This window comes from Medicago sativa, chromosome 4, assembly GCF_051527215.1.
Source record: "Medicago sativa cultivar Bolivia chromosome 4, Bolivia_mono, whole genome shotgun sequence".
Taxonomy (NCBI): domain Eukaryota; kingdom Viridiplantae; phylum Streptophyta; class Magnoliopsida; order Fabales; family Fabaceae; genus Medicago; species Medicago sativa.
In genome coordinates this window covers 76566438-76635608 of record NC_140752.1, presented here as the reverse complement: position 1 = coordinate 76635608, position 69171 = coordinate 76566438, and the positions used below count along the sequence as shown (strand labels likewise).

General features: G+C 33.8%; 7 protein-coding genes, 1 long non-coding RNA gene and 1 pseudogene across 30 annotated transcripts; 5 read left to right on the top strand and 4 right to left on the bottom strand.

Moving 5' to 3' along the window:
• Positions 1 to 8576: 8576 nt before the first annotated feature.
• LOC146932045 (putative aquaporin NIP-type) lies at positions 8577 to 10448 on the bottom strand. Its single transcript, XM_085703653.1, has 5 exons — positions 10222 to 10448; positions 9843 to 10073; positions 9471 to 9668; positions 9136 to 9197; positions 8577 to 9025 (listed from the first exon to the last, which is right to left on the bottom strand). Exons 1-5 carry the CDS (start codon positions 10327 to 10329, stop codon positions 8806 to 8808), a joined length of 819 nt encoding a protein of 272 aa, XP_085559779.1. The 5' UTR covers positions 10330 to 10448; the 3' UTR covers positions 8577 to 8805.
• Positions 10449 to 14546: 4098 nt separating this feature from the next.
• LOC146932044 (uncharacterized) lies at positions 14547 to 15638 on the top strand. Its single transcript, XM_085707718.1, has one exon. The coding sequence runs from the start codon at positions 14547 to 14549 to the stop codon at positions 15636 to 15638; it is 1092 nt and encodes a 363-aa protein (XP_085563844.1).
• Positions 15639 to 21696: 6058 nt separating this feature from the next.
• LOC146932043 (glycolate oxidase 1-like) lies at positions 21697 to 27054 on the bottom strand. Of its 22 annotated transcripts, none has more exons than XR_015006909.1 (14): positions 26835 to 27001; positions 26392 to 26466; positions 26127 to 26299; positions 25764 to 25899; positions 25311 to 25443; positions 25072 to 25208; positions 24863 to 24987; positions 24454 to 24484; positions 24084 to 24164; positions 23797 to 23888; positions 23544 to 23668; positions 22893 to 22962; positions 22209 to 22808; positions 21697 to 21898 (listed from the first exon to the last, which is right to left on the bottom strand). XR_015006909.1 is itself a non-coding variant. In XM_085703644.1 (14 exons), exons 7-11 carry the CDS (start codon positions 24945 to 24947, stop codon positions 23640 to 23642), a joined length of 318 nt encoding a protein of 105 aa, XP_085559770.1. In that variant the 5' UTR covers positions 24948 to 24987; positions 25072 to 25208; positions 25311 to 25671; positions 25764 to 25899; positions 26127 to 26299; positions 26392 to 26466; positions 26835 to 27001; the 3' UTR covers positions 21697 to 22808; positions 22893 to 22962; positions 23379 to 23461; positions 23544 to 23639. The 22 variants fall into 22 exon arrangements, 21 of the variants coding, with proteins under 21 accessions (XP_085559770.1, XP_085559771.1, XP_085559768.1 ...); XM_085703644.1 differs by adding an exon at positions 23379 to 23461 and having other exon boundaries at positions 21697 to 22808; positions 25311 to 25671; XM_085703645.1 differs by adding an exon at positions 23379 to 23458 and having other exon boundaries at positions 21697 to 22808; positions 25311 to 25671.
• A 5523-nt stretch (positions 27055 to 32577) lies between these two features.
• LOC146932042 (uncharacterized) lies at positions 32578 to 35461 on the top strand. Its single transcript, XM_085703628.1, has one exon. The coding sequence runs from the start codon at positions 32633 to 32635 to the stop codon at positions 35252 to 35254; it is 2622 nt and encodes an 873-aa protein (XP_085559754.1). The 5' UTR covers positions 32578 to 32632; the 3' UTR covers positions 35255 to 35461.
• LOC146932041 (uncharacterized) lies at positions 35333 to 36228 on the top strand (the record flags this gene model as incomplete). The annotated part of the gene is made up of 1 exon (XM_085707717.1): positions 35333 to 36228. A coding segment is annotated over one exon (813 nt), but the record flags the coding sequence as incomplete, so codon positions are not given.
• A 221-nt stretch (positions 36229 to 36449) lies between these two features.
• LOC146932040 (uncharacterized) lies at positions 36450 to 41084 on the top strand. The gene is made up of 6 exons (XM_085703629.1): positions 36450 to 36555; positions 38209 to 38833; positions 38926 to 39052; positions 39143 to 39433; positions 39530 to 39631; positions 40407 to 41084. The coding sequence occupies exons 2-6, from the start codon at positions 38733 to 38735 to the stop codon at positions 40887 to 40889; spliced, it is 1104 nt and encodes a 367-aa protein (XP_085559755.1). The 5' UTR covers positions 36450 to 36555; positions 38209 to 38732; the 3' UTR covers positions 40890 to 41084.
• A 2911-nt stretch (positions 41085 to 43995) lies between these two features.
• Positions 43996 to 48433, bottom strand: LOC146932039 (auxin efflux carrier component 7-like). The gene is made up of 6 exons (XM_085703627.1): positions 46816 to 48433; positions 46425 to 46710; positions 46171 to 46256; positions 45273 to 45430; positions 44779 to 44855; positions 43996 to 44673 (listed from the first exon to the last, which is right to left on the bottom strand). The coding sequence occupies exons 1-6, from the start codon at positions 48122 to 48124 to the stop codon at positions 44607 to 44609; spliced, it is 1983 nt and encodes a 660-aa protein (XP_085559753.1). The 5' UTR covers positions 48125 to 48433; the 3' UTR covers positions 43996 to 44606.
• Positions 48434 to 51300: 2867 nt separating this feature from the next.
• LOC146932038 (uncharacterized) lies at positions 51301 to 53650 on the bottom strand. Its single transcript, XR_015008386.1, has 3 exons — positions 53349 to 53650; positions 52091 to 53258; positions 51301 to 51418 (listed from the first exon to the last, which is right to left on the bottom strand). It is a non-coding gene; the product is annotated as an uncharacterized LOC146932038 (long non-coding RNA).
• Positions 53651 to 54156: 506 nt separating this feature from the next.
• LOC146932037 (uncharacterized) lies at positions 54157 to 57709 on the top strand (annotated as a pseudogene). The gene is made up of 7 exons (XR_015008012.1): positions 54157 to 54525; positions 55269 to 55380; positions 55468 to 55515; positions 55574 to 55600; positions 55643 to 55688; positions 56503 to 56567; positions 57418 to 57709. The product of XR_015008012.1 is annotated as an uncharacterized LOC146932037 (transcript).
• The last annotated feature ends 11462 nt before the right edge of the window (positions 57710 to 69171 follow it).

Below are 69171 nucleotides of genomic sequence, written 5' to 3'. Positions count from 1 at the left end.
TCCGGATTGTGGAAGGAACCAGTATAATTGCTTTGTGTCGTTCTTCTTCTCTCTCTCTGTTTTATTCCGCTGCATTTAGATTCTGATCATCACTTCAGAAGCTGTCTCACTTAGCTTCTGATCAGTGTGTTCAGTTTTTAGGAGAAACGAAGAATTTTTCAAAACACAATTCAACCCCCCTTCTTGTGTTTTTCTCACCTTCATACCGCTCCTCTCCCATCTAGTTTTGCTCATTCTCGTCAAAATAGCCAAGCCTGAGTTAACTCATACATGTGTATTCTAAGTGTGAGTTAACTCGCGCAACGAAAATGAGCAAAAATATATGGAAGAAGAACAATTCTCATTTAATAATGTATATTAGGATTATTCACGAATCACGATGCACTTTGATTAAATTTGAGACAATGTCCATTTGATCCAATGATCTATAAATAAGATCATGTAGGCATGACAACAAAACTCATACCCGTGGTTACCCACCCGAACCAAACCCAATTTGACGGGTTTTCCCCGTTTTGACTGGGTTTGGGTATGGGTTTGGGTTTTCCCTGATTTAAAAACACGGGTATGAGACGGGTAACGGTATATAGGTATCCACCCCGAACCCATATCCAAACCCGTCCCGAACGTAGAAAATTATTTTATGTTGATATGTCATGTTATTTTGTTTGATAATTGTCATATTATAAAAACTATCATTGATATTTAAAGGAGCAACTAAATCATTCAGTCTAACAAATGTTAAAGTGAACATATTGCTGGATAATGCATCACAACATTCATCTAGGGGTAGCCAAAAAACCTCAATTTTTTATTAAAAAAATTTATTCAATGTGGGGATACTCGAGTCCGTTGGAAACGGGGATGAGATTCAATTGTTTATCCCCATTAGATATGGGTAGGGTAACAGGTAAGTATATAAGAATCGGGTATGGGGGATGAGGAAGGTAAAACCCGTCCACATCCCCCCCCCCCACGCGCGCGCGCGCGCGCACACACACTGCCTTGCCTAATCACATGCGCTTATTTTTAAGACTTGTTTAAAAAATTGATCCAATCAGATCTAATTAAATGCAGGGTTAATCTGAATTGATTTTTGAAATTCCAAATTACAATTAACTCCAAAGGTTGGGTGTTGGGATAAAAAAACAAACCTTAAACCCGAAAGTTGAATTCGATCCCCATTAATGTCTATGGAGAGAGGTAAATATAAATATTTTTGTAAACGATCTTTGAGATCAAAAAAATTCCCAGCCTTGGAAAGAGTCACCACACCCTCACTTTAAATTATAACAATTCATTTTACTCAATTGTTTATTACATAATATTATTGTTAAAAAAATTGTTGTGAAAAAAACCGTTGATAAAAAAATAGATAGATATTAATTTAGAAAATGTTTATGTGCATTTCCTTAAGTGTTTTTTTCGTATAGTTCTTGACTAATATTTACCATGATTTTCTTAAATACATAATTTCTCAAAGTTTGTTATATCTTCGAAAAGTGTTTTTTTTTTAATTAAGAACCATAGAATTTTATTTGTCACACAAATAGTTTTTGGCGGCCCTAGTTTTTTAGTGAGAGAAACTTCACATTTTCTGTAAATTCTCTTTCTCCTTCCGTCATCGAGAACGGGTGGTTTTAGGTCATTTTTTTGACTTAGAATCACCCCTTCTGCATCCTATTTCCCTTTCTTTAAATCTAAATAAGTGGTTTCCACATATATCAAGTTTTTTCTTTTGTGTTTTTTCATGATTTCGTCGTTTGAGTGCGACCTCGTGTTGTTCGTCGTTTTGTGCGGCGTCTTGTTGTTCATCGTTTTATGGAGCGTTATTTACTTTCGCGTTTTGTTGCGGTGTTCGTTTGATTCCTATTGAAAGATCGGCTTCAGTCAATTACAAATTCAATCAATGATTTGGGCGTCAATGTTGCAGATCCGGAAACGTGGGTATTCCGGTGACTTGAATTTTATCATATTATTTGTAGACATTTTGACGTTGTATGCTATTAACTTGGGTGATGTGAGTTTGTTGACAAATTTACCCTTTATGTTTTTAGCGATGTTGAACATGTTATTGTATCTTGAATGAATGAATATCATAGAAAACCATAGAAAAAGAACATAAGAAAATACACTTAAGTTTGCTCTATTATTTTAGGGTTAAATATGTTTTTAGTCCTTAGAAATATATAAACTTTTTGTTTTAATCCCCCTAAAAAATTTCTTCGACTTTTAGTCCCCCAAAAGTTTTTCATTTTCACTTTTGGTCCCTCCTCCTTATAAGTAAACTCATATGTAGAATTCATATTTTTGAATAAAATTGTAATGTTGAAAGAATCTCTAAAAAAAATTAGATTTTAAGAATCTCTAAAAGAAATTAGATTTTTTTTAACAAAACATGAATTAAATATGAATTTTTATATTTTTAGTGGTTAAAAATTCATATTTAAAAATATGGAGATATTTTTCCAATATTCTACACATTTCTGCACAGTTTCATTAAAAAACACATGTATTGACTTAAAAATAGGGACCAAAAGTGGTGATTGAAAATTTTATAATGACTAAAAGCCGAAGAAAAATTTTAGAGGGGCTAAATCGAAAAATTTAATATATTTATAGGAACCACAAACATATTTAACCCATTATTTTATACCCAAATATTAGAGATGACATTTTGCATAAACTAGATATTTGGCCCGTGCTCCGCGCAGGTTTATTGTAAAGGGATTGACATACGAATAAGAATATAGCCAACATGATAGGAATGAAATTGGTGCGATGCATTTTTTTAGTATTGAATAAGTGTACAAAAAAAAAAGGCAAGAGGATAGGAATGAAATTGGTGCGATGCATTTTTTTAGATGTAATTTGTTAGGTTAAATTACTGCTAACCTAATACAGCAAATGAGCGGGAAAATATTAGGTTAAATTGCTGCAGATCTAACAAAATTAACTAGATTGATGACCCGTGCGCCGCACGGGTCTTATGAGCTAAAATAACTATTTAATGTCAACTCATAGTGGAAAAGTTGGGATAAGAAGAGGGGGCGGTTTTAAAGGTGTTGATAAGGTGTAATTAATGAAAGATTAGTGTCCTGAATATATATTTTAAAAGCGAAATTAATTCAACCAAAACTTTTGTGGCATAATAGCAAAACCATATGCAACCGGGTACCTGGAGTGCTATCAAATATTTCTAAAGAGCACTTTTAATCTGTTACAAAGATTCCATTAAACACATTTACAAATAGTTTATAAAACTAACTCTTCATGGTTTCTACAATTGGAAGTTCCATGTCAAAGTGGTAAAGCAAATTTGATAGTGACACAGTGTAAAAGATCTTTTTTACTACTCTTGCAAATTTGACAGTGACACAATATAAAAGATCTTTTTTACTACTCTTTCCGTAAATGTAAAAGATCTTAATCTCTAACTTCAATTTATCCTCTTCTCAAAACCTTATTTTCTAATGTCTTTTGCACTATCCACATAGATGATTGATTTTGTAATAGCAAATTGTCCAATGCTCCACTGCTATTGTCCTACAAATTACATGTCTTGAAATTAAGCATCATTCTTATTTAGAAGTACATAAATAATATTTCGTTTCTTTTTTGTTAAAAGAACAGGGCCTTATTAAAATAAAGACACAAAACATTGATAAATTGCATAAAAACGTACTTGTTTAATCCTTATGAATATGATTTTCAATGACCATTTATTTTCAGAGATATTGAATACTACAAATCAATAATTACATCTACTATATGAATCTATTTATATGTTATTGTGGCTTTTCAATACAATATTCACCCATATGTAACTTGCATATCGTATGAAAGAAGTTGATTTGCAAGTAACCCACTTGGGTTGGCCCAGTGTATTGGCTTAGACCTGGGAGTGTGCTCCTCCTCGAGGTCTCAGGTTTGATTCTCACTGGTGTCAATTTAGGTCGGTTAATTTAGCTTCTTCAAAAAAAAAAAAAAAAAAAAAAACTAACACAGACTTCTATTTTAAATTGGTTGAAAGATAGACTAAAATACAAAGAAACAAATTTATTCTTTGATAGTCATACAAAATTGTTGTACAAACAGACCCAAGAGAGACAATCTATATGGCCAAAGCACACCAAAAGTAGAGATATCATTGCACGCCTTAAATTCATTGAACTTATATCAATGATACTATGAACTTATATCTGTAAAAAAAACGCATTAGTTTCCACATTATTCCTGTCCAAAAATCAACAAATAAAATAAAAACAAAATAGCACCATGTATTGTTTAGAAAGAGAATAAGAAAAAGGAGCTATCAAACTTCAATTGTTGTTGCAGCCTCATGCGACATGCCGCTGTCAACACAACAAAAGAGAAATAAGTGTATGCATACACTTGTACAATTAAAAGAGAATATCTCAATAACTCACCTTAGGGAAATTGCAAATGATGATCTCCATAAAAAGAAGAATAAGGAAACACTTGTTTTTATTACCATTACCATCGCCCACTTACTCAAAAGGTACAGAGAGGAAGAGACATGATTTGGTTTGCAAAAGTTGGGTTTTGTTAAGAACCGAAATTCTCCACCAAAAAGCATGTCTATGCGTTTGTAGTGAGAAGAGTGGAGAGTATAAATGTATTTATAAAGAATATGGTAGACAATTGTTAGAACACAACAAAAATAAAACGAATAAGTTGTTGTTATACAGCTAAGAGAATCGACGCCATAGCGATGAATTTGAGAACGAATGCGGCGGACTCGTCTCGACATAGGTCTGACTCAGCGCCTCTGCATGTTGAGTTCGTCATTGATTCTTTGAGTCTGATGAACGATTCATGTTCTATAAAATCGAATAGAATTTAGAAAAGTGCGTGCAAAATTGAATTGAAATTAGGGATTAAGAAAAAATTAAAAACAGAGAAATGCACATATAAAAAAAGTATTACCAGAGAAGAAGCAAGTTTTTTGAAGGAGGTATTGAAGCAGTAATTGCCAAAGATCCTGAAATGAAAAGAAAAAGGAGTGATTGTGAATTTATATGAAAAACGAAAAAGAAAAAACAAAGAAGGAAGAAAGAAAGGTTTAATGGGAACAAACCTCGAGAAAAATCATGGAAAGGTAAAGAAAAAAAAAGAGGAAAATATTAGGTTTTAGTTGAGGTAGCATGGATAATCACAAAGTAATTATGCAAATTTAGAGCCAAAATTTTAGGGTTGAGGATTAGATGCAAATTTAGAGCCAAAATTTTAGGATTGAGTTGTTGCAAACCTAATAAGGGATTAGTGGAGCAAAAAAATTAGGTTAAGTTGCTGCAGACTTAACAAAATTAATAAATACGGATAAATAAGGATTAAATCTAGGGTTAATATAGTAAAGTCACGAGAAAAAATTAGGTTAAATCTAGAGTTAATATTTTTTTTGTGGTGACCGAGATTAATCTAGAGTTAATATTGCGTGACGGTTAACATTTAGAAATAAGAAATAAAACAAAGCCCCGTGCAAAATCCGATATACGATAACTGGATGAACTCATATATAATATTCATTTAACAGTTGAGAAAAATAAGGACACGGAATCCTTTTATTGTGGAAGTAATCCTTGAACAAATAAAATTAGGTCAAACCTCTTATATAAAGTGAAAGTTCATTGTTTAAACTCACTAATGGTTATTCTCTTTATCCACTACTGAGAGTTTTTGAACCAAATTTTTTTTTTTGGGTGATATATTTGAACCAAATTTACTTCCGTTATTACTTGAGGTATAGGTCAATCTGTGGGTCTATATTGTTCTTGCTTATTCACGTATACAACATGTCGTTTGAATTTATGTCGGGTAATGTGGTAGTTTATTTTTATGTACTTAGTATTGCAGTGATCTTGGTAGCCTTTTGTTGCGACAATTTTAGATCTGAGCGATATGGGAGAAGAGAATTTCGATCTACAATTCAAAGTGCACGGGCTACAAGGGAACATTATAGACAAGAGGTACGAGTCAATATGCCTTTAGGCACAAGAGCTAATCGAGAAGTACGAGTTGATATGCCTTTAGACACAAGATCGGAGATTGCTAGGTGCGCGATAAGAGCGTTGCCGCCGGTTAAAACCTTTAATGCTGAGCAAGTTAATAATTGTCCTATTTGCATGGAACAATTTAAAAAAGGGGAGTTGATTCAACCTTTTAGTTCGTGTGCTCATGAATTTCATTCCTCTTGCCTCAATTCTTGGTTACTTGGTGGAAAAACAACATGCCCTGTTTGCCGTCAAGATTTGTCAACTAATACCTCTAGACTCTAGAGGCACGTAGAAGCTAAGATAATAATTTGTTTTTGCCTTTTTTTTTTTTTACCTCAATCATATGTGTTTAGTTAAATTACAGAAAGATACATTTATGCGTCTTTATCATTTTATGTTTAATTTATTTGATTACTCATCAACATGGTTTATTATCGATTTATAACCATACAAATATAGGTATAGATTGATGGTGTATTAGATTGAGATTTTAAGAGACTATTATGGCAAAAAAAAAGGTAAGAAATTGCATTATCATACACTCTAGCAAGAAATTATATTATTTGGCTCAACAAATTGCATTAGAATACACCAATACATTTGATGAAGCTCACAAATCCAACTCCAAAAGATTCCGCACAACATTTGATGAAGCTATCAAATCCAACTCCAAGAAATTTCATTACTTCATCTTATGACCTAAAGTTTCTACCAATACTTTAAGTCTATTAGGAGAACCCAACCTAAAAGGCTAGTCTATTAGGATGAAGAGCTTCATAACTTAAGTACCACGTCGAACACTTTTATCTACTTGATGTGAGACTCCTAACATTGTCACGCCCTTAAGAGCCGACTTTCACTCAATCGACACTGACTTGATGGTAGTCTTTTCCCTTTTAACGGATTCATTCACCTATTAGTATTCGATGGAGCACATTAATCCAGACCATAGGTAGCTCTTTATGTGGTCCAACTTTCAATGAAAACATCAATTGTTAGGACTTAAACCCATGAAGAACTCAACCCAAAAGACTAGTCCACTAGATGGGAGAGTCTCATGATATAAGTATCACGTCCAACACTTTTATTTACACGATGTGATACAGTTAGATCTAGAACTTTAATATTGTCATCGGAAAATTGATTTATTTATTTTACTTCCTAGAGCTCGTCACATAGCTCTCGCCAATGCTTGATAATTTAAACCATTCAAACGTGGGTTCGCCAATGCTTGATGTGTTTGAACCTAAAGAACTGTTATTTGAGGCATTGTAGTACTCGTTGTCTCAAAATCAGGAAAAAATATTGAATCGGTAAGAGATGAATCAACCAACAAACTTTGGCTTGTAGAATCATAGTGGTAATCAACCAGTCCCAGTCTAATACCATATTGAAAATGAACATTCCATTTATCGAGGAAGAAATCATAGTGGATCTTTTACTTTAAAGAGAATGAACATACACAATATTTCTTAAAACTAAGTAGAGATAATTACAAGCGGTACTAGACCTACAAAATAAGGTGAAGTAGAAGTAGTACTCTATCCACCCATATCAATCAAACAACAAAAACACCCCCTTCCCCGTCGAAGTTTACTTACAAATACAATCTATTGAGTTCGTATACCACTTGTAAAATAGGCACAAAAGGTCCATTTTTTTTCTTCTAAGAACCATTTCCACCACAAACTCTTAATGGAATCCACCCTCCAAGACATTAGTTCGTTAGGCCATATTTTTGCACCAAATTGTATAAATGCAAGTCCAAACGCATCAAGCATTTTTGACCTAACCCATTTAGCGCATATAAAACTTTTTCCTTTATAAAAATCTATTACTATGTACTCCCTCCGGTCCTTATTATAAGAAAAAGTTGACTTTTTAGGTTCATTGTGTAAGTGATGTATCTAGTCTATATTTATAACAAGATACATTAATTATTCTATGAACCAAAAAAGTCAATTGTTTCTTATAATAAGGACCGGAGGGAGTATAAAGTTGATACCAAATTTTGGTATAGCCTGTTTTCGATTTCATCATTCATTTAAACTACTTATTTATTATACTTTTATCCTTCTTGGACTTTTTTTGTAAATTGCTTTTTTCTCAAAAAATGAACAGACGTCTGCACACTTGCCACAACAAAAAATATGGGTTTCGCTAACAAGTGTCCTAAGGGATTGTTTAAGGAACTCACAAAAAGAAATTATGTAAAATACAAGTCAAACACTTGTTAAAGTCATAATCGTATAATTTTCAATGCAAAAGTTGCTATTTTAGATGCTTAAACAATACCTTCAAAGTACTTGTTAGCATTTTCCAAAAAATATACATGAAATCTGATCTGAACATTTTTGTAAAAGGAGATCTAAAATAAACAATAAAAAATTATTTTGCGCAGTTTTTTTTATTAGCTATTTTTTAATTGGTTTGGATGTGAACACTCGATGGCTCACCATGTGTATTTTTTTACTCTTCACTTATACTATTTTTTATCCAAAAAAAAAAGATGAAGAAGAGTGAAAAAGAAAAATGAATGATGTAAAATTGAAGAACGTATAGATCAAAATGACTAACAAAATATTTGGGATGAACAGCTATAATTTGGGATGATGACTAACAAAATATGCCATCTAGCATATTATTTATACATAAATAATTTTTTTTAAAAAAAAAAAAACTAAATCCTAATCTCTGTAATGTACTAACCCTAACATGCATGGAACCATCATATATACATACTTATGTAGTTTGAATCTAAAAGTGATTCAAAACAATGACATGTTATCTACCGAAAACTTGCTCTAGAGACACTTTTGAGGAAGCTTGAGCTTCGGCTTAATTCTCTGAGTGGTTTATCAGTAAATCTAATCAAGTTGTAAGCTGATGCACCTAATATAGCACCAACAAAGGGTCCAACTATATAAACCCAAAATCCTTTGTAGATGTGCATCACTACAGCAGGCCCAAAAGTTCTGGCTGGGTTCATTGATGCACCTGACACAGGGCTGCATGCAATTATCAAACTTAGGATTAAATTGCAGCAGTATATATATGGACTTCATTATGATAAGTAAAACCATTGAAACTATATATATAGTAATAGTGTTGAAATTACCCAGCAATGAAGACGTCTACTACGATTGTCATGCCAACAGCAATCCCTGCCAATTCTCCAATCTGATTGATAAAAAGAGGAATTTGAATTAATTTTATGGAAAAGGCTAACATGTGTCTTAGGGCACATGTGAATGAACCTAGTATAGAAATTTTGTTTTGAAAATAGTGGCAATTTATTATTAAAAAATTGAAAATTAATGTTTCTCAGTAAATACTTACTATTAGTGGAATCCCTAACTTGTGCCCTTAGGGCACATATTAGCATGACCCTAATTTTATATACCAAAATGCAAGAAAATATAAGGTAAATTAAACTAAACTGAGTATACTAACCGCTCTATTGTCCGTGGAAACTGCAGATACAACAAACATCAAGAGAAATGATGTGAGTATCTCAAAGACAAGAGATTGAATATTAGAACCTGCTGGTACTGTTCCAAAAAAAGATTTTTCATCTACATCAAAAAGAAGGCACAATGTTCCACTAGCAAGGACAGATCCTAGCACCTGTGCAGCAAGATATAATGGCACCTGCAAAAATCAACAATTTATGTTACATATGTTCGAAAAACAAGAAATCCATCTCTAATTCAGTCGTTAAGTGTTTGAGACGACAAAATGGGAGAGTAATTATTTTTTTCGTTAATTCAACTTTTTATAACAATGTGAGCTGAGTAGATCAAGTTGTCATAAGTATATGCATGCCTGTTTAAGCGGGAAATGACGATAGATTGCGAAGCTAACTGTGACTGCTGGATTGAAATGGGCACCAGAGATGTGACCAAGAGAATAAACCAAGATCATAACTGATAGACCCCATGTTACACAAATTCCAGGAAATGTTACTGTTCCTTTAGTTTCTTCCACTTTATTCAGAACCACTACGCAACACCCTGCAAATATTAAGAAGTATGTTCCTATCACCTCTGCTATTACCTGTTGCATACATTTCATTTTTAAATAAAACATTCATTAGTAGTGACAAAGATATGTGTACAATGGTACAATGGTAACTATATAAATGAAAACTATATATTATTAATGTGATTGTATGGTACAATGGTAGAATTATTAATATGTGTACCTTTTGTATGATTTGAACTACCTCAGGAGAACCACAAAACCCTGATTCACTTTTTGTTTGTGCCTTAAGATCACCTTCTTCCATTTTCGTGATCTCACTTGTAGACATGTTGCCCTAAATTAACTAATTAAATTAAACTTTTTCCTTTCTTTTTCTTATATTCCTTTATGCATGTCTTGGTTTTGAACGTGGTTCAAAGTTTATGCTTGTAATACAAACTTGCTTATTAATATATTTGGAAGTTTCTGCTCGTACTTAAATGTAGATTTTGGTGGTTTAGCTGTTTTCAGGAACAACCAATGGAGGTAAAAGTGTTTATACACACCATGATTTCCCCTAAAAAAAAACTACCACTACATTACCTTAATTCAATATTGTACACATGTCATTATAGCTAAATATAAAATCAATGATTGAATTTTAAAAATTGATATAAACCATTGAGTGTAACTGTACATGTACTTCACACAAAATAAATAAACCATTTATTCTTATTTTAGAATCTAAGAATGTAAAGATAGTAAATGATTTGAACCTGAGCAGCAGAGTTGCATATCAATTAGTAGAAAATATATATTATTATATTAAAAATATAAGAGCTATTGGATTTAAGAGTATTTACTGTGACTTGTGAAACTATCTAGAACATTTCTTTATCATATAATTTTTTTTAATGAATACTCTCTCTGATGTCATATATTTTTTAAAAAAAATTGTAGTACTTTTTAGTTTCAATTATAAGAAGAAGAAAATACTATTAGAACAAACTACACATTTTAAAATGCATTTATTGTTTAAATAATTTATATATCCTTCATTATTACATGTTTTGATAAAAAAAAAATCCTCTATATGTTGAAGTGGATGTCTCACCATTCTCAATGTATTCTCACATGTGAGGCTAAATTTAGAAAACTATTAAAAAATTACAACATTTAAAAAAGGTACTATTTGGTTTTTATATTCATATTTTATTCTCATAAAATTACACTTGTCGTCTCATAACTTAATTGCATATAATGATTTTTTCATTTATCTTTTTTTTTTTTCAAGTCATGTTTATTCTTTTAGTTGGTTTGCATATCAATTTTCAAACATCTAAAGTTCATATGAAAACATGAGCGAATGACCATAGATTTGAAACTAAGAGCTCATATTATAATAAAATCATATATTAAATCTTGAAAATTCATATGCAAATTGATCAAAAGGACGTTAAAAAAAATATAAAGGACAATATTGTTACTTGAAATTAAATTAAAGGACGACGAGAGTAGTTATACCTTCTTCTAATGTACAGGATGAGAGGGGAATATTAATCGTGAAGTTTTACTTATAATTAACCTTAACCAAGGATTCTCAATTTCAAGAATATATTTTTTGAAAATTTATATGGCCATAAGGCTGGAACTCGTCCACACAACAAAAAAAGAGATAAATATAGTCTCAACTTATGATCATGCGAGGGTTTCTTCACCTATGGAGATGGAGTCTACCATAAGAGATGCAAGTTCGTCCACGATTCAAGTTTCGAAAGTGCATCAATCGGTAAAACTAGCTATATTTTACATCGTATATCTGATATCACCGCAAATGTGCAATTTTATCGTCATAATAAAATGTCAATCACACAGAGACTTTTGAATCTCAAGGTACCCTTTTGTTCTCTCTAAAGTAGGCAAATAATGACAATATATGTTTAGGTTTTTATATGATGAATGCAAGATGATTAGAAAACTAACTTATATTTTTTTTTTAAAGTATGCAATGATGAAAAGTGTCTCGAGACCATTGAAGTTCATCATTACGACAAACAAACCAAATCATATTTCTTCCTTTTACCTCATAGATCATGCCTTATGTTGAGATATTATATATTATATGGTTTACTCTATCTCTAGTAATAAACAAGTGTCTTACTAACATGAAATGCTATTCTCATGCCAATCCATGTTACCCTTGACCCATTAAGCATCAATACCCATTTTTACATCCCAAAAATTTGTAGTTATTCTCCTTCTTCAAACCTTGTAATTAATCTTATATTTCCAGCAACCTACCTCCACTTTCACTTATAAGAAGGTTGCCTAAAATTTTAGGGAATCATGGCATCTAAGATCTTTCAATCCTCTCATTATCAAATTCAACTTTAGTTCCATCGAACCCACTTTAGTTGGTCTAGTGGTGTTGGCTTGAGACCTTAGAGTATGCTCCTTTCCAGGCATCAAGTTTGATTCTTCCCGGTACCAATTTTGGTGGGCTAGTTTGGCTTCTTCCAAAAAAAAACTTTAGTTTCATAGTTGAAAACATCGATAAAATCATATCGTCTAGGATCTTTCCATCCTTTTCATGCATTGCATCAAAAGTTTGAGATTACATCACATTTAAACAAGAATCATTCAAGTTACTAAAATAAAAACCAACAAAACATGAAGTTATATAGTTGTTATGGTTGTAGCCCTTCATTACGGACGACCGTAACAACCTCTGACTTGATTACATGATCATTACTCATTAGGCTTCTATCATCAGTAGTGACAGTTTTGATACTTGATTGTACGATTTCTAAAGAGGTGCGGAGTAAATAGTCACTTCTTGATCATTGAAAATGACTTTGATTTCCATTTGAGTTCCCTAGGTCATGGCTTAGTCAACAAGTCTTGGTCCTTTTGAAGTTTCTAGTTTCTAGCATGTTTTGCATCATTGCTTCATATCTCTTTCGTTTTACCTATTTATTCAAAATAAATGTAGTTAAATGTAAATATAAATTAAATAAAAATACTACCTTGTTAAATAAAACATTTTAAGAAAATACTATAAAAATATAGGTTTATCAATATCCCTTTGGTTCATGAGAAAATTTCGCAAACAAAACAAGAATATACTCCATCAGATGTTAGTCAAAAGGCATAATAGGCAGAAGCAATTGAGTGGTGCATCTCAATTCAAATTTCAGGAGTACAAAAATTGTGAAGATGCGAAAGGAAAAACAACATGAGGTGAGGGATCCACGTCAAATCTTGGTGGGTTTAAATGGGATAGTCGTTTGCAAGTTTTTGAAGTGGTACTTAACTCTCAAACTAGGGTTCGTCATAAATTAGGATGTAAAAACCGCCAAGTTAGGTCTTATTTAAGGCATGTAAAAAAGGATGTTATGCGTGGAGGCAAGAGTGGTTCCATTCTCACTAGTCCAGTTAAAATTTTGTCTCGATCAAAGCCAGTACAAGGTATCAGTCAGAAACCAGTTCTTGTATATAGGATCCATTACATCTACATATTGTTGTAGATTTAGGGAAAAATTAAGGCACGAAACAAATAGACGACCAACAAGGTAATGAATTCCCTAATATGTGTATTGTTGGTTGTTGGAGTGATGTTGTAATAGAGAAGAACTATATTCGATAATTTAAGAACGGCATCTTTATTTGAGGATCTTTTTTCATTTTCTTTTTAATTTTGTTCTATTTTTTATTCTATTAAAGTATGCTTTGTTTTTCTTTTTAATAAATGAATTTACGCACATATAATTTTGCGTCAAAACTAAATTTCACATTTTTTTCATAATGTTTTGACACAAGAGGGGTTCGAACCATGTAAAAGGGGACGTTCGAATCCTAAAATTTGACGCTACAGTGACAAGCATAATTTTGGCCCATTTAACTCAAATGGGCTTCATCATTTCAATGGACTCTTTGTTTGACTCTAGAAAGTTGCTTTTTTGACAAGGAATACTTCCAATTGACACATGGAAATTACTTTAAAGCCCCTGGCGGTAGTTAACTACCGCTGGTGTCTTTCCCCCCAAAACCAGCAAACCCCTACCTCACCTATTCATTCATCACCTTACATCACCAATACCATACCCAAAAAAATCCCCATTTCAAAAAAATTTTGTCAAAATCTTGGGTCCAAATCATTGCTGATGGATTGCTAGGACGTTTCTACACACAAAATGCATCAAAGAACGGGTATTACAACGTTAAAATCCATTGCATTTGATTCATTTTTCTGGTTTTTTTTTTGCACTGACACGCGTTGTAGCGGCAGTTAACTACCGCTGGGAGTGAGCGGCTGTTAACTGCCGCTGGACACTTAAGAAAATTTTGAAAAATTTTCTGCAGTAGCTACTGCCACTATAGTGTTTTTCCCTTTTTTTTTTCTTTTGTTTTTTTTTGTTTGTTTATGTTAATATATGATATTAGATAGATGTTTATTAATTAGTTTAGTAATTGTATGTTGTTTATTTATAGATAATGTTTGAGAAAAAAACAACTTTCTTATTCCTTGTCAAATAAGCAACTTTTTTTGTTGTTTATTTATAGATAATGTTGATTCCATTAAGGTTGAAGCTCCCGATAAGGTTGAAGTCTCCGTTAAAGTTGAGGCTTCAAGCGTCAATTCCGATGTGGACACGGCTCATTTCTTTTCAACCCAAGACACATGGAAAGATAAAAACGAATTGCTCGGTTGGGTCCGTCGACAAGCAAATAGGAGCTCCCAAAAAAATCAAAACCACACGTGGTAGGATTCCATCTACGTGGGAGACTATTGATTCTCAACATCCGGAAAGTCAATCTTCACCACGGAAAAAATCTTCACAAACTAAAAGGAAAGGTGCTCGCATTGGCATTTCTCCGGTTCCGGTTCCTAAGCCTAGCTTGGTTTCAACAAGTTATGATCCATCCAATCCTATGTATTACATGCCAAAATTCATGATACCAAACATTGAGAGAGTTGTGGATGTTAGTGGTGACGGGCATTGTGGGTTTATGGCTATAGCGGAAGCCTTGGGTTTGACGCAAGAAAGTCATGTTATGGTGCGGAGAGCACTTATTAAAGAGTTGAAAGAGCATAGGAGCAAATACATTGAGGTGTATGCGAGCGAGAACCGTTACAACTACATCTTGGATGGATTGTACCCTCCCAAAAATCCTAGTAGCTTTGCACCTCCCGACAAATGGTTGACATTGCCGGATATGGGGCACATCGTTGCATCATGTTACAATAGGCCGGTGTTAGAGATGACTACATGGAAAGGCTACATCTCCGAGACTTTTTTCCCACTTAGAGGACGGCCTCCGGTTAACCCGAAAAGCAACATGATTTGCCTTGGTCTAATCCCTAATCATTTTGTCCTTCTTTCACTAAAAGATGGTTGCCCACTACCTCCAACATCCACGGAGTGGAGAAATCACAGGTGCGAAGAGGCGGCAACATGGGAGGATGAATTTTTGGATCAACACGATCGTTTCCAAACACTCATGGACATTGAGGTCAAAGAGAGACCGGTTCCACCAAAGGAGCCAACAAATGAAGATAATCCAATTATGTTTGATGACACTCCGGTTAAAGCAAACACCAAATTTGAAGATGTTCTGGAACATTTAGATGATTTGCTTTTATTAGATGAAATGTGACACTTTTTGGTCGGTGTTAATCCGTTTTTTGGTTGATACGCGCCGACGTATTTTTTTGGATATATAATGTAATGACCAATTTTTTGGGTGATATAATGTAACTAACCTTCAACTATTTATATGTATATCAATATATTTGAGTTTCGCATTTATTAGTAATTAATGTACATTACGTGTAATGTTTTGCATAATGTGGAAAATTTGATGAATTTCAAACAATTGTTAAACGTTAACGCATTATCGGTTTGGTGTAATGTAACCGAATAATTGATAAACTATTAAATGTTGATGTTTGTGATTGCTAGATGTTGTTGTTTCGGTTTCATTTAATGCGGAATTGTCGTTTGAAATTACAGGTACAAACATGCCAAAATGGCTGGAAAAACCAGTTACAGACTGCACTGATTCTGTAACTGGTGTGAGCGGTAGTTTACAACCGCTGGGTACCAGCGGTAGTTAACAGCCGGCGTGTTTACCAGCAGTAGTTAACTACCGCCAGGGGCATTAGGGTCATTTCCATGTGTCAATTGGAAGTATTCTATGTCAAAAAAGCAATTTTCTTGACGCTATAGTCACTAGCTAGTTTAGCATTAAAAAAACAACAAAGAAATAGGAAAATTGTTGTTCACACATGTGTTTAAGCTGAAACACATCAGTAAAATTCCAAAATACCCCTTCGGCAGTTAGCTGCCGCGGAAGTTAATCAGCGACAGTTAAATACCGCGGTGCGCAAAACCTGAAATTTTTCATCATCTCCAGACTTTTTTATCTTTAAACCTGAAAGTTTATATTCCATACTGCTGCTACATCTTCCAGCGTGTGTATCAGTAATGCACATATCATTTTTTACTGACACTTACAATTTAATACCTAGTTGTTATCATTTATCAATTATTATTGAGTAAATACCCTCTTTCCTTTTGGCATTAACCCAAATCCTTTGCTTTATCGTAATTCTATAATACTCCCTCCGGTCCTATTTATAAGAGAAATTTTGGTCAACAAAAGCTAATGTATCTGGTTAAAAAATTGGACCAAATACATCCACTTTTATTGACCCAAATTTCTATTATAAATAGGACCGAAGGGAGTAGTATATACTAACCAATATTTCTACATGTGCTTTTTCTTCCTACAATGCCCTTTATTTTACAGATTTCTACCTCCTGAACCAAAAATTTGGCATCCGTTTGGAGTAGCTCCTGTTAACCAAGAGAGCATATACATGAAATTGGTTAAAAACTGAAGCCAATGAGAAGTCATGTTAAAACTAAAAATAGTGCAGAGCCAATTTGTTTGAAACTGTTGAGTTGTCCCCTTGTTGAGTCCTCTTAAAACTAAAAATTTCAGGTTTAAAGTTCCGCAGCAGTTAACTGCCGAAGTTTCCGCGACAGTTAACTGCCGCCGGTCAACTTCCACGGCAGTTAACTGCCGAAGAAGTATTTTGATATTTTACTGGTGTATTTTAACTTAAATACATGTGTGAACAACAATTTTCAAGAAATAGAGAGGGTGGAGTGTATATAATCCTCAAATTGATAAATTTTCCACCTCACATGGTTGATGATGATGGTAACGAAAGTGAAGTGAACTTTAACCCTCGATTAATAAACCCATACCACCCATAAATGTTCGAATTTTGAAAAGAATAAAATGAATGGCTGAGGTTTATTATTGACATAATCCTAGAATCCTTATTATTAATTTAATCATTTTCATTGTCCTTGTCAAATTCAACTCACCTCCCCGTAATGGTCCCAACACCACACCCCATCCGGTTCATGTCCGTGGTTCACCCTACAAACACCATCACCTTTCTACATTGGTTTTTGTTTGCATTCATTTACTCTTTTATGAGACACCTCTTCATTATAGTTTTTGGTTCAAACGCAACCCCGTCGCCCCCAAAAAAGAATGAGTTATGACAACAACAACAACAACAAAAAAGTAAACCATTGTCATAAATAAATGGTAGATTCTAATGAATTTGGATGTACTCCCTCCGTCCCTACATGTAACCCCCCCTTTACATTTTTCACATTTCTTAAAAAAAGTTGTCAGTGTAATTAATGTGTCTGTTTTGTGTGTTAATATTACCAAATTGTCCTTTGTTCGTATGTGTATTAAATTTGACTTTTCATATTTCAAGACAAGTTAGTAGTATTAATTAGGGGTATGTTTAGGAAAAAAATAATAAATGCATCTAGTAATTTGAAAAAAGGGGTTACATTTACGGACAAAAATAAAATCAAATGGGTGCTTAGATATAGGGACGGAGGGAGTAATACAAGTGGTATAATTTAAAATAGAATTATAAAAAATTTGACATTAAAGATATACAACGCACTTATTTAATATGATAGAAAATGTGGGATGGGCTTAAATATTAAAAAAAAATTGTGGGATGGTGCGAGTTGTCTCAATATCCTACTATTTCACTATCAAAATCTTATGTAGAAAATGATGTAACTTAAAAAAATATATAAACAATTCATTTCACCTGAATAAATTCTTTTTTTCTGAACCACCTGAATAAATTCTTAACCAAAAGAAATACAGTACTAGTTACAGCTTGTTAGACAGATTTAATGCTGATCGAAAGGTTTCTTGTATTTTGTATTACTGATTCAAATAAAATTGTTGTGCATTTCTTTAAGGAAACTGTATTTAGAATATGGCCCCAAATGTTTGCAACAAGATAAGGCCACGCACACGAGGGTAGCTCCATACAGTATGTTTTTCCAATTACACGTTCACCACCATATATGTTGTTCATCACCCCATAAAGTAGCAGCAACATATAATTATTCATTACACTCAATCATCCGTTTTCAACATTTTTTGTGTGGGCAGAAATCTTTTGTTTTTGGAGCAATTGTGTGTGTAGAAATCTAGCACCTATTATAAGTATTATAGTGAATAACTGGATATGATATAAATACACGGGCAACTATAGTTACATTTGAAACGTGTGATTAAAATTTACTACGTTGCCAAGGGAACTATACACTGGCAACTATAGTTTTGATCAGAAGTAACATTCCAAAGATCAAACTTTCCAAGATAATCCAAAAACCTTCAACGGCTAAAAGTGAGCAAAACCTCCCCAAAATGTCATTCATTGCATCAATCCAAACGAAGAAAATACCTTATCACCTTCATCGATCAACACTAAACGACTAGAGAGACCATCATTACTGCTAACTATAACCTATTGACACCTATGATAAAGACAGAGGACATTTTGAATAATATTGTGCAGGTCTTCCAACACCAAAATTCCATTTTTGAAGACTAAAAATAGTCTATTTCAATAAGTGAAAAGCTATTGACAATGATCCATATGACCAAGTGTCGTCATTCAGAGCCAGGGTTCGGTTAGATATAATGGCCAAAATGATACTCCCATGCCGTCGTCCTGTCGGACAAGACAGGACAATACCCTCGAGAGGTCAAGGTCCCTGCGAACCAATCATGTGGATCACCCCTCGAAGGTCCATTCGACCTGCAATTGAACATCTAAGCCATCAACCGCGTAAACAACCCCACCATTCTAGGTCACCCAGTCCAACCGACAACGACAGAGCTCCTCGCGGACCATTCAAATGAAGAATACATAATTGTCGCATTCCGACTAGATATGAGAAACCACCACCAATGGACTCGTATGACAGAAACACGGAGGATAACATCAAGAATGTCAAAGCATCCACGACTGTAAAAGGGTATGAGGGGATGTGAAATGTTGTCTCTTCACCACGACTATAAAAGGAGAGGTGCAATGACTTAGTATACAATTATTTTCCGTGGGAGGAGCTATGTTGTCAATTTAATGCATATTGACGACATCCCAACTCCAACCGAAGAGAATACAACTTTGGAAGTTATTGTCCAAGGGAAGAATGAATCACTAAAGGAATACATCAAACACTTTAACGAGGAAGTTGTCCAAGTTCAAGGAAACGATGAAGGAATGAAGATGTGCCTTCTAGAAAGAGGTCTCTAGAAAGGAAGCGACCGCGCTAAGGCCATCAGAGTCGAAGAGCCAAGAAATCTCAATGATTCCTTAAACAAAGCTAAAATCGACATAAGGTACAAAGGGAAACTCAACATTGTGGAAGTCAAGAAATCTCAATGAGGAGAAGAACCATTGGCAGAGTCGTCGAGGAGAAATAACCAAGAGAAACATGGGGAAGACAAACCTCGAAAAAGATAGTTGATGACATGTTGGTTGATTCAGTGAATATACACATTTTTTTGTCATGAAGGGAGTATATTCTCGTTGAGTGTGCAATCATAGAATTCAAGGAAGTAGAATCAAATTCCCAAAACCTTCCACATAGAAGCTCTGGATCGACAAAACGAAGTGCTACAAGTTCCACAAGAGTCGCATGTATAACACCGACAATTACAGTGATCTCAAGGACGCGATCAACATGTTTTTCTCTCAGTAGATAACATTAAACGACAAATGTCCAGCGCCTAAGTTTGACTCTTTATGTCCTTTTCAAATACTTCACGACAACTAACATTTGCCCATTTCGACATGTTTACCTCATACTTACATCATACAAAGCCATCACTCTAGACAATGGAACGACAATTGTGAGGTCAATTGTTCTGGAGTGCCCGATGACTCGAATTCACACTAACAATGCCCAACAAACGTCTTGGGCCGAAGACGATCACTGGACCAAGTCAATAGACGTTGGATCTATCCTACTCCTCAAATGCTTCCATTGGTTAGCCAAATATCATTCACTCTGTAGTCTAAATGGCTTATAACGGACAGAGCTCGATTGATGGCACATCACTTCAAATGACCCTCATTCTAATGACCAACAACATCGAAACCAATCCTATAATGAATCCACTTCATCACAAAAGCAAGACTCACACACTATATCTATCCAATTTTTACATCTCACTAGTCACAAACCCGTGCTTCGCACGGGGGTTAGCTACTTTTTTGACAAAATATTATATCGGACGGATAGATTGCGAAATGACAGATAATTATAAACCATAACACAATATTTAAAGTACTCCTGCATCACGGGTTAGAAAATGAAATGTTCAAAACGGCTTATCACGAGTAACAAATGAAAACGTCAAGGACTTTTTTATGCCACTAACAACCTGTAAATATGCATGACATATATTAGAAACCAGCTGAACAAACTTATTTATCTCACTTAGCTTATTCAATATATGCAAGGAATTTCTAAAAAAAAGAAAACCTGTGATTAAAAGAATGAAAACCAGTTTGCATTCACTTGTCATAATAAAGCTCATCCTGATGCCATCATTGCATTCATTTTTCTCATTTTAAATTTTAATCCCTCATCTTTTTTTTTTCTTCTAAAGCGGGGAAGTTCAAACTCACCGTAAATATATAAAATTGAATAATTGAATGGTTGGAATTAGAAACATGACCCCGCATTTCTTTTCCAACATGATATAATCAAGTTAGAGAGTACCAGCAAAATAAAATAAGATAGTGCTTTATTGAGCAAACTCTATCTATATTTGGGTGGAGACATTAGATAACCTTTCTTAAAAAGATGTGGATCCTCTACTGGTGTTTTTCTATACCAATGTCTACAATGCCACTCCCACCTGTCCAATCCAGTAGTAGTAACATACGAACATAATTTTTTTGCCATTGTATACGTACACTATATAAAAGTACACTCAACACCATGTTAGTTTGATTAAAAGAGAGAAAAAAAATTGGATTTGAATTAGATGAAGGTTTACAACCTAATCATCAACATTGCTAGTTGAGTCAAGCCTTACAAAAAATAATCTTATATCATCTTAAAACAAATGGTAGGGAATTGTCCATGAATACAAAGATAAAACTATTGGTAGTGACTTGTGTAATTAAGGGAACAATATTTTATGCGCTCATCCTTACCGCCCTTGCAAAAGAAAGAAAAACAGGCAATTGCAGTAAAAAAAACAGGCAGCAGAGGATCTCTTGCCCCTCTGCAATACTAACATCTATGAGCTTAAATTAGTATATGTGCTAAAATAAAAAAAATAAAAAATATGATTGTTATCTGGAAATAAGCTATATATACAGGGACCTGTTACATATTTTTGCTATGAATTGTTAAAATTTGAAATATTATCATCAAGAAGAAGCAACATGAGGCCTCATCTTAAACTTTCTAATAGTTTATAATTACCACATATGAAATAACTCAAATTCCATATCCTGTGAAAAATCTTCCTATATCAAGTGAGTAAGGATCCTGCATTAAAAAGAATAACAGAAGTGAGTAATGTAATAATTCTTTTGCATTTTGTAACATTCTATTTTTCTTAGGTAAATATTGTGTGGAAGATATAGACCTTGAAGTGTGTGAGATTAAGAGTTCAAAGCAAAAAAAAATTATAAGTTTAAAATCGTTGATAGCAGGATGACATTTGACTATCCAAAAAAATTGATGGCAGGATGAGGATCCCACAATGACTCTAGGTGTATGAAAATTAGCCTACCAGTAACTTCTACACAAATAAAACTTTGACGGTATAAACATCCAATTCTTGCACAAAACTAACATTTTTCGTTTTATCAGAAATTCGTAGTCATAGGGCACCTATGATTCAATGGCTGCTTCACTGGACCTTCCATTATGAAAGGAAGCTTTGTCATGTTGCAACCCTGTATAAATCAGACAACATATAACAACTCTGGAGAATCCTTTAAATAGTTTTAACTTCAACGCATTTAACATTAATGCTCTGATCAGATGAAGTCATGAATGCCGGGGTGGATGTAGTTTCAAAAGCTTGAGTATACTTTAGAAGACAAAGTACAAGTTATATTCGGTGATTCAAAAATCAAACAAATGAATTTTACAAACTTCATAGTTAATTACACAATGATGCCAATTTCAACCATTAATTTTCTAATCACCGATTATAACACTGTATTTTATAGCCTAAAGTACGCCCCCAGTTCATAGAAACTAAATTTGAAAAACAGGAGCTAAAAATGTGGTTAATGACAATTGTAATGAGAGCGGAAAGGGTAGATGGATCATTGATGTCATGTCAAGCCGTGCCATGAAAAGAAAGAAAGTATCTCAATGATATGTCAGAACTTGGGATAACAGCACCCTGCAGATTGTGGTGCACATTCGTAGCACTATTCACATCCTGAAATAGGTTATTGAACACCAATTATTAGCGTAAACATAAGTCAGAAAATAAAAGGCACAAATATGAACAAAGTTTACGGACTTCAAACTCAATGAGGCAAACTGTATGCCTCTCCTGCCTTATAATCTTCATTTGCTTAAAACCAGGCTGTCTGCATTACAAAGCCAAGTTCAACAGATTAATCCAATATATGAGACAGCATAGAAAATGCTACATAAACTGAACAAAAGAGCCTGTGTCAAAGGATAAGTTTTACATACACACTGAAAAGATAAAATAGTCAAATTATTGCCATATAAGCTATAAGCTGTTTTTATAAGCTATATTTGAGAGCTTAAAAAAATAAGCTAAGAACAACTTATAAACATGTCTTAAATTGTTTCGATAAGCACAAATAAGCCTAATGTTCTCTTTCTCAGTTATTGTTTTGTACAAAAATGAGTAGATAAGTTGCTTACAAATAGTCTCACAAATGTTAATGTCAGTAATCAACTCAAATATCCTTTAATGAACTTTGTCTCAATTATTCTTTTGTACATAATCAAATACTAATAATCATTTCTATACCTTATTCGTATCCAGAAGGGTAATATAGGCTTAAACTCTGCAAAATTTCATGTCATGCTTGATTTTTCATGAACTTTTTCCTTCTAACAAAATATTGCACAAAACAAAACAACTTAATTTTGCATTTCAGAAATTCAAGTGAATTTAAAGAAAAAGCAATGATACCCTCCGGATGAGCCATTTTCTGCATAGCAGTTGGAGCAATCATGACTGGCATGGAAATTTTGAAGCCAAGGACAGTAGTTGACATGTCTATCTTGCTCACATCGATAAGAATTGGTGGCCTAAACCTGTAATGTTTGTCAACCATATTTTTCAGCACATTAACATTTGTTCTTATTCTTAGAATCATAGGTTGACAAAACATCAAAGGAACATAATAAAGTAACATGATTTGGTAACTTATATGAAATCTTACAAAATTCTGGAAAAGACATTTCTGTTTTCTTGGAGAGACCATTGGTCCTCAGCACCAGATGCATAATAGTCAAACACCATCTTTGGCAATTTCTGCTTTGCTAAATCAATATATTGTAATAATGAGCCATAAGAGGTTGTTAAAGTTCAAATTCATTTGTAGTTTTTTACACAAAAAAGTCAGAACATCTATGTAAAACTTTTGTTCCTATTATTCAATTGAGCAGAAAAACTTACACAGTCCATTCTTTTTTTTTTTTTTTGTATACCGAACCTATGCTAACATACCTATCAGCACTACAACTGAGGATCATGCAACCGCCAATGCTAATTATGATATAAGTCACTGCAGCCGAATGATTACCAGCGCTGCCAATAAGATCAAAATTTGGAGGAAAAGATATGGTTTGTAACTCTAAGCCAATATCAATAACAAAATATCAATAACAACAAATATCACATACATAACTATATATAGTTTGAAATAAAATGATGATTGACATTTCAGCTATTCACATGGTACCATCTCTAAAATCGTAGCATTTGTTTCACAATATATATCAAAGCATCTCACAACCATTTTCCTACCAAGTATAATTATACAGTTTCTCATATATAATACTTTCCTGTAGGCAATTCCAACAACACTACTCCATACCTATACACATCACTCTTGGTAGAAAGATGACCTGAAAATTGAAGGCAGTTAATTAACTAAGTTAATGATTTCTGCTGAGTTTGTAACATAAAATGCAAAAGTAAAGTTTGTTAAAACATGCCAATTAAATTCTGTTTTTTAGTAGCAGCAAAGCCATTTGCTAATAAAGTTAGTTAAAAAAGGTAATTAAGAACCTATTTGAATTGACTTATTTGAGCATATTTAAGAGCTTGTGAAAACAGTTTATGACATCTCTATAAGCTAGCCAGGATAGCTTATGTAAATAACTCAACTTATATGAAAACTATTTGACTTTATTTTATATAAAAACAGCTTATACATAAGCGCTTATGCCATAAATGCTTAAGTTGTTTATCCAAATGGAACCTTTATGGTAAAATGCCAATACCTGCCATGATATACTCAGGAGCAGCATAGCCTTTTGTTCCCATTATGCATGTTGTTGTCACGTGTTTCTTCTCCTTCAGGACCATCTTCAGCTAATCCAAGGTTTGATAGTTTAGTTGTGTAATCCTGAATTTAGGGAAGAAAAAAAAATTACTTGATGTAGGCTAGCAGCAGATGCTACATTATCATTGATGAAATGAATGAACATACCGAGTCCAGTAATATATTTGGAGTTTTGAAATCCCTATATATTACAAGTTTATCTGCTTCATGAAGGAAAGCTAGTCCCTTAGCTGCACCTAATGCAATTTTCATTCTAGTTGACCATGGTAATGTAGCAGAGGATCCTGCTTGAATCACAACAAAGAAAATAAGAAATCAGACCTTAAAGCATGATTAATATATGTATATAATATAGTATTGGTAAAAATAAAGTAAATGCAACATACTTCTGAACAATTGATTCTCCAAGCCCCCTCTTGTCATGTACTCTTACACCAAAAGCCTCTGCTACTCCTCACAACAGTATCCAATTAGGCAACAATGAAGAACGCATTTTAGTAAAACCTCATTGAAGCAATCCTAAAAGTTCAGATACTATGAAGTTACCAAAGCAGCTGAGAAAATCAGATACTAAATTTTACTCTTCCAATTTATATTTCAATTATCAACTAAATGCACCACATGAGCATTTATAACTTCCAACAGTAGACTTTGAAGACTTGTACACCTAGTACAGCTCTCATAGTACCACCCAAAGTAGTTAGGATTGAATTTTTTGGTAGTTCCAACAGTGAAACAATAGGTATGCTGGGACAATTTGGAAAAAAGTCAAATAGTTGAAGAAATCTTAGTGAACGTACGTATATAAATAAATGTAAGATACATAAAACATAGCAAACCTTGTGAGATTTTTTAAGTCCTGAATCTTCTTAACTTGACTCATTAGAGAAGACATCATTTTGTGAAACTTGAAAAGAACCATAAGCTTGAGTGAAATTTTGGCTTGCTGATTGTGAGTTGTTAATGACCTGAAATCTGAATTGAAAATAACAATTATATAAAATAGTAATTGAAATCTGAAATCTTTTATCTCAGTAAAGCTTTGACTTTACTAAGATGAGAACAATTTTTGATACGTTATTTTTAATGGATACAGTGCACATTGTATCTTGAGTACAAATTGCAATAAAAGAAGATCAGAAATATCAAACATAGGAATAAAATAAAATGTAATTTATTAAAGAACCTTGAGATCATATTACCTTTTCAAACAGCAGAACAGAGTCATACCAGTGGTTGGTGTTCCCTCATGGCTTCTTTTCCTTCTTGTTTGATTAGCCTGATCATAAGCAGCACCAGTCTTCTTTGTATTTCCATGATCAGACACAGACTCAGTAGTCTGTGCAGCAGCAGTACCAAATCTAGACATCAAATCCTATTTCAAAACAATGAAAACACTTGGAGTCAATTTAATGGACTTAAGCAACAATAAGACACAATAAAATAACATTTAGGCTAATTACTAACCTGTGAAATCCCAAAACACTCTGCAACAGTTAAGCCTTTTGCCTTATCAACAGGTTCTGATAAGCAGATAACATCCTGAATAATGATATTCAAGACAAAATTCGATTGAAAGAAAAAACATAAATTCCAACCTAAATTAACAAAAATTGATTCAATAAAGCATTTTTAGAGACATGCATGACCTCAGATGAACAAAAGAGAGAGAATAATGATTGTACAAAAAAATAATTAAACCAAAATAACAACCCAGAAAATTAAACCAAAATCTCTCAATCCATCAAAAACAAACACAACATACAGACCAAACAAACACTGAATCAACCAAGGTACATAAATAAAAGAGGCAAAACAACAACAAAAACAACACAAAAACAGACATGCAAGCAGAAAAAGAAAGAAAAAAAACGCGATGATGATGATGATGAACAGAACAGGAACCGAACCTGAGAAATAGAGCAACCGGAGAGAAAGACGAGAAATACCGAAGAGAAAGCAATCGGCGCCGCCGTTTTTTGCGACGGAGGAGAATTCTCCTCCCTTTCCGTTCCCGTCCTCCTTCTTCCTTCTTTCTCCCGTTCCCGTTTCTCTCTCCCTTTTCTTTTCTCTTTTTTTTTTTCTTTTCACATATATATAGGGGAAGATAGTCATTTACCAATTTACCAAAATACCCCTCCAAGGGCAAAATCGTAAAACGTACGGACATCTATTTTTATATTTAGTTTAGTAGACTCTTTGTTGCACAACAAAGGCCATCATAAATAATCACTCGAGATCAATAACTAACTTTTATATCTAATATTTGTACAAAAAAAAAAAATTAAATAAAAAAAAACCGAATTCGTTAGGGCATCACTATGCAGAAGAGTGACGGTATTAATTATTATCCATACCACTCACTCAAACTGTCACTGACACAGCATGGGCATAAAATCGGGGTCCTTTTAACTTCCTTTTCCATTTGAAAAGGAAAGAAAAGCACTACAAGAGTACCTTCAAATGCTACAACCTGTGAGTTTTCTCAATTTCATTCTCACTGGTCCTATTACAATTGCCACCCAAACTTAACTCCAAGTTTCAATCTCACTTTTATTTCACTTTCAGTGCAATAATTAACACACACTACTCAGTGTTTGGCTCCCATCTCTGTTACACAACCCTGGCATCCACATGAATTCAGTATGGACATGCATTCACATGATTATGGACCACAAGATATAGCTTTTGCCACGTGTATACTTTTATCTACAATATGACTGTTACACTTTACTACTTAGCTCTTGACATATTGTGTCAAATTAAACATTTCCAACCTGGTTAGATTTGGTGCATGCATATATATTTGTTTTTAATTTTGATGTATATGTCTCTATTTGCTTGTTCTATATTTTTTGACCCTCAAAGTATTCCTCGTGCTCTGAGGTGTGCATTATTTTAATAATTTGTTTTTTTTTCCCTCTTTTAAGAAAAAATTGATGTATATGTAAAATAGATATGGAGTCCATAAAAAAATGACAAGGGAGGGTCCATAATCCAATGTTATGATCAGGGTTCGAACTTTGATTTATTCACTTATATGTGTGAATTTGAATGATTATTTGTAATTTTGTCTATCTACCAACAAAATAATGACAAGGGAGAGTTTAGGGAAGTTTTCGGAAGCATGGACCATCACATTTATGCAGCAAATCCTTGAAGTCCCTTTCTAAATCTTCCTTCTCTTTAATAAATCAGAACCTCTCAAGTCCACAAGTACTAACTTAGCTGCTAGAAATATCAAAACTGCAAGGGCGGACGTCGTGATCGAGGGTCGAACCCTGACCCTCCACTAGTTTCAATGATTATTTGTCATTTGACTTATCTACCTAAAAGAAAAATCTGAACCTCCCAATAATAAGACTCAAATGATACCATATTTTATGCCAATAGAAAATTTGATTTCTCCAAATGTGACTCATTTTGTTACTCATAGTACTTTGTACTATGCCAAGAGAAAATATGAACCATTACTCATAGTATTTATCGCACCTATCGCTCCTCCTTAGTATTTTTATCTTATCAATTAGTCTAGCGGCTAGTCTCACCCGCTATACGTGTGGAAATCGTACGTTCGAATTCTCACACCTACATATCAATATCTTTGAAGCTGCCAAACTCGCCAACTGCTTGGTAGGCTGTTACAAAAGAATTCTTTAGGTTCAAAACCAATTCTTCCCCAACGGCTTCTGAACCTTTGAATATTGATACAAGATACGATTGAAATCTAGATCCTCTACACTGTTGAATGGAGCAACATTCAATCCATTGATTATACTCCCCTCCGGTCTCAAATGTAAGCGACTTTTCACTTTTTAGGTTCATTCAATTAATGATGTATATGGTCTATAATATGGATCACATACATCATTTGTTAAATGAATCTAAAAAATGAAAAGTTGTTTACATTTGAGACTGGAGGAAGCATGTATCAATAAAATTCTCTTATCCACCGTAAGCATAAATGAAAGTAGAGTAGAAATAAGAAAAGTCAGAGAGAGAGTGAGATGGACCTCATTGTCTTTTGCGAAGAATCCTGAAAATGGCAATGTAGAGAGAATATATGCTATAGCAATAAGTTGGTTACCTTTATTATTGTTAGAAAAAAGAAACAGACAACAAGATAGAGACCCGCATACTAAAATGGATATTTCTCCTTTGTTCTCTGTTTTAACCCGAAAGAAAAATGAAAACCAAAAAATGACACAAGTCACACTGTACATTCTGATAGAAGAATTGAAACGTCCAATGAGTTGTACCTAATATGTATGTTTCTATGTATTTGTCATCATGGAAATGGTTAAGGATAAATTGTCCTTTGAAGAAGGGATAATGACCTTAGCTTGTACGTGTAGGCACAAATCAAACGTGTCCTTGTTTTTAGATTAGACAAGTGAGCATATATATAGATTCTGATAAATTGATCACAATCATTGTTCTATTAATAACATCATTTATATTATGAAAGATAATTGATATTTGAACAACCATCTTAAAACAATTTTTGGACAACAAATTGATCACAATTTTTATGGTCTAATGCACTTAATTTTGGTGTTGAATTGGCTTTGGACCATAGTAATGAAATATTTGATTAAATCTTATGCCTCCGACTTAAGTGTCATAAGATATAGCCATGTGAATATGCTTTTGTCATTAACCACGCTTAAGAAATATTTATGACGAAACATAGATAGAACTAACAAAGGGCCCCTCATATATATATCCATATCCACAATCAAAATTATTACTTCACTTTCAAAATACATGACCAAGTCAACCACTTCACACATGCCAATGCACAATTTTGACCGTTAATATCTTTAATTATCTAAAGTAAAAAATTATAAAAATTCTTACATGCTAATATTTGTATTTATACATTAGTTAAAAAGTATGGTCAAAGTAAGTCAAGTGAATAGTGCACATTGCAAAAATTGGACATGTATTTTGAAACGGATGGAGTACTACAAACAAGTATCACAAGGAAAGCTTTTATGTTTTTGCATACAAAGAAGTATGACAAGGCAAATCAAATTTGTCAATTTTAAAAGAAGTAAAAAGTTTATTGAACTCAACCGATTTATCAAATGATGAATGTCTAAATCTCATATGTCAATGGCTACAATCCTAATTCTTTTCTAAGCTATGAATGATAGTGATACAATGTGGAATATGTGTATGTATGAAACTAACTAAGGGTATGGTAAGAATATATAATTCATGGCTCATTTCAGTTGCACAAATCATCTTCTAAGAGAAAGTGTCTTGTATCATGCATTTAACATTATCAAAAATTAGTTTACATTTGATATGTTGAGTAAGTTTTATTATAACCATACATGCATTAAGAAAATTGTAAAAACTCATATACGTCAATCCATTCAAAGCATTCATTGCACATGAAATCAAATGTATTATTGTCCTCATATGCATGAGCCAAAGTGGATAACATTGCATTGATAAATTATGTCTTTATTACCAAGGTCAATACATTTATTGTTGTTTTTATTGCCAAGTTATTGTCAAGGTTAATACATTTATTGTCGTTTTTATTATCAAGTTTTAATGTGAATTCTATAGTAGCATTTATTGTTGCATGTATTACCACGTTCTGTTGGGCATTACTCCCTCCGTTTTTTTTTTCTTTTGATGTTTTAGGACTTCAACTATATTTTAAAATATTTGATGTTTTAGTATATTTAATATTTTTTTTTCTAAATTCATTGGAAGATATTAAAAAAACACGGAACAAATATATTTTAATATTTATTAACATATAAAAAATTAAATGAAATATTTGTAAAATGAAAAAAATGTAAGACTAAAAATTGTTTACATACAATTTAAAAAATTTATTGTTAGTTTTTTTGCTTATTAAATATGTTCTTAACTTTAGTAAGACAATTTATTTCATAATAGAAATATATAATACTAATTTTGATCTAGTCAAAAACAAAATTTGGAACACAAAGGTTGAGGTTGCTCAAGTTTGAGATTCCAAATTATAACAATACAACTGGGTCAATAGAATCGTTATTTAAAATTAGTTAAGAAACTATGATGTTAGGATGTGTTTCCATTTCAATTTTTTCATTTTATTGCCTGGGTCAATGTTCGAATCATTGTTTAAAATTAGTTAAGAAACTATGATTTTAAGATGTGTTTCCATTTAAATTTTTCCGTTTTATTGCTTTGAATGAATTTTATTTCCTCTCTGGATCATTTGCTTTGAAATCACTACTAGACATCAAAACCCTCCACAAATCATTTTGAATCAACAATTGTTGATACACTAAGGTAATATTCTTTGTTTAATGGTGGTTCATATGAAGCGTCACTATGAAATTGCGGCTAAGTAATATTTCTTCTTTCTTAAAATTATTGCACGAAAATTAGCTTCAATTGTTATAGTTGCCTCACTTATAAATATATATTCATGCTATATTTTGTCCGATATAGATGCCTCACGAAAATTTTGCCCCACATCTATAATACACTCCCTCACGACCAACACTATTCACTACAAGAAATCTTGCATATTGCCAGGGATCAATGCCAGGAGCAAGAGGTCCTGGCAAATTTGCCAGGAGCTATGCCAGGGAAAACTCCTGGCAAAGTTGCCAGGGGCAACCCCTCACAAAAGTCGTGGCAAAATGCATGGAGCAGAAAAGATTCTTGTGTGGTCAGGAAAAGCAGGACGGTACAACACTTTGCCAGGGGTTGTGCCACGAAAAACCCCTGGCAAATTGCAAAGCCTGCAAATTTGTCAGCCCAGCCTGCAAAGGCTACGTGAATAGCCTATATGTAGCCTGTATTGTAGTGATGCGATGAGTTGACTGGAGAGCCGTTGGGGTCTGTGGCGGTTTGCCAGGGGCAAGACCCTCGGATAACCCCTGGCAAATTGCATCTAATACAATTCAATCTATACAATTGCATCGTTCCCTTTTATTTCAGTATCGTTCCCTTTCATTTTGGTCATAGCACTCAGAGAAAAAAATTTCTCTTAGAATATAAACCACCAAAAACTACTCTCCACGAAACACTCTCTTCTTCAACAACACTAATTTCTTTCACTTTGGTAAATTACTACACCTACATTTTTATGCTTCTATTTTTTTTTTATATTGGCTTATAATTTTATATATGTTGTTGTATTTAATAATAAATATGCATGTTATTTTTTGGTGAAGCTAAGTATTAATGCATGTTGAATAGATGTTTGTTTTTGTCTAGATCATCTCTTGAATATATGTTTTTTTTTTTTTAAAATGTATGTTGAATATGTGTTTTTTATTAGATCTATTAGTTTTTTTATTAGATCTATTAGTTTCTTTTTATTTGGTATATATGTTAAAACAAAAGAAAAAACCAGAATCAAATTTTTTTTATAAAAAATGTTTTTATTATTTAAAATCGTCTTTTTTTTTAAAGTTTAATTAAAAAATATGTTATTTATTAAAATTTTAAATTTATTGGTGTAATAAGTATTAAACTGATTTTATTATAAGTAATTAGAATTAAAAAAATAATTTAAATGAATAAGTATAAAACTGATTTTATTAATAAGTAATTAGAATTAAAAAAATAACTTCAATGAAAAAGTATAAAAAGTGTTTATTGAAAAAATTTGTGTTAGTAGCGATAGTTAGTGAAAAAAAAAAACTAATTGTTATATATGTGAACGTTATAGCTGAAGGTGCCAAAGATGGAGTATTATCAGTATTATCGTAGTTGGATGTATGACAGAACGTTTCCGGGAAGAAGAGGATTAAAATCTCATTTTGTAGAAGGAGTTCACGGATTTATTTCATGGGCATGGGGACAACAAGTTTGTAAAGATGAGGGAGGGATAAGATGTCCGTGTCTGAAATGTGCGTGTAGATATATAAAGACCGACCCCAATGAAGTGAAGAAACACTTGGAGAAAGTTGGATTTATGCCTGATTATTGGGTTTGGATTTATAACGGTGAACAATTTCAAAATTTTGGGGCGGGAGTCAATGCGCAAGCTTCGAGTAGTGGAATAAATGTGGATGACAACGAGCAATTCAACGATGAACAATTCAACATGATGAATGATATGGTCGCTGATGCTTTAGGTGTGGAATTGTCTTACAATGATGATGTTGAAGATGAACAAGGCGAACAACCCCCAAATGAGCAAGCCCAGAGATTTTACCAGTTGTTGAGTGAATGTAATGTCCCGCTGTTTGAAGGGTGTACGCAATCAAAGTTATCAATATGTGTCAGACTTTTAGCTCATAAGGCAAATTATAGTGTTGCTGATAAAGGTGTGGATGACATTACGGAGATGTTGTTGGATGTAACTCCTTTTAAAGATAATTTGCCAGAAACTTATTATGATGCTGAGAGGTTGGTGATGAGGTTGGGATTAAAAGTTGATAAGATTGATTGTTGCATAAACGGCTGCATGTTGTTTTATAACAATGAATTTGGGAAAAATGACGGAGCATTGGTGGAATGCAAATTTTGTCAGAGTCCACGGTATCGTCTAACCAGGAGTGGGAGGGTTCCGAATAAGACAATGTTTTACTTGCCAATAATACCAAGATTACAAAGATTGTTTGCATCGATGAAAACTGCTAGTCATATGACGTGGCATCATTCAAACAAAATTCCCGGAGTCATGCGACATCCATCTGATGGTGAAGCTTGGAAACACTTTGATGAAGTATATCCTGATTTTGCAGCAGATCCGCGTAATGTAAGACTTGGATTGTGCTCTGATGGTTTCACTCCATATATCCAGGCATCAGGGAAACCCTATTCTTGTTGGCCTATCATTGTAACCCCCTACAATCTCCCTCCAGAAATGTGCATGACAAAGCCGTACATGTATTTGGCGTGTGTTGTTCCAGGCCCAGATAATCCTAAAGCAGGCATAGATGTGTTTCTAGAACCTTTAATTGATGATTTGAGGAGGTTGTGGATTGGAGAATTGACATATGATATTTCAACCAAACGGAATTTTCTAATGAGAGCATCTCTTATGTGGACAATTAATGATTTTCCAGCGTATGGCACGTTGTCTGGTTGGAGCACTCATGGGAAAATGGCTTGTCCACATTGTATGGAAAATAGGAAGGCGTTTACTTTGGAAAATGGAGGGAAGAGTTCGTGGTTTGATCATCGTTGTTTCTTGCCTCATAATCACCCGTTTAGAAGAAGTAAGAATGGCTTCCTGAAGGATAAGAGAGTAGTAGTTGGCCCGCCCCCTAAAATCACATCAGAAGAGGTGTGCACAAGAGTTAGTGATTATCCTAAAGTCGCTGATTTTGGCACAACTGTCCCAATACCAGGATACGGAGTTGACCACCACTGGACAAAAAAGAGTATATTTTGGGACCTCCCTTATTGGAAAGATAACTTGCTCAGACATAATCTTGATGTAATGCACATTGAGAAGAATTTTTTTGACAACATATTTAACACAGTGATGGATGTTAAAGGGAAGACAAAAGATAATGAGAAAGCCAGAAAAGACTTAGAAGTGTATTGTAAAAGAAGGGACTTGGAGTTAAAACCTCAACCGAATGGAAAGTTGTTGAAACCTAAGGCATTATACACTCTAACTTCTGAAGAAGCTAAGGCAGTTTGTCAATGGTTGAAAGATTTGAGAATGCCTGACGGATATTGTTCTAACTTGGGCAGGTGTGCCGATGTTAAAACTGGAAGGGTAATTGGAATGAAAAGTCATGATAATCATGTTTTCATGGAGCACTTACTCCCAATTGCATTTAGTTCACTTCCCTCCCATGTGTTAAATCCACTCACTGAGATCAGTCAATTTTTTAAAAACATTTGTGCTTCAACTTTGAGAGTCGATGAACTTGAGAAATTAGACAAGTTAATTCCAATCATACTCTGTCAGCTTGAGCAAATTTTTCCCCCAGGTTTTTTTGACTCTATGGAACATCTTGTGGTGCATCTGGCATATGAGGCTAAGCTTGGCGGGCCTGTTCAATATAGGTGGATGTACCCTTTTGAAAGATTCATGGGAGATTCAAAACGATCTATTCAAAATAGGGCTAGAATTGAAGGATCGATCGTTGCTGTGTACGTTCATAAGGAAACCTCATACTTTCTTGGTCATTACTTCATCGACCGTGTGCTTGTTCCAACCACTACACGAAATGAAGTTTATGTTGATGGTGAAAGAGACCCGTTGACCTTATCAGTTTTCAATCTACCTAGTCGCCACTCTGGCAAGGCGAGGGAACATTGGATGGTAGATCCGAAAGAGTACCGATCAGCTCATGTTCATGTCTTAATTAATTGCGCTGAGGTTAAACCATACCTTGAGTGAGTATAAAACAAACTATTACACATTTTTCCCATTACATTATTTATTAAGTTAAAACACGTCTAACTTTGTTTTTAATTTTGGTATAGGGAATTTAATACCTTTTATGAAGAATTTGGTGATGATTCACCTGGTTACATACATGAATATTTTCCTGGTTGGTTCAAACAAAAAGTATTCGATGCCGAACCAACGGATGAAATACTTCGTTTAAGAGGTTTAGCTCAAGGTCCTTTACAATGTGCCACTGAATATCATACATACTTTGTAAATGGATATAAATTTCATACCCAATCATGGAGTGAGGGGAAGAAGACATATAACAGTGGTGTATATGTAAAAGGAGTTACAGAAGGAGGTGCAGATGACTTCTATGGCGTGGTCAAACACGTTTACGAGTTATTTTACAATCAGGATAAAGTGGTGTTATTTTATTGTGAGTGGTTTGATCCCTCGCCTAGGTGGACAAAAATGAACAAAATAAGCCACAACGTTGACATTCGAGTGGACAAAAAGTATAATGTGTATGATCCGTTTATCATGGCACATAATGTTAGGCAGGTGTACTATGTTCCTTATCCCCCAACGCAACCACGCAAACGAGGGTGGTCAGTTGCAATCAAAACAAAACCAAGGGGTCGCATTGAGACTGAAGACCCAACCGATGAAGTTGAGCAAGTGGATGAAATTTCAAATGTTAATGAGTTAATTGAAGTTGAGCCAGTCACAGGTTGGCGTGATGCACAAGTTGAAGGGGATCATGTTGATCCAGCTGTTTTGTTAGCTCCTAATGAAGATGAAAATGACGAGGATGATGTTGGTTTGGAAGAGCCTAATATTGAAGGGGATATGGATGAAGGGGATCAAGTCAACGAAAGTGTTTTTGGATTATAATTAATGTATTCTTGTATTATTATAATTGGTGTATTGTTGACTTAGTTTTATATTGTTCTAATTGCAATGATATTATTTTCAATATGAATGAATATGTACGTTGTTTAATTCATAGTAGTTAATAGCGGCCAATAGCGGCGCAACGCTACGTAGCGGTTTATAATCGCTATTGCATTTTAAGTGAAAATACAAGATTGTCCTTGGTTTTACCAAAAGGACAAGGGTATTTTTGACATTTGCATCAAACCCTAAAATCCTAAAAGCTTCAGCTTGTCTTTTTCGTCCTTCATTCTTTCCGGCCGCACCTTCCTTCAGCTGTTCTCTCTTCCTTCCTTCACTCTCTCAAGAGCGCTGCATCCTTCCTTCACCGTCAAACGCCGCCGTCGTTCCTCACAGCCGCCATTCATCAGGTTTGTCACTTCTTGACCCCATGTTTTCAATCTTTCTGAAATCTTCTTTAGATCTTTAGATGTCTCTTTCCGCCGTTCATCAACAACGCCCTTTCTTTGGTTGAACCCTTTCAATGTGATATTTATTTTGTTCATAGATCTGTAATGTGATGGTTAAATCATCTTTTCTGTTTGTGATTTCTTCTTAAGGTTGATTAAAGAGAATATGAAAATGTTGTTAAAGAGAATGTGAAAATATTGTTACCTTCCGAGTAAGAGTGGAGAAATGTCTTGTAGATTGATTAGAATTAAATGACCATGTCACTCTGTATGAACAATGAGGGGTATTCATCATTAGGTTCTATACATGCTTCTAATGTCTGTAATATCTGTGCTTTTGTTCTGTTTATCAATGTAACATTGTATATCCTAATCTTCTACCCAATTGAGAATTACTCAATGTAACATTAGGTTCTGTGCTTTTTTTTTCTCTAAACGTTTTTTCCTCAATGTTTGCAAGTTGAGAATTACTTAACCCAATTGAATTAAAAAAACAATACGAAGAACTTAAGAAGGATCATAATAGAGAGAGAGGAAATTAGAATACTTTGTTACATCTTAGGGGCCATGAATTGAAGCTCGCCTTGTATATATTAATTGTTTGATTTATATTTTATTATGGTTCAATATTTGTTTTTTTTATTGTTGAATCACTCATGGATTTGATGATAAATATTAAATTATACTGTGATACAAAATATGGATACTTCGGTAAGAAAATTAGAACACGGAAAAAGACAAGAGCCTTGAGTGGAAAATTATGAAACAATTCTTGAGTCTTAGCCATTTTACTTGAATCTGAACAATAGATTTGGTTTGTGCAATTACAGCGATGGTTGGTTTTGGATTAAGGGATGTGAATGTGAAAAAATTGGGAGGGGTAAGAGGGAGAGAGAAGGTAGGGAAATGGATTGTGTGAGGAAAGATGTATGTGTTCTCATTTTCTTTTTTATTTCATCTAGACCTTTAAATATATCTTGATGGTATACAAAAGTGGTCCACCGGTGAACCACTTAGTTGATGGTTCACCCTAGACATCACCTTATGCATAACATGTTTGTTACTACTACTGATTTTTTTATATCTACTATCATGTTAGTATTTTTATATCTTCTATCATGTTAGTATTTTTACCATCTTTTGATGTAACATTACTTCTTAAGGTTTACCAAATTCACTTGTAAATTTTTAATCCAATTGGTAAGTGATACTCACAAACTAATTTTTAATCCACTTGTAAATTTACCAAATCAATTTCGTAAGGTTTGAGTCATAATACTACTTCCTTCACTCTAAAGCAATAAACAGTATCTAATTAGTGTAGCATCAGTGACCAATCCAAGTGAAACAATATAAAATTGTGTAGCATCTTTCAATGGAACAGCAAGAGCATTAGCAATGTTACTTTTTGTCATGGTTTAATGATGAAGATGCTTGGTGGCGGTTGAGGAAATCTATGAACACTTTTTCTAGTTTTCTTGCTACTTTTAGGTTTTGCTTTATGGAGAATTTTCCATAGTTATATGGATCTGATGGTGATGATTTACTATGGTTTAACTGTGTTATGATGATTTCTTGTTTTGATATGATGTTTTCTTATTGATAAATATCTAGGAATGCCTCCGAAACATAAAGGAAAGAGCAAGGGCAATAACAGGAAGCGGTATAGTACACATGTTGTGGACCCAGCAACAGAAGCGGGATTGAACCCCATGCCTGCTAGTTCTAATGCATCTTCAAGCCATGGATCATCTGCGTCCTCCCAGGGTAGTGCAGCGGCTCCTGCTATGGATTCTGCTCCTCCTCCCACTTACATGGGCCCTCCCGTACATCCAGGATATTATGGCACCATACCTCCTTTTGGGACCAGCTATCATATCCCACCATATTCAGTCCCACCACAAAACATTCCCTTTCCCCAACAACAACTAATCCCTCCACTACAAAACATTCCCTTTCCCCACCAACAACAAATTCCTCCACAACAAAACCCACTTTTTCCCCTACAATAACAAAACCCACCACAACCCCAACAACAACAAATCCCTCCACAACAAAATCCACTCTTTCCCCAACAACAACAAAACCCACCACAACCCCAACAACAACAAAACCCACAACAACTACAACAAGATAATATGGTCGAAGAGGATGGTGGTGGAGAGGTGGTTGATGAAGTTTTCCCGGATTATCCGAGAGATTCTCATGGTCGATTCATCTTAAAGCCTAGTGGAAACTCGTAAGTATTATCATATTACGTACATACTTCAATTTCAATTATTTTATGTATATTTTAAGTTATAGTAATGTTTAATTATGAGTTTTTATCAGCTTTTTGCCTTGCAAACCGGCTGCTGAAGCTATCAGAGCCATCATCCATAACTGCTATCATAAATTCTGGAAGACATATGGTGATGTGGATGAGGATGAGAAAGAGCGCTGGTTTAGGCTCTTTGAGGTTACTTTAAATCTATATCATAATTTCTATTTTATTTCATATGCACAATTGTTATACTATACTAATTTTCTTTAATATGTTATAATGCAGGGTAAGTGTTCTTGGAAAGCCGAGTATCATGATATAATGCGGCGTAATTTTCATATTAGAGCTTCTGCGCGTTTTTCGGATTTGCTTAGAAGAGCCCGTATGAGGTTTGAGGAGACAAGAAAGCGGCCACATTGGATTGGCCCTCCTATCTTCGATGACTTGGTTAAGTATTGGGCGTCTCCGGAGTTCAAGGAAAAATCACAGAAAGCAAAGAAGAACCGGGCGTCGGAAAATGGAGGATGCATTCACACTGGTGGTTGCTTAAGCAACGGAGAGCATGCTGAGCGTTTGGTAAAAATAATGAACTTTTAATTATTTTTTCATATCATATTTAATTTAATGTTTAATGTTTAATTACTTCATAATTTTATTTCTTGTGACAAATAGGCTAGGAGGTTATGTCGGGATCCGTTTATTAACGAGCTTCACGACAAAACACACAAAAATAGGTCCGGCCAATACTGCGATGAGCGTGCTAGGAGAGTGCAGGTAATCTTTGATAATTATATGTCACATTTTAGGCCTTAATGTTATTATTTTGTACATGAAATGTTTACGTGTCGCGAGTGCTGCGTTTTTGTCCCCTGCTGTTTCCTGTGTTGAGGCTGACTGTGTCTTTCCTACTGGCGTGCGTATCAGCTTCTGCTGTGCTGTTTTTAGCTGCTTTGCGGTTCTGTTTCCTGTATTGGTTCTGTTTTAGATGCTTTGCGGTTCTGTTTTAGCTGCTTCTGCTTTGCTGGTTTTAGGCTGGACATTATGGTTTTTTTTTCAGCTATTATTTTGTACAGGTTGGGGCTTTATTTTCGGTCTATAGGTAGTGAGGCAGGGATATGCTGCTGGTGTTGTTCACTAGTATATGTTGGCCTCAAGACCGGTTTCCGTTATTGGCAGTTTTGGCGGTTTTGTTGCTCTGTTTATTAGCTGCCCTTTGTTTGTGAAACTGCTAGTTAGTGAAAACATGTGCTTAGGCCTTAATGAGCTAATTAGTAGGTAGCCCAAACCTAGGTGTACTTTTTAAGTGAAAAACCTATAAAATTATATGCTTTGATACGAGGAGCCTATGTATTCTTTCAACTTTATGTGTCTATAAAATGTCATGACTGGAAAATTATAACTGCTTGAGATTTATAGACTATAGTCCATTCATTTTCTGCAACTAAGTTTCCAAACAGATTTATATTGTTGATGATGATACTGCTAGTTATTGTTCAATGTTGGTTTAGTAGACTATAAAGCATAAACTATTTTGTTATTATTTGAACAGGAGGAGTACGATCGGCAGCTGGCTGAGGCTATTCAAAATGGGTCAACTGTTGATCACACTTTGTCCTTCCGCACTTGGACAAAAGTTGCTGGTGAGAAAAAGAAAGGAAAGCTATATGGTCTTGGAAACTTGGCCGCTAACTACCGGAAGGGTAGTGTTGCGTCAACACTAAGACTTAGCCTCAACCATGGTGAAGGATCCTCCCAACAGCCTGAGCTAACGCCAGAGATGCGGGAACTGATACATAGACTGACACAAGAGCAGTTTGCGCAGCAGATGGCGAGTCAAGCAGCCGTTGTGCAAGACTTGCTTACCCGCCAAAGGTCATATGAGGAGCAGCTGGCTCAGTTAAGGCAAGCGCACGCTCAAGATCCCTCTCACACTAGAGCACCGGTTTTAAGTCCCAATGTTGACCCTTATCCGGTTGATAGAGATGAGGAGGATAGAGATGAGGATGATGATCAGGATGATGAGGAGGATTGAAGTCCCACTGTTATTTTTTTTTTGAAGTCCCACTGTTATGATATATTCTCTCTTGCCTTTATCTATTTAATTTCTTGGTCGGTAATATTTGGGGAAGTTTCTTATACTTCCCGGTACAATTTCTACCTATTTGATACTTATGTATGTAATATTTTGCACAATTTTAATTGCAATGCTGCTGCACTTATTATTTTATGTGTGCTATTGCTTTAATTTGCATTGTTAGCTTCTTTTTCTAAACCAATTAAATTAAAATAACATTTTAAAAACGTTTTTTAAATAATTTTTATTATTAAATCAATTTTTAAAAAAGAAATACAAAAACAATTTAAAAACGTTTATTTTAAATATTTTCATAATTAAATTTAATTAATTTTCGAAAATAAAATTTAAATTCTTTTTTAAAATTATTTTAAATATTAAATTTTAATATTATTATTTTTTAAACGAATAAAAAACGTTTTTTAAAAATTAAATGAACACAATTTGCCAGGGGTTAACCCCTGGCAAAGTCCCTGACATGTTTTGAAAAAGACTGATGTGATGCAGACACATCTGCAAAAGCCTGCATTGACTAGTGAATGCGTCAGAGAGGTCTGCAATTATGCAGTTACATTTTGCCAGGGGTTGTGCCAGGGCCTGTGCCAGGGGCGCATTTGCCAGGAGCTAAAGCCCTGGTAGGGTCATTTGCGATGAGCGGATTTGCTTGGTATTCTGCTCCTGGCAAAACTCCTGGCAAACGTCCATTTGCCAGGGATTTCTGCATTTTGACAGGGCTTCCGCCCCTGGCAAAATGCAAGATTTCTTGTAGTGATTGTGTTTGGTTCGTGGACATAAATGGTGAGTGGTCTGATGGCGGAAACCTGATAGCAGGTGGCCCAATGGATCACAACTCACAAAACCGTCTTGTAAGGTGAAGATTGTCTCCAATTATAAACACATGTTTAAACTATTTTGTGTCCGATGTAAGACTATTTAACACACACCCTCATGACCATCACCATTGGACTTGGTTTGTGAACATAAATAGTGGGTGACCCGATCGCGGAAATTTGATCATCTTAAATTGAAGTCTAACTCATCCTTACAAAATCGGCTTGTAAAGTAGTAATGATTATCCCCTTTTATAAATTCATTGTTATATCTCTTATCTGATATGATACTCATTAACATACATCATTAAATAAACAATATAATTTTGGGAGCTTCTATGGTGCAGTTAGGAAACTGACTTTTTTGGAAAAGTTAATTTTTATCTTAATGTTTGATTCATTTTTAAATTGTTGATTAATGATCAATTGTAATTCATCTAGTAATGCTTGCAAAATCTTGGACTTACAGATACTATTTTATCGTTGGCATATTTAACATGCAAACAGAGTTGATGATATTATGTAATAGTCTTAAGTGTTACACTTTGTGGGGTGTTACACTTAAAACAAAGTAGGATCAAATTAGATTAAGTGTAGTCTTGTTAATTTGATGGATTGATGATACAATGAGGACTGAACTTTTGATGTCACCGTACAAACAGTGGGATGTTACTCACTGCATTTTTGATGTTATAGTGTTAACTTTACCAGAAAAGTCATTTTCAAGACTTCACCATAGAATTTTCCTATAATTTTTATGTTGCACGAATTTTTCTAAAAAAGTCATCAATTAACCTTTTTTGAAAGGCCAATGTCAATAATTAACTCTTAGGTTGATATATTTCTCATTCGTTTGAGGGTTGCATCAAGATCATACAACTACTTTAAACCTCATAATAAATATTATTTAATCTCCTTCAAAAAAAGATTATTTAATCATTACAACACCAAAAATTAAGTTAGGGCTGCCCCCAATTATATCATATAAATTGAAATTCACATTTCTTGTATTTCAGCTAAAATATATTACTGGTTTTGAATATGAGAATGATTTCTCTTGAGTTGTTATCTCTAATGTCTCTTCTTTGTTATCAACCTCACAATGCTTTTTTTAACTTTTGTTTTCATATTAAAATCTTTTAACATTTTTCTAATGTATGGTGAGATTGATAACATATGAGATAAGTGGGGGAAAACTTGAGAGGGTCTAATCCCTATTGAATACATACACAGTAATAAAGAAAGTATTGATAGTACCTATTGTCATTTACTTGATCTATTCATCGCAAGCAAGCAATGTAAGGCTCAAAGTTTTCCTCTTTAAACATAGTTGGATGATGCCTACTCTCTTTTTTATGTACCATTTCAATCCAACGTTGGAGATAATGATTTGTTTCTCTTTTTTGTTGTTTTCCTTTCATAACTGTTTCCAAATGAGCATAATTGAATAACCCTTTTGAGATGATTGAATGGGAAATGTGAGATTGAAGTCCCATTGTTTTCCTGGTAAAAAAGTGAAGTGCTGAATGACCCAACTCAACTACCACCCTAGCTTAACTCTTCACAAAAGTGCTTTTGACTATGAATTATTTATACTTGCTTGCTAGCTACTAGCTAGTTAGTGTTGTGGACACATCAATAGCCGAAAAGTAAGCAAGTTTTTTGCATTCAATCAACGACTAAATTTCAAAGGAATAGTACATAATTTCTTACTCAATAGAAAGACTACAAAACTCAGTCTCATACACTCGTGGTCCCAATTCAACTTTATCCAAGAATCTATTTATCCTAATGCCGGAAAAGTAATATTTATGACTTTTTTTGGTTGCTTTTTTTACTTGATCAAATGAAAAATTGTAAAATATTAATTCAGTCACGTAACTATAACTAAAGAAAGACGACAAACGTAAATAATTGCGGGATCCGCGGATGATCAAAGACAAAAGAAGCAATAGTGCTATAGTGGTATAATAATGAAACTAAAGAATAAAGTAACAAAAAAGTTAAAATAATTTTGAGAAAAGAGTCTTGCTTTAAATATTCCATTTCATTTCCCTATTACACATTTGGTAAAATGCAACAGACTCGACTTTTCTAAATTTTTAGCCGGTGACTAAAAATTCACATTTTTAAATTAAGTGGAGTGTTAGGACTTCTGACCTTGTATGTATACAATGTTTCTGTTAACTGAGCTTAATTTATAGAAATGGCTTCTAATTTCTAATATGTAAAACTAGCACATAAAATTCGTGTTCACCATGGGTTGCATTAAAAGGAGCATTAAAAAATTCTCTCCAAGATTGACACGTTGCTTACAAGATTAAAATGATAAATATACAAGTCCTTTGTTTTCTCACTAAATACAAAAATACTAATACTATATACTAGTACTAACTAATAATACTAAATAGAATAGATAAACAATAAACAATGGTCATTAAAAAGAGATTGATTTTCTAGATTTCATTGACTCTGCTCACGTTTGATTTCCCCTGTTTTCCTCTGTTGTGTCTCTCATATGCTCAACTAGTAGTTCCTTTTTCTCAGCTCTTGAAAATTGGGTCAGTGTGCATGGCAAGAATTTGAGCCAAATCAATAGGTCAAATTTAATGAAGTTCCCAAATTTTGGGAAACTTGGAAGGATCTTCACTGTTTTTTTAAGGATCCTAGCTGGTGATTTTTGTTCTCTCTATCCAGAAAAATCATCATCCTTGCTAATAGCACAATCCACAATGTGACACACTTTGGTTACCAAGAATGCTTGCATACTCCCAAAGTATAAAAGATTCAAAAGAGATAGCCATTGATTATGTCTTTGTAAGTTGGTTACAACTGTTTAGATATCTTACAAACCAAGTAATATGTAGTAGACTAGAGTAATTGGTAGTGCTATCAACATTCCAAAAATAACCCTGAAATGAAATTTTTCCATTTATGAAAAAAGGGTCAATTTCTTTCTTAATAGAAAGAGTAGTTAGAAACAAACAATAAAATGAAGTTTAATTAATTGCAATTACCCTGTACTAAGAATGGCTGGATGGACATTGTACTCCTTAGCAAACACAAATGGAACAATCCCTTGAGGAAGTGCAGCCTATTTTCAGCAACATTTTCATAAGCTAACAATCTAAAACTTTTACAATTTCATGTTAAATTAATGAATATGACCATCCCTAAAACTTGTCACATAATAATCATTACAAAATTTATGGGAAATTGTTATCATAGAGTGCAGAGTACACTAGTGTTCCCAAAAATTATGGGAAATTATTCGCTGCACGTATTCATGCAGTTAGTGGATCCGCGACAATCCGATATCTCAAGCTCGACCATTTTAGTTTAAACAAAATTATGCTTATTTTTTAAACCATCGCGGATCTCCTAACTGTGTAAATACGTGTGGTAAGAGACTTCTGGGAATGTGGATTCATGTGTACTACTCCTCATATTGTACATTTCATAGACTTGTTTGCCTAACATGATAGAGTGGAAATCAAGGTTAATTATATACCTGAACAATAGCTACACGTAAAAGGTTGCCACGCAGGCCAACAGCAATGGAAGCTGCAGCCATGACTGCAGGACCTGTAAGAAATCGAACAGCCATGGCAAATGAAGCAACTGAGTTTCCACATGCAATCATCTTGGGTTGTAGAGCCATAAACAAACCTGTGCATATACAAACAAAAACATGTAAACCCTCCATTTTTATCCAAGAGGGTACAAGATAAAAAAATTAAAAAAAAAATCATCCACACTTTACATTCACGTTATCATCATGTGAAAATGCTTTTCCGTTTTGAAGTTTTTCCTGATTAGTGAAATTAGACATTTGCCAAATTTTGGTTGCAAAATAGTACATGTCCCTACCATAGTCGTGGACCGCTAAAATATCAGACCCCACATGTCGGGGACATTGCACTATCACTATGCAATCCCCACGTTATTGTTCAGCAAACATGGTCACTTGGTTATGTTACATTGTAGTAACAAACTCCAAAATAATGGACACGGTCTTTAGTTACTTCCTTTCTTTTCCTCAAATCTATAATTCCCATTGCCATAGATAGACTCATCATACCATGTTACCATCACATTCATTCCACTGCCATTGTACCCTCTTCATTGTTTTGTGATTGTTCTCTTTTCAACAAATTATTAAATTTTTCATGGTACAAAAGAAAATTACTAACATGATTGAGATGATTAATTATTCTATGTACAATAATTAAATTACTTTATTGTTGAAACACATGTCAATTTGTTTTGGTTTTATATTAGAAAATATAATGGAAATGGGAGTGGAAGCAATAATGGTGTTTAATGTAAAAGAGGAAAGGAATTGCAAAGAAAGGAAAGAATGAAATTATTGTAGAAGGAGGAATTTGGAGAAAATTGTGACTACTCACCTAAACTGAACATAGCCATTCCAAGACCAGCATCAGACAGTATGGAGATTGATTTCTCTATTATTTTAGGCATATGCACATGCCACCTACAATCAAAATTAATAATCATCAAACCAAACTTATATAAAAAAAACTCTACAGTAATGACTAGTACTCGTAGTAAACAGTTACTGCTAGAAGTCAAAAAGTCAAAAAGCAACTTAAATTAATCGATTTTGCGGTCAATTAATTATGATTGACTTTAATTTATTTACCTAAATGCCACAAGAGACCAAATTAGACCAATGAGGCTGGAGTACGTGTTTGGGTTACGGATAAGCTTACGCCAAACCATGATCAGAATGAGACGGGTCATAACACTTGCCGGAGGCATGTGTTTCACGGTGGCTGTTGGGTGTAGCTCCGCCGTTGAGCTGGATCCTCCTAGCTTGTTCAGAGCAGCTGGTTCCCCTTTCTCTACCTCATCTTCTACCAGTAATTCTTCTTCTTTAACTGGAAATTTCAACTCTTCTACTCCACCAAGCTCTGTTTCTGGCATAGCTTCATTTTCAACATAGAATCAACAAATCAAAATCAAAATCAATTTCACATTACATAATCTCGTTAATTTCTTGAATAATAAAAAAAAAAAAAAAAACTACATACCTTTGTTGGTAACAGTACCACCATTTGGTGGATGGTCATCAGAAACCAACATTCTAATCTCCTTGGCACCTTGTTCGGAGCGTCCAGATTGATCAGACGCTCCGTAATCAGCAGCACCACTGCCGAAGACTTGAAGCCCGCTGGCTTCGGAAACCGGCGAGGCACTAGAGCTCCACACAAACATGTGAAGCTCTTTAGCATCATGGCTAGTTTTAGCAGCAGCAGCAGAGCCATTGTTAGTAACTGTTTGTGGTTGTACTTGAACTGTTTGCTGAATCTGTTGCTGTGATAACTGTTGCTGAGAGTTTTTACTTACACTCTTGCTCAACCCGGAAGAGAATTCCGGGTTTGGAGCTGGGTAAGCTGCCGGCACATTTTGTGCCGGATAAAATCCAAATTTCGGAGAGTTCACAGCCTGCACCGCTGTTGCAGCTGGCGCAGGGTTCTCTTCGAAGTTTGACGGTCTTGGAGTCGGCCCACGTGAATTGGACTGAACGGAATACACATCATTAGCACCAAAATTAGAATGTCTCGGAGCATAGCCCATCATAGAGTAGAAATCCGTATGATTAAAATTAGACCCTCTCGGCGTCGGATTCCGGGAAGAACTCAAGCTATAAATCTCTGCTCCGGTGAGATTCGACGGCCGGGGAGTCATCATAAAAGATCTCCGGGAAGCGTTTGATTTTCTGACATGAACATGAAGCTTACCATCATCACCAACTTCAGCATCTGTCTCAAGAAAATCTCTCCCATCAAGCGAAACAACATCGGAATCAACCTTAAAGGAAACAATAGAAGCAGCAGTTTCAGGAAATTGTTCCATAATCAAAAGCTTAGCACCACGATACTCAAACAAAAACAAAAGCAAAGTGTACCAAATGATACACTGAAGAACCACAACTTGAACCATAAGGGTACCGGAATATTCACCATACATAGCTATGAGAAGTGGAATTCCCATAACCAAAGTGTTGGGTAATGTTGAAAGAGAGAAGATTGTGATCATCCACTCTAAGCTACCATTAGCTGTGAAATTAGTCCAAATTGTAAGTGCAAAGAGCATGATGATTTTTTGAAGTGTATCAGCTGCTATGAACCTATAGTTCATGGCATAAGGGTTATTTGTGGAGATGAAATGAAAGGATAGAAGAGGAACTGCGAAAATCGCGACGAAACGGTTTATGCCGGAGCATTGGTCCGGTGAGAATATTTTCCACCACCGTACGGAGCCATAGGCTAAAATCATGGCTACGTAAAGTGGAACTACTGCGGTTAAAACTGTGTAGAGATCGTGCCAGGTTATCATTTTGATGAAGGCTTTTTGGTAATGGCGGTGGAGTTGTTGAGATAGGAGGGTAAAGTTGGAAGAAAAAGGAAGAAGATAAAAACCGTTAATTAACTGAACCAGTTAAGTTGTGACTGGACTAGGAGAGGGTGTACTTTCGTTTCTGTTAAGGTTTTATAGTAGCTTGCACTGCAGTTCTGATGTGTTTCAGAGTTTGCTGATGAAGCATGAGCTGAGAGAGTGTGTGACTTTGTGTGTGAGAGAGAGAGAGACGGAGAGAGAATTTACAAAGGAAAATTGTAGTAACTTCTTGAGAATACACATAGGTCTAGGGAAAATGAAAAGATGGTTGGTTATATATAGTTGAAAAATGTTTTTTTTTTTTTGTAACAAAATTGAAAAATGTTATTTGGACACATATACATCGATTATACACTTCTAAAATAGTTGAAGAGAAAATGAGGTTGATTATATACACTTATAAAATAGTTGAAGAGATCCCCATGAGTTTAGCTCAGTTGGTAGAGATATTGCATTTTATATGTATATGCAAGGGTCGGGGTTCGAACCCCGGACACCCCACTTCTCCACAATTAAATTGTGTGAGTTCTAGCCACTAGATTACTTGACAAAAAAAAAATAGTTGAAGAGAAAATGAAGTACTCAATATGTATTAAAAATTATGTTTAGATATTAATTTTAGAGGAATACTAGTAACACTTACTTTTGAACAATTTCCTTAATACTCATTCTTTTGTTGATTTAAATTATTGTGGGTCAATAATTTAAAAATAGAACTGTGGTGACACATACATTGATTTCATCTAAAAAAAATAGTAAATGCTAAAGAGATTGTTGATGGCACTAATCTCATTTTTATATAAAATTAAACGAGGAGAAAATGTGAATATATTAGAGTAAAATGTAAGCAAATGCTCTAAAAAGACACGTAAAAGAACTACCAAGTTCATTCTTAAATATAAGATTATTTTGGATTTTTCTTTATCTCTTTTTACAAGATCCCTTCAAATTTTAAAATTTCCTTCATCAATATATTATTATTATTATTATTATTATTATTATTATTATTATTATTATTATTATTTATGTTACATATTTTTCCACAATGTGTAATAAAAACATTAACTAAGTGACATTGAATATATTTTTACAAATGCATTTTTTTAAAATATATCTAATTTTATGTAGTAGAATATGAAAATTTAACATTGAATATATTTATACACAAAGAGTAATTTATAATAGTCACACACTTTTGAGACAAATTTATTATTTCAACAAATAATTTTCGTCAAAAGATCTTATAAAAAGAGACAAATGGAGTAAAATAATTTACAGACAGACAATAGACCCGACTTATACTATGAGAAAGAAATAAGTGGAGTAGATGGTGTGATATATTGATGATGTGATATAAGGATGGAGATAGAGAAAATGAGGTTGAATGAATGTATACAAATTAATTAAGGATGTGGATGTATCATCATTGTATATTTATATACAGTGTCCCTACAACTATGTTTATTTTGATCCGATATAAGACTAATGTTGATATTTTGGTTAATTGAGCGTAATTTTGTTGGTTCTCACCTTCTGATCGAAAAGATTAGCGTCAAAGAAAATTGATTTAAATGCACTTTTGATCGTCTTATGTCAAACATTCTAATATTTTGGTCCTTCTATTTTAAAATCTAGTTCTTTGGTCCTTCTAATAAAAAATAAAAAAAAAGTTCTTTTGTCCATTTAATTCAATTTTTTTCTGACTTTTGATCCCCAAATTATTTTGGGGTCAACATTGATGACATATTCTAGTCATTTATGACATAACAGATGACATTTGGACACATTGATTATCCACTTTATTTAGATTATAACTATGGACTTTAGCACGTCAAAATGTTCACATGTGATTTACTACGTATAAGTGACATGAATGCTTCATCAACATTGACACCAAAATAGGGTGAAAGGTCAAAAGTAAAATAAAATAAAATAAAGAGACAAAACACTGGATTTTAAAATAGATGGATCAAAACATCATAAAATTGAAAGTTGATGGATAGGAAAACATTTAAGCAAAAAAAAATAAAAAAGTCAATTACTAGTCTATCTAAAGAGTCAAAGTTGGGGGATTACTTTGATGGATTTATTCGTCAATTAATTATGTCAATCGATAAATAAGTAAGGTGTTCGGGATTCAAACTTCGGCTAATGCATATAACAATGCATTATCTTTTCGTGCAAGCTTAGCTCTACAAGAAATGTTGCATATTGCCAGGGAATAATGTCAGGAGCAAGAACTCCTGGCAAATTTGCCAGGAGTAATGCCAGGGATGCCCCTGGGAAAATGACTTTAAAAAAGGTGGGACCCGATTCTCATAAAACTCCTGGCAAAGTGTAAAGTGTGACTCATTTTATTCACATCTCACTACAAGAAATGTTGCATTTTGCCAGGGGCAGAAGCCCTGGTAAAATGCTAAAAGCCTTGGCAACTGGACGTTTGCCAGGGGTTTTGCCAGGAGCAGAATCACCAGCAAATCTGCTCATCGCAAATTGTCCTGCCAGGGGTTTAGCTCCTGGCAAATGCGCTCCTGGCACAGGCCCTGGCTTAACCCCTGGCAAATCGTGTCAGCTTGCATGCAGCTTTTCTGGCGTTGTGCAGGCTTTTGCAGACTGTGTCAGCAGTCATTTTCAAAACATGCCAGGAACATTGCCAGGGGTTAACCCCTGGCAAAATGTGTACGAATTTTTTTAAAAAAAAATGTTTTTTAATTGTTTAAAAAATCAAAATATTAAAATTTAATAATTAAAATAATTTTAAAAAACAATTTAATTTTTTTAATTAGATAGATATTTCTTTTAGGGAATGATTATTAGATAGATAGTAGCCATTTTTATGGCCCAAAATTAATACTTAATACAGTACATTGATAAAAATTGATAAGAAACATATACATTCTCAACAATGAGATAATCTTGTCGTTCTCTAACAGCTCAACAAGATCCTCAATACGGACTTGCTCATCTTTTGAAGTGCAATTTCTATCTATAGGAGCAAAACAATTCAAACATACACAATTCAAACATTTCTAAACAATTCAAACACAATTCATAATTCGTTAACAGCATAGTCTAATACTTAATGCAATGTTTCAGTAATGAAAATTTAAAATGAAAAGTAAGAATATATGCTCCTTACACGTAGGAGCTTCTGAAACATGGATGATAAAATAGGTTCGGGTATCGTTCTACAAGACCCTCATAACAAGGTGCCTCACATAATGTCCTTATCTCCTAATTGCCACAAAAGTATCACCATCAGTCAACATGAAACAATTATGATTTGGCCTTCTTAAATGTTTGAGATCATTTCCACACAAATAAAGGGTCTGGCAACCTAATTATATCACTAATAGAGTCACACAAATAAAAGGTCTAGCAACTTAATAACTTCAACAAGTTTATGACATTGACAGATCACATATCTCGTGTACACCATTGACGCCTTAACGCTATCATGAATAAGTTTATGACACAAAATTGTCCTAAAACTACTATTGCATGGTATAGAAAGTATCTGACATGATATCATTATAGTATAGTGTTTAGTTTTAATTTCTACCTGTTATATGAACACAAATCAAGCAGCTCTTTCATTTGAAAATCACTAGTGAATCAAGTTGTCTTGTCTAACCACATGTTGTATTGTTTAATTTGAATCGCTTAACTTGAATTGTAAATTAAGATTCAACATCGCAATGCATAAAATCAAACAAAAGTATCAGAATCTTACGGAAAATCCCGAAGCAGATGAGTTATTGATGTTAAAAAATCATAATTTGTTGTTTCATTAGGTAGAAACTTATTAATGTAACCACTACATAATCAGTTTAATTATTTCAATACAGCTTCATTTTATAATTTGTGTACTTATTGACAACGTTACTAATATTGATATTGTCTAACCTCAAAACGAAGATTATTAGCCATCATATCCACTGCAAGCTGCTCATCCCCAAAAGAGTTAACACATTGTGTTCCACCACAAGAAGTTGTCTTCACTTTGAAAGAAATTGTTCTCAATGCTTCTCCCAAACAGACTCATTCAACTACGCATAAAACACACATGTAAGAAACTCACCAAACTGTCGCTAATTTCACATTTGGTTATGACTGAAGTACTCTTTGTCCTTGAAAACTTCAGTGTTGATTTTGATGACGCTCTAAGAGATTATCCAAATAAAGAGGTTGATTTCAAACTCTGCCTCATTGCAAAAATATGTTAGTATTCTTCTTCAAATAAAATGAAAGCATAAATATCACACGTAGAATAAGTTACATAATGATAGAATAAAGTGCCATTTAGAACCTAGACTCTAGAGTCTAATTACTCTACTTCTTGTTCCAAATATGTATCATTCATGTTGCACAAACTAATATACCTTCGCATCATAAAAGTGTACACAAGTTAGAATGAGATTAAATTCATGTTCTAAGGTTAGGAATCATGTTGTAGTTCTAGTTCTAGTGCTCGAAAGCCCTTGCTGGAATTGGCTTACCAGACAGTCCTAAGGTAAGGTATATCATTCACATTCATTATATCCATGACAATAAATAAGTATATACAATAAAATATTATAAAAATTGTTTACTCAAATTCTAAGAGTTCACACCAATCATTGACTACAGGAACAGGTATTTTGAGCTTAGTCTTTGATTGAACAACCAGCACCATCTCATATTTATTGCTCTACTGAGATGATAATTATGAATATGATATCTAGGATCAATGTATCTATCGTTACTTTTTGATAAGTTACATAAATTGCTCCTGTCTTGAAAACTAAAATAGAAAATTCTATAAAATCAACATGTCAATAAACATGAATCAAAACTATAAGCCGTAAGAAGTCCCTAAAATCTGATTAGAAATCCCCAAATCTACTTTCACACGCCCAAAAGGAAAGGAAAAAAACTTCAATTTGATTTAAGAACAACTCACATAACCCAAAATTTTCATGAATTTAAGATTACCTAGAAGAAAAGGATTCATTAATAACAAGAGTGGAAACTCCTTACATTAATTTGGGAATTGTTCAAATTCTAGAAATTGAAACTCACCCTCTGTTTGTTCCTTAAACAAATTAACACACTCAAATCAAATAAAGCCAAATGAGATTTTGAAGTGTATTGTATCGATAAACACTAAATCCTTGGAACATACCTTGGTTCACGGTGGCGTGAGGGTGTACCTCCGACGCCGCCAACGAAGTTTGTTATCGAAAAGCTCACCAAGAAGAAGACAAGTGATTAAATCGCCGCGAATCAATTTTCCGGTGCGGCTGAGGCGAGCTCCAACGCGACGGAGGTGAACTCAGGCACGGTGGTCGCCGGTGAAAGTGCTCCAATCTCGAAATAAACATAGGGGTTTTCTTGAGAAAATGGTGAGGAGTAAGATTATCAACTTAGTTTCTCAGAAGGAGGCTCATAATGGCAAGGTAATAAGAGAGAAGGTGATGATTGGGTTTTTTCAAATCTCCCCAATCAACAAAATAAATAGGTGGTTTTTGAAGAGGAAGAAGAGAAGGTTGCAATGGTGGTGGCGGTGCAGTCATACGATGTCACACGAAGTCGCAGAAGGCAAAAGGAAGGGCAACGGTGGTTTTGATGGAGGAGGAAGTGAAATAGTAGAAAGCAGAATATTGGTGAAGGTTTGTGTCGTGTAAGAAGAGAGAGAACACATGAACCATCTTTCTAATCATATCCCATTTTCCTTATAAAAATAATGATAATAATAAAGAATCGGGTCCCACCCTTACACTTTGCCAGGGGTTATTTTAATTTGTGAGGGTTAAACCCCTATTTTATAAGAATCGGGTCCCACCTTTTCTAAAGTCATGTTGCCAAGGGGTATCCCTGGCATTGCTCCTGGCAAATTTGCCAGGAGTTCTTGCTCCTGGCATTATTTCATGGCAATATGCAACATTTCTTGTAGTGTCTGCTCGGGCCACACATAAAACACACACGCTTCATATTCTTTTCTTCCTTTTCTCTCTTCAACGAGAAGCTTTCACCTCCAACAAAACCTAGTCGCCGCCGCCTCCTCCTCCTCCCCGTTGGCCATCTCCATCCACCAACATCATCGATCCGTTCATTCTTCTTCTCCTTCTTCTTTCCTTCATTAAACCCATTCTCTCTATTTCTCTCTCCCTCTCCCCCTATCTCAATTAGGGTTTCCATGGTTTCATCATACTTCAATTCCCTCTCTATCATTCTATTCTGAATATTTGCCTTCAATAATTACGCATCAATTCACCATATTCTTCTTCTTCTTTGCTGCACTTCTGTTCTCTTTCGATGGTTAATTCAGCTGTACCCATTTCTGAAGTCTTCGATTTATGGTAAGTTCAAATATTCTTTGTGTTTCTTATTCGATTCTTGAATTTTTAGGTTATGGGTGTGTTTTAATTTTTGTCCCCAAAATCAATGGCTTGTGTAGATTAGATTATATGATATTTTAGTGGCCATGGAAAGTTTATTATTTTATAATGATTTTGCTGTTTTTTTTGTGAAAAAAATCATGGTTTCTCTTTGGCTGGGATAGAATCCGTATATCAGTTGACTTGGATTGGTGTTCGAAAAGTTAGGGTAATGGTTAGGCTTAGTTCACATCATAGTGGTAATACTACTATTACTAGAATTCTTGTTTAAGATGATTATAATATTTGTTCTAACATTCCTATTGTTACAAAATTCATCCACCAACCTTGTTTTTGATTTATAAGGTGCAGATGTATTATGTTGAAGAATTACCCTTTAGTGAATGGTGTATGACTTTCTAGATAAAACCTGCACAATAGGTATAGAAGTGATTGCTCATAGTTAATTAAGTTTTCCTGCATGTTCAATAACTAATTGGTTGGCTTCATATAATTGATTTATCATTCTCTTGGCAACTGAAGCAAAGGAAGGTCCATTATTTTCTTATTATGCAAGTACTCGATCATATTAGAATTTCTAAAAGCCATTAGAATGTGTTGGAATTTGTGATTACTTGTATTGATTATTGGATTGGTTATGACATTTGGTGTATCTAGCTGTGCTGACATCGTGATACTTTTTCTTTGCATATTTGCTTATTAAGGGCAGAGTTAAGTTTACTTAAGCAACACACAGAAGCCCAGGCCAAAGAACTCAATCATAGAATGCACCGAGTGGAGGAACTTAAAGAGAAGGAAAGAGTGGCAAATGAAAATGTAAGCTTAACCACATTTGCTACAAGTTTAATATGATCCCTTAATTGTAATCTGTGAAGGTTTTGTCGAATTTTTTTTATTTTGTAGAATGTATGTTTTGTTGTGTGGTTATGTGTTGTGGGTAATTTGTGTGAGGCATTTAGTGTCGATACATTTTTATCTCTTGGAATCAATTGGCCTCTTTGTAATGCAGATCGAGGGGCTAGTGATGGACATTGCGGCTGTTGAAGAAGAAATTAACAGATGAAAATTAGCAGCAGAGCAAGAAGCTGCTGCGAGCACAGGTGTTGAACAGCAATTTGTGGCAGGTATGGAAAGCTATTAGTTAGGAATATGTTTTTTTTTATTTACAAGTTTGCTATGTTTGGAGGATGTAACTGAATAAATTTCTAAGTTGCAGCTGATTGCATTATTCTATTCTCTATTTTTATTTTTCGTTATGCTCATGTATATTTAAATGCACAATTTTTTTACTTGCTGGATTGTGTTAGGATTAACTATAATTTGAGGGGAACTTAGTTCCACCATGCTTCACTCTGTTGTAAATTTGAGCCTTGTCAATTTGTTTATCGACTTTGAACTTTGTATGCTCCTTTTATGTGTTAATTGGCACACCTATACTGTGATTTGTGAACTTTTCCATCAATTTTGGATTGGGATGCCATGTTTGTGTATTTTGGTTTGGTCTAAAATGGTCTGGCAGGGCATGTGGTCTGATGGAGCTTTCAACCCATCTAGTTTATTTTATTTAGTGTGCACGTAGTAAGTTGTGCTAATATACTATGATATGTTTTATTTTTACATTTTTTGTGTGCATTAAAAGCTCTTATGAATTGACTAATCAAGTTTATGAGGATTCGAAGAGTTTTCGTATGCAATTGAGTTTGACAACCTACTTCTCACTGCTACACATGATTCGAAGAGTTTTAGTAGTACATGAAAATTACTATACTAATTTAGTATCACATTCAAATATTTGTCTAATTACTTGTAAATGTATGGAGTCACAGTGCAGTGTGATTGTGTCACATTTCAGCATAAGTATTAACTATTGTTATATATTTGTGGCAGCCTTTATGTCAATTCTCCACATGTATGAGAGTTTTGGTTGGTGGACACGAGCGGATTATCTAAAAGTGCATTTTGCCGAGAGCTGGAATGAAATGCATCGTTTGCTCATTATGGAAGTAAGATCTTTGGCAACTTTTTTCTGCTATGACGTTCTTTAACAAAGAAAGTGCTTTTTGTTTTAAACTATCTTGTTCTGCTATGACTTTCTGCTATGACGTTCTTTTGATGTCGTTTAGAGGAATGAGAACTTAGATCTATTTTAAGTGTTTTATAATGTGTATAGTTGGTTGGCTATTTTGAACAATTGCGAGTCACCTTTGAAATAAATGTGTAGAAGAACTATGTTATCATGTTTCAGTTTCCTTTGAAATTTGATGTCACTGGTTGCCTGGGATTTAAAGTAATTTTTAGTGATTCTGTTATTCATTTTTTTTTTTTGCTTTATTCTCATTAATCTCATTTGAATGATACCAACTAGTTGACTGCTAGTTCATTTCTGTGTTATTCAGTTTAGATAGTTTTCTATTTCAGCTGAATGCACTCTGTTTGGTGGATTCTCTTTAAAGTGCTTATACAACTGAGTACCAGGAAAACGGTCAAATAAAATCAAGGAATCACCTTATTTTTTTCACTAGTAACATTTTTGAATGTTTGATGTATCCGTTATCCATAATTTGTTTTATTCATAAATGAATGATGTTATACTATTGTTTATATCTTGTAATTTTGTAATATGTATTTAGGTTTGTGTTTTTGTTTTGTTGAAGTTAACTTGTATAATTTGTTGAAGTTAATTTTAAAATGTTTTTTAAAATTATTTATTTAATTATTAAATTTTAATATTTTGATTTTTTAAACATTTAAAAAATGTTTTTTAAAAATAATTCGTACACATTTTGACAGGGGTTAACCCCTGGCAATTTCCCTGGCATGGTTGAAAATGACTGATGTGATCATCAGCAAAAGCCTGCATTGACCAGAATACGTCAGAAATACCTGCAATCTTGCAGATACAATTTGCCATGGGTTGAGCCAGGGCCTGTGCCAGGAGCGCATTTGCCAGGAGCTAAAGCCCTGGCAAGGTCATTTGCGATGAGCAGATTTGCTGGGTATTCTGTTCCTGGCAAAACTCCTGGCAAACGTCCATTTGCCAAGGCTTTCTGCATTTTGCCAGGGCTTCGGCCCCTGGCAAAATGCAACATTTCTTGTAGTAATAATATTTGCAGATTCAAAAAAAAAATGCATTGTCTTTGACTGAGTTATGTTCACGGACAAAATACGTTGGTGGACTTATTGGATACTATGTCGACCTTAATTGTGGTGGGTTGATAGTAAATATATTTATATACAATATTTCCTTCTATAATTGCAGCCATGTTTTTTTCTCTCAAAATAAAACTATGTATTTATAGTCCTCGTAAGTTTAACTCGATTGATAAGGACAGTACATAATATATGCAGGGGTCGGGGTTCGAATCCTGGACTCCACACTTCTCCACACTTATAGGGTGTGAGGTCTAACCACTAGGTTGATTGACAAAAAAAAGACTTCACCCTCCTGTCACTAATATAAGCAAAAATTGACATTTTGCATTCATTCAATTAATGATGTACATAGTCTTAATTATAGACCACATGCATCATTTAATGAATGAATCTAAAATGTTAACTTTTGCTTATATTAGTGACCGGAGGGTGTATGTATTTATATACTCACGACAGAAATAGAACTATGATTATAATTTAATGTTCACGTAAAAAAAATTATGAAGTCGTGTTATTTTAAGAGAAATTATATTTATAAAACTATCTTGTGACAATTTTTTTTTACTCACATTATGTTTTTACTTTCTCTCTACTGCTTTGATTTTCGTGTCAATATTTTTTTATTTTTTTTAAATTAATGGTTGTCCTATAAGTTGTTATCACACTCTATTTTAAAGGGTAAGGAGATGGTTTTTTTTTTCTTTCTTTGCTTTTCATTCTTAATGTTTTGAGTAATGTTATATGAACATCCAAAATTCAACAATTTTTAGACAACTAGTATAAAAATACATCAGTTATAACTATTGATGTGACTATAAAAGAGAGAAACAACTAATTAAAAAATGATATAGTATATATACAGTATAAATATATGATGTAGGACAACCAAAAGGTTGTCAATATATCATTTCTCTAATGTTTTTTTGGTACTTTTTTTTAGAGGTTTTTGACTTTATTGTACAATCTTAAGATAAATGATATTTGTACAACCACTTTTGACAACTTTTGTAACAACTTTCTCTCTCATACTCACATTATGTTTTTACTTTCTCTTTCTATTGTTTTGGTTTTTGTGTCAATACCTTTTTTTCTTTGTAAAATTATAGTTGTCTCAAAAGTTGTCAATCAAATGGATGTTCAAATAACACAACGCTAATCTTAAATGCTTTTTTACTTTGAGTGTTGTTGAACATGGGAAGGGATGGGAGTGAGGTGTTTCACGGAAATTGTGGGACCCAGTGCGGGTGCCACGTTAAATTTGGAAGTGATCTCTACGATGGTTAAGGTTACCCAACACACGTTAACATATTTGCAAAATGCAATTGCACAGAGCTAAAAGAAAATAATATAGTTCGACAATTTTCTTTTGAGGGATTTTATAGTTTGACAATTGACACTCTTGTTTTTTAATAATAAAAGGTTTGACACTCCTTTGAAATGAGGACGCTTGCAATTGTGATGCTTAAAGAAAATATATTTAGTGAGTTTTTGTTTCTACATTGAGGTGTGGACAAACACACGTTTCGAATGAAGTTTTAATTTTCAGTTTTAATATTTTCCCTTTTAAATAGCTTTAAGACACGAGAATTTTGCTGTAGTCGTTGTTCCAAACATACCATTAGTTGGACAATTTTTAAAGTATGTATATTTTCATGAAAGATAGAAAAAAGAAATAGAATGGATTATTTGATAAAAATAAGAAATGTAAAATGTTGCCACTGCTACATGCTTAGCACATAACACTTTATACATCTTGTGCTTAGAATAGATCCTTCAAACATTTTGGTTTTTTATAAAAGAAATATGTTAGTTTGAAAATATTAACAATAGAATATAAAAAAATAAATACCAACATTCCAAAGTCCAAACCCTGGTTATGGTGGATTTTTTATTTTTTTTTAGATGAATTGGGCTCTAAAAAAATTGTAGTGGACTTTGTGCTGGCCGGTGGCAAAGAATGGATATTAATTTGACAAGAAATAATGTTTGGACGGTAAAAGATTGATGTCAACTTCTGTAGTGCTCTTGCTCAAAAAAAGAAACTGATGTAGTGTTTATTGTAAAATTTTAAACTCTGTGAAATGTAGAAAATGGAAAGTAATGAAGATAATATTTAGAAATATGTAGTATTTATATTGGTGGGACATATTTAATAATTTATTTAGAAATTTTGAATGACATAATTGAATGTTTATTAAGTATTAATATTAAAAAATTATAAATGAATAACATGTGCTGATAAATTTAAGGGTTAAATATGTTTTTGGTCCCTATAAATATGTCAACTTTTCGTTTTAGCCCCTCTAAAATTTTCCTTCAACTTTTAGTGCCTATAAAATTTTCAATCTTCACTTTTGGTCCCTCTTTTAAAGTAAACTCATATGTAAAATTTATATTATTTAATAAAATTTTCCAGAAAAATTCAAAATATTATAAGAATCACTCCAAAAAAAAATCAGAATTTTTGAACAAAACATAAATTTAATGTGAATTTTTATATTGTTTACGGTTAAAAATTCATATTTAATTTGTGTTTTGTTAAAAAATTCTAATTCTTTTTAGGAAATTTTTTTAGAATATTTTACACATTTATGCACAATTTCATTAAAAAATACAAAAATTAAATTAAAAATAGGGACCAAAAGTAGTGATTGAAAATTTTATAGGGACTAAAAGTTGAAGGAAAATTTTAGAGGGACTAAAACGAAAAGTTGACATATTTATAGGCACCAAAAACATATTTAATCCTTAATTTAATAACTCCTTTTAAGAAGAGTTCACCATCTTTGATACTCTCAATCACATCTTTTTCCCTTTACTTTGTCTTGTATTATTTTTCACATAGTTTGAAGGCTCCTGAGATTTGAGAACTGTCTCATTTCAATATAGGCAAAATTACACCAATAATTCTATCTTTTGGCTTTTGAATTTCGTTTGGTTCTTTGAGTGTTTTTTTACTGATCTTTCATGTTACATTACATTTTATTTGTAACGTTAACCTTTAAATTATGATCCACTTATACTGTTATCCTTTTGAAGACGTTCTACTACACACACAAAAAGCCATGTGTGATGTGACTGGTAAATTGTTAATGTGTGTAAACAAACCGTGTTGAGGTGGAGAATTTAAATCTTCATCTTCTTGATCTTCATCGTATCCTTCACCTCCCTTCAACATTTTTTTCTTCCAACTTAGAAAGCCTCCAACTAGTTAATTTGTTCCAATAACCCCATTTTACCACCAAACCCATTAAACTCCATTTATACCTTCATTCACCTTCTTTTCAAAACTAAACTAAAATTAAACCCTAATTCCCTTATCAAAGTCATAAATAAACCTGATATTTCCATTATCAAAGTTTTGTAGATACGAATGTACCACTTTTACGGAGACAAAAAGCAAAAATTGACAATTTTGAATGAACGAAAATTATTTAACTTAATATTTTTATAAAATATTTAACACAACATTTAACCCGATTAGAGCAACTTTCACAAAATGATATCCAAATACATTCGCCGTTTCAAAAAAAAAAAAAAAAGATATCCAAATACATTCAATAAAATTAAGTTTTGTGTGATTTTTAATTTACATAAAAAAATATTCCTACAATTGTATATATAAATTCCATTTGGGTGTGAACGCTCCTTAATATTTAAGACATTTAAAATTATTGTCCGCGTGAGCATGGTTCAATTGGTTTAGACAATGCATAATATATGCAAGGTCTGAGGTTCGAACCCTGACCATCACAAAAATTTTTTTAAAGACATTGGTCTGGGGTTCGAACCCCGGCCACCACAAAAAAAAAGACATTTAAAATTTTACCCGGCCACCAAAAAAAAAAAAAAAGACATTTAAAATTTTACATAATATACCTATAATTTTCTAAAGAATTTTTTTAGTTTCACCTCATATAATTCTAGTTACACCCAAATTTACTTAAAATTTTCCAGTGATACCGAAATTTCCCTCTCCAACCACAAAAAAAAAGACATTGGTCTGGGGTTCGAACCCCGGCCACCACAAAAAAAAAGACTTAAAATTTTACCCGGCCACCACAAAAAAAAAAGACATTTAAAATTTTACATAATATACCTATAATTTTCTAAAGAATTTTTTTAGTTTCACCTCATATAATTCTAGTTACACCCAAATTTACTTAAAATTTTACAGTGATACCGAAATTTCCTTCTCCATCTAAATTTTTAAAAACCATTTTTTTATGATCATTCTGAACCTTCACCCATAAAACACCGTAGATGTGCAACAAATATCTACCAAGATTAAAGAATGAATCATCTTTTTCATTGATTCGTCCTTTGTTTGTAAAAATTAGTGAATTTCATGAATTTCTTTATTGAAGAGTTTCTATTTAGTTTTGGTTCGTTTCATGTTTTTTGTTTTATTATGAGATCTGTGTGGGCGACATACATGGTAGACGTGAATTTTTATAACGTTTGTTAAATAGTTGTTACTTTTAGGATGTTCGAATAACATTGCTCATATATTATTAAGCATGGCAACAAAACTCATATTCCATGGGTACTCACCCGAACCAAACTCAAATTGACAGGTTTTCCCGCTTTGACTGGATTTGGGTATGAGTTTGGGTTTTCCCCGATCTCAAAACACGGGTATAGGACGAGCAATGGGGATAGAAGTACACACCCCGAACCCATACTCAAATCCGTCCCAAATGTAGAAAATTAATTTATTATCCCTTTTGTCTAAATGGAAAGTCAAACCCTAAATCATTTCACTCAAACAATCAAAGTCTAAGTCTGGCAAACGACACTCACTTCTCTGAGTTCTCTCTCTTCTTCGTTCATATCTCACAATCCCGGTCTCTCTCTCCTTCATCACCATAGTCATCAATCGACATCATCTCTATGCTGGATAATACATTATAACATTGCGCTCGCGGCTAAAAAACACTTTTTTTTATTTAAATTTTTTATCCATTGCAGAGATTGGGATACTCGAACCCATCAGAGACAGAGAAACGATTCGATTTTTCATTCATGTTGGGTGTAGGTAGGGTTAAAGGTAAATATTTGGGAGTAGGGTATGGGGACGGGGAAGGTAAAACCCGACTCCATCCCGTCCCATTATCATGCCTATATATTATCGCATACGATTCAATTATTAGATTGGTTGAGTTTTACTTCCATAAAAAATGTGTCAAATTTTACATCTGAATAAATCCAATTAAAGAAACACCAATGTATGTTGGAAATTAACGAAATATGCTTTGAACAAAACAAGTAACAAAGGAAAAATACAAAAGGATGAGTCCAGTTTTAATTTGGAGTTGGAGGAACCACATCAATCAAGCAAGCCACTGTAGTTGTATTGATTTTTTTTTTTTTGAAGGGACTGTAGTTGTATTGATGTAGAGTAACTATCAGTACCACCGAATGAGTCACCCAAATAATTAGGCAAATAAGGGAGTCAAAGAAAGTGTTGAAACACATGTGAAGGCATAAAGGAAAGGGCTAAATGACTCAATATATGGTCCTTTACCCTTCTAGGTTCAAGTGGTTCAAAGTTGCACTCCTTTTTTGAACTAAGCACGTACTGCATAATAATCAAGTTGGAGCTGTGCACAACCCAAAATGAGAGCTTGTGAGTTGTGGCCCTAGGCCCGCCCAATGGACCCTCCCCAATTACCCCCCCACCACAACACCCACATACTCACCACGAAGCTGGTTCCATCCATTGCTGCCATCTTTCTCTCTTCACAGTGCCTTCCCTTGTCACTTATGCATCTAATTAGCTGGCTTTAGGTGTACGATGTAGCCCATAAGTCTTGTTACTTTTTTGTGTAGTTTGTCATTTTTTGTCCTTGAATGTGTCAACCAGTGTTAATATAGTGATTGAATGTTTTAAAATTACAGAAATAGTCTTGATGTGTTTGATCTTCAAATGTGTCTTTTATTAGTTAGTTTGGTCATCAAACGTATCTTTGGTAGGCAATTTAGTCCAAAAAATAACTAACATAGATATGCGTTTGCAATTTTAATACATTCAAATACTATAATAGTTCAAGTCATTTGAGTTAAGGGATTAAAAAAGTTGAGGAGTTAAAGTCCAGAGTTCAAATCTTGACAAGCACAAGTGATAATTTTAAAATATCTTCCCTCCCGTCCCCTCTTCTCCATTAAAATTTGTCCCCTCCTTCATTAAAATGTCTCTCCTTCCTTCATGTGCAAAATGACAATTTAATCTACTTTTTTGGCAATTGTCCATAACTCTATTGTTCTTGAAATAGAAATTGTAACAGCTAGTATTTTATTTCTTGTACAAGTTGCCAACCATAGTTTTCCAATGGCATAGTGATAGATTATTACTATTGAGTAGGTATAAGGAGCCCCACTCACTCCTTTCCCAATACTAGATTCCAAGACCTTTTTTCTTCCTTTTCTTTTTTGGGTTCCTCTTTTTGAGAAAGATAAGGTGCATAATTTCACAGACCCACTTCATGATTTAGTCGTAAAAAGGCTTGCAAAATTTAATTATATAAGAATCTAGGACAATAAAGCATGGAAATTGATAGTGGTGTGTGAAGGTGGGACAACAATGTTGGGTAGTCGGTCTTATTGACCAGTTTTGATCCTTATGTGTCTATGGATACTTTACAATTCTGTGTAAAAAAAATTGAAGTCACAACAAAACCGAGAGTGGAAAAAGATTGAAGAGTGTCCGATACATAACCAATGTAAATGCAAATAAAAATTAATGACAAGTGCCCAAAATTTGTTGGATTTAAAAGTTAAAACACTTTTGTGTGAGATGAAATATTTAGAAGAGGAATAAGAAAGTATGAAGTAAAACTATGCGAGTCTTATTGAATGGAGAAGATACAAAATACAACGCGCATTAACCCTATATATAGAGATGATTATGTTAAAAACTACGGTTACTTGATTAACAAGTAAACCATATGATCAAGTTAATCTCCAACTAACTAACTCAGTCTTATTTAGCTAACTTGTAGCTTAAGCAACAAACAAACTAATTGGTTATAGTTTGAATTATACAACTAAAAAATTAGCAAAGCATAGCAAGTCAGAACATCGATTAGCCTTGCAGAATGAGGTTCTCCAACCAAAGTGGTGGAGAAGAGAAATGACCTCTTAAAGAAGAGGTTGGATAAAAGCATCAAGAGATGATCAAACTTTTAAATGGTAGATCTCTCAAAGTTTTTATAGTGAGTTTAACTCATCCATACAAAATTGATTTGTAATATGATGAGTGTCACTCCATATAAACTCTTTCAAGCCTTATCAATTAATAAATGTGAGACTCGGAGTTTTTCTCCATATCATTTGTCACTAAAGCCCAATTCATACACACTTCATGAGTCTTATGTGTGGTAAAAATCTAACGCAACTTATGTTGCTCTATGCGTGTATTGTTAGGAGACTCTTTCTTTTCTCATCCTATTTTTTTCTCGCACTTCCTATTTTGTTCGGATTATATAATTCGAATGACATAAACACCCCATAAAAGACTCTAAAACACATTAAAACATTTCGAATTTTAGAATCCAAATATGCGCGAGAAACTCATAGGATGAAAAAAGTGATAACCTTGTTGGGAAATATGCACATCAAGGATTGACAAAAAAACAGATGCCCATCAAGTGATGCCTTTCAATTTCCATTTATTGGACCTATGGAATATTACTGGATCAATGTCAACATTGATTTTGATTGGTCCAGTTTTATTGAGTTTTCTTATCAAGCTGGCAAATGACAATCAAGATCAGAGAACAATGTAAACAAAAGAAGAACGAAAGTTGAATAAAAACTTTGCCTTATTTTTTTCATCGATTTTCCCATAATTTTGACTTTGGTTTTTTTGGGCTTGTTCATATTACTTTTCTTATTTTAAAATCTAGTTTAGATATATCAAAGACCAACCAATGAAGGAATGTTCTTCGAATATTGTAGAGGGTACTGCATTCCTCATCCCATAATTCCGTACTCAAAGTTGGTCATTCCAATCTTTTTTAGCTTTACAAAAAAAATTCCTCTAAAATATGATGAATATGATGCAACTTTAAAAATACAACCAAGACATTATTGTTCCAATATCTTGGATTTGCTAGCTAGCTAATTTTTTGTCTTGTAACTTTGTTTGGGATCAAAATTAGGGACATATTCAATTGGTCTCCTAGACATGTTGGGTGTATGTTTTGTTTTGGACACGAATTTTGGTTGGAGATAAAACTTGTGGCAAAAATTTCTGATAGAGTGCATCATTACGTACATTTGTTTGTAGCCATTCATTCGGAATAAAGCACAAGAAATGAGACCATGTTAAATTGTTTAAGTAACTTTTTAAGTGAATTTATTCTCCTTGGTCGGTAAGGAGGTGTATATATTTACTTGGTGAATTTGATTTAGAATGTCTTGCCTGTTTTTGTTTCTTGTTTGCTTTTCTTCTTAGTGATCTAACTCGAATACCTTTCTAAATTTAATATATTTTTTAAAATATAACATATTTCTTATCATTATATATACTTGAACAAAAATCTATCATATTGTGATCCAAATCTTAAGTCGTGGACAAAGTTAAGTAATCATTATCATTATATATTGTATATGCAGTGTAGCTACTAAAAAAACATAGGATCCAAATACGTGAGGCTCCACCGTCATCCACATGGGCAAAAAGTTTGGTTAGTGTACTGTTGGCTATATCAAAGTCCAGCATAACTTATTGTCACACTTTGGCGTTTATTATACTTTCAACATACTAGCTTTTTCATAAATGATTAGTTAGATCTGAATTTAATAGTATGAAATAATAAAAAACATTTTAAAAAATTGTCATCTATAATAACTGGGGATTTCTTATAAACACGAGTATGTGTGTGTGTATCATTGTCATTGTGTGGACGACACATGCTGCAAATGATAATTTGATAGAAGCTTTCCATTGCAAATAAACGATGAGTAAGTTATATTGTAAATCTCCAGACCAACTTATTAGGTACTCTATTTTTGGTCGGTAATTTAGAAAGACACAGATGAAAATAAATGAGATTTGGATTCTCTCCATTAAAATTTATCTCTTTTCAATCTCCATCATTAAAATACAACAACCTCTTTTTTTTATAATTTAATTATCACTTTTTCTCTTATGTTTGATGGCAAAGATTTCACTTGAAAAAACTTGAGAAAAATTTCAATGAAGAAAATCCAAATCCAATAAATGACCCAATTGAGTTCCGACATGTTTGTTGGGTAGTATGATCTTTTTGAAGGTTGCTCTATAAGGCCTCTAATTGCTCGCATGTTCTTTAAATTGCATAAAATGCCCATGTATTACAACATTAGGTCATAACTCTTGATCGCTATAGTTTGGGAGTTACACACCGATCATCTTGGAGGTTATACCCCGATTCAAAATCAGATCCTAACTCTCGATGCGTTTGATACACAAACGGCAAAGTGCAGAATTACAAAACAACAACATATAATATGAAATTTGTGTTGAACCAGCTTCCTTGCCTAAGGTATACATGTACCTTGTTAAGAATGTTGATGCATTGAATGTTGGAAATTTAGGTCTTAATAAAAACAGATTTCATAAAACATGTTCAATCATTATAAATCAACAGCGGAAACAAACAAAGCATTGAACATGATTATGATCGGATCTACGACATGTTTGATTTATCAAGGATATTAAGAATTATGGTATTAGGAATACCTGGATAAAGCTTTCATGTAGCCCTCTCGACAACGGCAATAAGGAGAGAAGGTGATCTGAAACAAACATCAACATCAACACGGTTAGTGGCGGCTGATTTGGTTCTTCCTCAACCGGTACCTTTATGCCTCAAGTTCTCTTCAGATGGGGAGAAGAGAGAGTTTTGCCGTACGGTGTATTGGGGACCATAGCCTATTATATATTGGATGACCATTAGGGTTTCCCATTATTCCGTTAATGAGCCATCCAGACATCCACTCATATTGAGTCCATATCCATTAATTAATTAATTAATTAATATTCTAAATAGAAATCTAATAGCCTTATTACTTAATTTGATCACTAATCAACTAAGGCTCACAATTGATAAATAGCTAATATAATTATTATTACGATATTTGCCCACACAATGATATTGGAATATAATAAAATAATAAAATATTCCAACATTGAAAGCTTTTAATGGAATTCCAATTGATAACCGCAAGGAAATGTTACATCTCATTGTGCCCGACAATCCTTTTTATTAATGGTAATATATTTATTTATCACTTTTATGCAATTTTATGTGTTTTATCAACTGAAATTGAGCATCTGTATATGAAAATTTACAAGTATTGTGGACTCCTTGAAGAATAGTATTGCTATCTACAATGGACCTATATTTGACTTTTTTTTTCGCTTGTTTTAAGACTTTTGTTCGTCTCGGATTGTTTAAGATCTAAAACGAGTACATGTCTGTTGTGACAGTTCGATGACTTATTGACATATTGATAGTTTGATGACAATGGTTTTGGTAGTTTATTATTATCGTCATTCTCGTGCTATACAATCAATGTACTCATGAATGACGGTATTGTAATGGTTCATTAATCAATGGTAAAGAGGCTTAATCTTCTGTAACATGAACAGATTAAGCGTGTTCAAGAGTTCTAGCTGTGACAATTTCATAATAACCATGCAAAGTAATAGTCATGTTATTTAGTCTATGTTTTAGTTATTAATTTTGATAATTATTGTGGTCAGAAGGGACGTTGCTATTAGAGTTGTGGGATGGATATTGGATATAGTTATAGGCACATTTAAGAGACTAATTAAGTCTTTAAAGAATTAAGGTAGCATACATACCCCTGATTACAGCATGATACAAATAATTTTACTATTCTCTTCTGTCTTCTAATATATTTCGGTTCTGCAGATGGAAAGGAACAGATGAGTCCATTTGCTAATTCAAAGATTGCTACAAATGTAGCCTGGCAAAACATGCACGACAGCAAGCTACCCCGAGTACTCTTCCTCCCAACTGAGCTGGTGATACTGAACTTGACTTAAGTGACATGGGGGCATTTTAGGAAGTTCACGTGGGAGTGAGCAATTTTCAATGGGAGAAGAGTAATTTCCTCTATTAATTCTACCCTTTGCCTCTAAAAATAACCACACCCCAATGCACTGAGTCCTTTCTCCCTTCGACAATACTCTAAACGAGACTGTTTTTTTGTACGCATTCTACATTACTAGAAGTATTTCCCGGACGATATTACCGACTTACCGCCGGAGAGGAAAGTTGAGTTTGCGATTGATTTGGTCCCGGGTACGAGCCCTGTTTCGATGGCACCTTATCGGACGTCCGCTTCGGAATTGGGTGAGTTGAAGAACAAGTTGGAAGAGTTGTTGGAGAAGCAGTTTATCAGACCTAGTGTTTCGCCGTGGGGAGCGTCTGTTTTGTT

Bases quoted from the DNA above. Each gene is read 5' to 3' on its own strand.
- LOC146932045 (XM_085703653.1), bottom strand. From the start codon at position 10,329: ATGTCTACAAGTGAGATCACGAAAATGGAAGAAGGTGATCTTAAGGCA. The intron at 10,074-10,221 runs GTACACATATTA...TGTATGCAACAG, and splicing joins TAGTTCAAATCATACAAAAG to GTAATAGCAGAGGTGATAGG. The intron at 9,026-9,135 runs GTAATTTCAACA...AATTGCATGCAG, and splicing joins GTAGACGTCTTCATTGCTGG to CCCTGTGTCAGGTGCATCAA.
- LOC146932044 (XM_085707718.1), top strand. From the start codon at position 14,547: ATGTTGATTCCATTAAGGTTGAAGCTCCCGATAAGGTTGAAGTCTCCG.
- LOC146932043 (XM_085703635.1), bottom strand. From the start codon at position 27,039: ATGACTATCTTCCCCTATATATATGTGAAAAGAAAAAAAAAAAGAGAA. The intron at 26,448-26,834 runs GTTCGGTTCCTG...TCTGCTTATCAG, and splicing joins CCGGTTGCTCTATTTCTCAG to AACCTGTTGATAAGGCAAAA. The intron at 26,300-26,391 runs GTTAGTAATTAG...GTTTTGAAATAG, and splicing joins AGTGTTTTGGGATTTCACAG to GATTTGATGTCTAGATTTGG.
- LOC146932042 (XM_085703628.1), top strand. From the start codon at position 32,633: ATGGAGTATTATCAGTATTATCGTAGTTGGATGTATGACAGAACGTTT.
- LOC146932040 (XM_085703629.1), top strand. From the start codon at position 38,733: ATGGTCGAAGAGGATGGTGGTGGAGAGGTGGTTGATGAAGTTTTCCCG. The intron at 38,834-38,925 runs GTAAGTATTATC...AGTTTTTATCAG, and splicing joins TTAAAGCCTAGTGGAAACTC to CTTTTTGCCTTGCAAACCGG. The intron at 39,632-40,406 runs GTAATCTTTGAT...TTATTTGAACAG, and splicing joins AGCGTGCTAGGAGAGTGCAG to GAGGAGTACGATCGGCAGCT.
- LOC146932039 (XM_085703627.1), bottom strand. From the start codon at position 48,124: ATGATAACCTGGCACGATCTCTACACAGTTTTAACCGCAGTAGTTCCA. The intron at 46,711-46,815 runs GTATGTAGTTTT...TTGAAAATGAAG, and splicing joins TGGTACTGTTACCAACAAAG to CTATGCCAGAAACAGAGCTT. The intron at 45,431-46,170 runs GTGAGTAGTCAC...GTATATGCACAG, and splicing joins AATGGCTATGTTCAGTTTAG to GTTTGTTTATGGCTCTACAA.